Here is a 72,089-nt window from a genome sequence, read left to right on the forward strand (position 1 = left end):
TGCTATGCTACGGACCTCCGATTAACATGAAACTTGGCCAACATGCTCATATATGATTATATAACTTAGAAAAATTGTCGGATATCCAACCCGACCCCGTTGACTTTTCTGTTGACTTTGACCCGACCAAGATGACTTTTAATCAAACTTAACCAAATAATTGTGCAATCGTTCTAACATGTTTTTATACTTGTACCTTGCATGAAACATGACAATTTGATTCACATGCTAATAGGATCGAGTCTTAACGAGCCATAGGACTAATTGAACATCTTTGACCGTTTTGTGTTTACCGTTATTGATATAACCTATATGTTTAGGTCAAGACTAGCTTTGTCTTTGCACGCGTTTACTTGTCGAAGTACTTTATTAACTCTTGCACTCAAGGTGAGATCATAGTCCCACTTTTTCAATCACTTTTATTCTTTACATCGTGGGCTGAGAAACACATACATTTCACACTTATTTACTTTTCATGCTTTTACATTGTGAACAAATACGAATACAAGGATGCATACGAGTTTGAACAAAAGTCCTCAATCCAATTATCATTAGTTCCACTTGCAGGGTGTAAGTGTAAGCGTGTAATTATGTTGTGTGGCCATACGGGTTTAACAAACCCTCATTCAGACGGTTCGCTACCGTTAGTGAATGAAATATAATTTCAACAACGTATAGTGTAAGTTCTAACACTAAATTCAAAATTCAGAGGGAAGATTCGGTTAAGCCTTGATAATTGGGTGCTCGTGATACAAATACTATTTTGGAATGTGAACGATTCTGGTTGAACAATTCTTAAAGAACCTTGTGGTTCAATACAATTTACTTGCTAAACCTATGATTTCACCAACGTTTTCGTTGACAGATTTCTATGTTTTTCTCAGGTCTTGCACGATATGTGATACATGCTTCCGCTCATTATTTGATACTTGCATTGGATGTCGAGTATACATGCTTTTCATGGAGCGTCTTTTGACTTTACTTTAAACCGTGTCGCCTAGATTTCATTCGTATTATAACGTTGTAACTTAACTATTGGTTGAACAATTCTTGTAAACTTTGGGAACAATCTTTATTTTGAAATGAAGGCGACATATTTTGGTCAAACTTTGTCTTAAAGACTTATGACCACGTAACGGGACCTAAGTAGACGGCGCCGTCAAACATGATTTGGTCGGGTCGCTACACATCAAACTACATACAACTCTTAAGTGAGTTGTGCTACATATCTTAGATACACACAAGTTTTATGATGGTCAAAACTTGGTAAAGATGATGTAAACCCATCAACGAGTTGTACACTTGAAGCTACAAGCATCAAGGATGAGAACCGTGATGAACATCAAGCACCAAGAACCCACCGGAGCACTTTATCTTCTATTTTCTGTAACTGATCAGACCTACTGGGCTTCTGTAAAGTTGATTTTCAGTTTTCTCAGTTTGTGTAGATGACTTTTCATTTAAGACTCGTCTTAATCCGAGTTACGGTTTAGGATTTATGGCCCTCCGAGTGTCACTATGTCCTTTTAACGTTGTGCTGAAAATTCTGACCTACTCGCACTTAGACCGTCGCCACGGTCAAACGAAGACTAGTTTGCTTCTGGAATTTTTACCACAACTAAAGGACTTATATACGGATCCATGGCCACTGGTCTCACCTTATTTCAGTAGGTATAGAGGCCGTGGTGACTGATCGAAGTCAGCCTTTGTTTTAAACTCTTTTCTAGAATGAAACTTACTTTATACTTTTTGTTTGATGATGAATGATGATGACCTTTAAGACCTAATTTACATACTTTTAAACCTATTGGGACGATTTACTGACTTAGTGACTTTTGACTTAGGTTGAGGACTTTCCGGACCTACATACTCGCTTACTTTCCCGTACCAACTTTACTACTACTTTACCACAGTGAATTATAGCATCCCTTTTTACTTTAACTATTTTGGGAACTGAGAATACATGCGCATTTTACATTTTACATACTAGGCACGAGTACTTAAACTTTATATATGTGTGGGTTATACAACGGCATAAACTTTTCCCTTAGCTCGGTAACGTTTAGTCATCGGTCTTTGGAACCGGTGAACGCGAATCTTAGATATGGATCCATAGAGTTTGACATCCCCACTCGGGCTAGTAGCGCTAGCATTTAACGGGTGTTTAATACTTCGTAAACATACGCACTCGCCAAGTGTACTTTCAGGGGGTTATAAACGTTAAGTTAGTTACCAAGTGCCCACGGTTAAACATATACTTTATCATACTATTTTGAAACACTCTTTGTAGCACTGAAATCTCGTGGCCTACCTTACATTACTGTTATACTTAAACTATAGCTCACCAACCTTTGTGTTGACGTTTTAAGCATGTTTTTCTCAGGTGCTTAAGGTTGCTTGCTTCCGCTGTTGTAGTCTTGCTGTAGACACCCGCTGCTTTAGAGATGTCACCGCATGAACGTTTATCTTGCATTCATAAACTTTAATACTTTTGAAACAGTGATTTGTAATGACCTAAGGGTCACGCACTATTATCTTTGCTTCTATTCATAGAAGCATACTTTTGATGTAAAACATTCGACGTTAGTTATGACGTCACCTTTTATCATGAATGCAAACTTGTTTTGGAAACGCATATAGTGTTTGACCTTGTAATGATCCTGTTGTTGATGGTCCGTACATGTTGATTTAGTACGGGGCGTCACATTGTTAGTGACTATATTTTTCATCCATGGTCCTATATGCTTAAGGTTCGATAAGATAGCATGAAACTTAGGAAGTTCAAGTTTAAAGCTTCCGGATTTGATTTAGCGACTCGATTAACCCATGTGTTTATGAGTTTGTCAACCAACAAAGTCAATTATACCGATTGATGTGTGTTTGAGACGCGATTGAGATGTGATTGAGATGATTGAGATGTTATTGTGGGGTAGTCGGGAGCATACGACTATTATGGGCCAACAACGTTATATTTTATCTTCCGCATTGTGTTGATTCCGCTTGGTAGAGGGAATTTGATCGAGTTCAGTCTTAGGGGGAATCTGATTGCTTTAGTACTATAGGTTACACATACGAGTGAAGTTTGAAGAAACTACGAGATGACTATTAGCATTTCGACTTCAATGAGCGGAAACATTGATGTTCGAAGTTTGGGTTTTCAAGTATTCTGGAAGACTTTTGATGGAGCTTGTGATTCATAAGATTATGGTACTACTGTAGAGATTGACTGAAGATTACAAGAGGTGTTTACAATAATTCGCCATCAACGTCCAAGGGGGAATTTGTTGATGCATATTTGTATGGCCGTCGCTGAGCGAATAACGTTTATTATTCCATTGTACACCTAGGATTGTATTAAACAAGTAACTCTAGTCACATGGGCATATGTGACAAAACGTCCTATATAAAGAGTTACTTGGTTCATTTGTCATTTGAGCATCTCCAAAGTTTGTGTGAGCACTTGATGTGAGAGTGAGGTGAGCTCCACCTCTTCACCTTCATGGTGGAGAGGATCCATGGTGGATTGATGCTCCAACCACCATGGAAATGACAAAGTGTGATAGCTTAGATTCTTGTAATTGTTTTAGATTGTTTATCTTGATTCATGAATGTAATCTTGGCACTAGTTTTAGCTCATTATCTTTGAGTTTGTTCTTTGTTAATCTCATATTCATCATGTTCATCTTATTCATCACATGTTTATGTTCAAATTGTTAATCGGTTCTTGTTCTTTGATCAAAATATGATGTGCAAATTTTTAAAGCATGAGTTGGGTTACTATTCATCAATAGTAACCCAAATGTAGGATTTAGTATGTATAGAGAATTATGACATACAATACTAATATAATAATAAGTGAAGTAGTCATCATTAGAGAATTATGACATACAATACTAATATAATAATAAGTGAAGTAGTCATCATTCGTGTCATTAATTTATAAGTCAATGTTAAGCTTTCATAAACTTTAAATGTTTCACTACATACAAAAAAAAAAAAAAAAAAAAAAAAAATACTATTAAAAAATTATCATTATAAATAGCAAAAAAAATTATCTTTGTATTCGATATATCTCAATCAAATGACTTTTGACTCGGGTTAACTTGTGTCGAAAGAAGAAAAAAAGACTTTCTTTTCGAATGTAATTTCTTTTTGTTTTACTAGGAACGATACAAGTATATATAAAGTGTTTTTAAAAGCATTTCCAAAAATTTGAGTCTTATTCAATGACCTATCTTGCACATGTCCATTTGTTTAACAAAACTACTTATACTTATTTGTAATTACATGGTAGTTATGAATCCGTTAGTTTATAGTTAGCACAAAATTTCAACCGCAATCCAATATTCCATTACACCCTTTATTTCTCCTACAAAATTTTAATGACCCAGAAACCCTTTTCTCTTTCTGATTCTCCATAGCCGTTAAATTCTCAATCCCTAGTGTATACATTTGTATTACCTGCATTATATGTTGATGATAAATCCAAGAGCTGACACCACAAACTCACCTCCTTTTCCTGGTAAGAATTCCATTTTTCCAAAAAATTTCTGTTAATTTCTCGATGTATAAAAAACTTGAATTTTATGGTGGGTTTTGGTTATTTGATCGTAATCTGTAATGGGTTTTGTTTTATATATGATAATTATAATTATAATTATAATTATAATTATAATTATAATTATAATTATAATTATGTAATTTCTGTTAGATTGTTGATGTATAATTATAATCATGTAATGTGGGCTTGTTGATGATCAAATACTAGCAGGACAATTGATTTAAATTTTTTAAATAGAATTTACTTAATCTTGCTAAACAGTGTGAAGATTTAAATGTTAACTTTGAGATATCCCTGATTAATAATGCCTGAGATTATGCTTGCAAGTAGCATTATAAACCCTTGATTTCGGGAGGTTGATTTTAGGGATCTTTAGGTTTTGGGTTTTTGTATACAGAGGATAATTTAATGTTAAATAAATATTTAGTCAATGATGCAACCTAATGAATTTAGTTAGGTTTTGTTCAATTCAAATAGTTACCTTCATCCTGTATTATGCCAGAACCCTTTATTGTCAAGCTCTTCATACCACAATTATAATGTTAAATTTTCAGTTTGAGTAGTGCACAAATTTCCCAATTTTAAGATTAACGGACCATTATATGTTCATTTCGAATATTGCAGCCTTCAAGTTCCATGACTCTCAAATGGAATCATCATCAAAAGAGGTCGGTTTTTTCTAACGTCTTTTTTCCCCTTTATTCCTGCCTAAATTGAATATATATTTGTTTTTCTTGACAAATATGTAAAATGCATAAAACATGAATGGTTTAAGGCAATATAAGATAAATGTTGCTGCAAACTTCTAACATCTACATTTTACCAGAAAAATGCTCCATCATCATCTCACACGAATATCAAAGAAGGTTCACCAAATGCCCACCACCATTCATCAAACCGTCACCGCCGCCACAACCACCAGAACCACCACTACCACAATCTTAACCGTGCGTTACTATTTAAGGTTCCACGTCATAACTATAACGTCCAACATTCACAAAAAAATCTTGGTCCAGCCACATCAATCTCTCATGGGAAGACTATTCCTCCTTCAAAATTTGCTCATAAATCTGAGTCACGTTCAGGTAAAGCAGGTTTTCCTTTTATTTGAGTCTCCCTATTTCAAAGATGTTGGTCTATAATTGATCCTTTGTTTTTGGTGGTTACATTTATTGCAGAGAGGAAGGAAAAGGCTTCAGGGAAACCAGATAGAATTAGATCAAATACATCAGTGGTAATCGATGTAATAACTTGTGATGCAAGGAAGATGCTATGTGGATTATGTTCAGGTTCTACTAGTGAAACCTCTGTTGTTGCAGTTCTTGTTTGTGGTCATGTTTATCATGCTGATTGTTTGGAAACAAGAACTCCTAATGAAGATAGAAGGGATCCTCCATGCCCACTGTGTATGAGCTCACTATATCCAGTTGATCTCTCTTAGATGCACATAACTGATTGTACATAATGCTGACTTTGTTTGTACCTCTAAGATTGTATATAGTTAGTTTAAGGGGATTTTTATTCTTTCATCTAGTTAACTACCAGTATGCTACTTTGTGTAACAAAGCGATAGTTGTATTGCAACCAGTATTCGATCTCTTAGTTGTCGGACAGCTGAATTACTTTGAAATCCTTCCACAGTTCTTGCAAAACAATGATTCAAGGGAACCGCAATCGTCTGGGTAAGGAGTCAATTAGTTAACAGGGCCTTTGTTCAGCATACAAAATTTAGGGATTGATTAAATTGTACAGTAATAATACTTACATTTACAAATAACAAAAAAGAAATAGATGAAATATTTTGCAAGAATCGTTATATCATTCCTGTGTGCTAAAACAACTGATTTGGTGAATCAAATTTCTAATTCATTTTACATAATTGACTTTTTACTGACTTAAAGAAATCTCAAAAAGCAGACTTGGTATCATTTTTCATTTCTACTCGAAATATGTTTGCAAACCCACGACATTTCCATAACCAGGTTCTAGATTCATGCGTGTCGTATTACTCTGCTCGTGCTTCGAACATATATATGGAGGATTGTCGAACTTACACTTCGGTAAGACAGCGCAGATTAAGAATCCAGAAAAGTCATGGTACCAATTCTGGGGAAGTTGCAATCTACATCTATTTCCTCTAAACAGAGGAGGTATAAACTTATTCGGAATCATGGTGATTTATAGCTTTCCCCTAATAAAAACAACACAATCGTTATTTTTGTTGATCGATGTACATATAAATAAACCCTGTAATTGTAACAGCATGTGCATACACACAACCCAAAGCCACCAAAAATGGGCTGCTTTGCTTAGGGTTGGGTCTAGATTCATACGGGTCAAGTTTTTAAACTGGTTAAACAGGCCCACTTATTTTCCCTTAATTTTTCTGACTCTTCTCATTTCTCTTCAAACATACAGTTCCCATCAGCAGGAAAAGCAAATATATAAAGTTTTACACTTTCAAAGAAAAGCAAGATGCTAAAACAGATAACATTTGCAAAATTAAAATTGAGGAACAAAATCTATAAAACCCCTCTTACAAATTAGACAGACATGACAATAATTTTGATAAACACAACCCAATCCACCCATTATCCATAACCTGTTGCATCCATGTTTTTCCAATAGGGTGACTTCATTAATGGGCCAAGTGGGGCGCAACACTCTATATAACAATCCATATGGACCAAACATATATGTAGGCAAGAAGAGTATTTTGTAGTAATCCTTCAGCAGCACCAGTCACATTATTCGATTTAAAAAGAAAGACGCTAATTTACAGTTTATGTATGAAAGTATCCCTTGGATTCAAGAGATTTTCACTCACTCCCTACAAATGTAGTTACACTTGATGGAATTTCTGGCAATTCAAAAAGCTTTGCACAACAGCTGATGTTGAGTAGTTTGAGCTGAGTAAGTTGCAAGAAGCTGAATGGTAATCGTAAAAAATTATTCCCACTTAGATTCAACTCTGTTAAGTTTAATAACTCACCAACTTCACCAGGAATCTTTCCATCTTCCAATTGACAATTACTGAGATCCAACCTTGTTAGGCTGTTACAATTTCCAAGTGATGGATGAATCTCTTCCAAATTGCAACAACCAATAAGTGATAGCTTTTCAAGACATGGAAGTCCACCAAAATCTGGCGTTCTGACTAAGTTCTCAGCATGTTCAACGTGAAGCACTTTCAATGTTGGTAGAAGCTGCGAGTCAAAATTGCCAACACACTAGTTAGTACATCATTTATTAAAAATTAGTGTGAATAGTTTGATGTATTGCCCATGCCCTCGGATTGGGGCGGGTTTCCTTCTAGGCAGCAGTTGGGGGCGGGTTCCCCTCGGTGATCCCGTACTGCTGTTCAAAAAAACAAAGCGGGACGCTTGAGATTACCTTGTAGCCTTTCCAAAGTTCTTTTTGCAAGGTATGTTGTAACTTTAAAACAACAAGCTTCGTTGGATGAAAATCTGCTGGAAACGGACTTCCAGGATAATGAGCATATGATACATACTGCAGCTCATTTGAAAGAAAACTAGGGCCTTCAACATCTTGATTAGAATAATTATGTGCACCTTCTATTGCATGCACCAATAACAACCTTAGGTTCTTCATGTTTGAAACAAGTTTGGAAAAACCTGATGAGCAGCCATTAAACCTTATTGCTTCAATCTCGTTATTTTCCTGCAATAATAGAACAGAACCTTGTTATACTTCAGATAAAATACAGGTTTCAGGATCCACTGGTATCGATGTATATGTATGTATGTATGTCTATATTGAAAAGCTAGCTAAACCATTACCCTTGCAGAATCCGTGAAGAAACACATTTCTACAATCTCTTCATCCTTCCAAACCCTGCTATGTTTCTCGGGATTTTTAGGATGTTGGCCTCGAACGATGTAGTGGCCCATTTCTTGAACTAGCTTATGCATCTTAAACCTACCATCCGAAATAGTTATGAGAGCCTTTTCCTTAAGCACTTTGATCCCAATATGAGGGTAAAACTCACAAGCATCAAGTATCTCCATTGCATGATCTACAGGATAGCCCCTATAGAAACAAGCAATATCCAAGAATATCTCTCTTTCGTTAGGTTTGAGTCCATAATAACTTATTTTTAGTGTCTCCGTAATAGTAGGATTTGGGATCTTCTTCATCTTTTCCAAGGCACTCATCCACTCCTTCTCGTCTTTGTCACGTAGTAAGGATCCTAAAACTTTAAGAGCTAATGGAAGCCCATCTGCATAAGAAACGACACGTTGTGAAAGCGTATCATAGTCTTTTATAGGAGCTTTATCCTTCTGCACTGCATGTCTATTAAAGAGTAATGTCGCCTCATCATGTGATAATAAACTGGCATGAGATATCTTTCTTATCATATGACGGTGTAGCAAACGTTTATCTCTAGTTGTGATTACAATTCGGCTCCCATCGCCAAACCATTCATGGGATCCAGCTAAAGCATCTATCTGGGTATCGTCATCAACATCATCAAGAACAATTAAAACTTGACTAAGACTTAAGCTGCTTCTTATCTTATGCTGTCCTTCCAAAGTTTGTACATTCACATCTTTTTTCAAAAGAGTTGATAAAACTCTCTCTTGAAGTTTTATCAAATTATGTCTTTCTGATTCCTCCCGAATATGGCCAATAAAGCAATGAACTTGAAACTGATGAGAGAATTTTTGATAAGCAGAATAAGCAAGAGTAGTCTTGCCACTACCCCCAACACCCCATATCCCAACCATGTGCACACCGCCTGACCCTATATCTAGCAGTGATTTTAAAGACTGCAAGCGAGTCCCCATGCCAACATGGTCTTCATCAACATCTGAGTTTGAACGACACAATTTTTCGAAGATTATATCAACAATTGATTTGATGCCAGCTGCTTCATCCCTGCACATTCGAGATACAGGATGATTAGTGTATGTTGACATTCACAAATAATCATTTTACCACAAGACAAGAGCAATGAGTCTTTATTGAATTAAAATTAGATATCCAGTTATGTTAGAAGCACAACACTATTGATCAATATCACAAAAATTGTTTTGAATTCCAAGAACTAGGAAGTCCTGTGAATACAAACTGTAACGAATTTGAAGTTTTGAGTAAATGAATGAATTTATAAAAACTTGAAAAGAAACAAAAAAAATTGATGTTTTGACTATCAAATGATCAATTTTAAGGAGTTAAAACAAGTGATTATTTCATAATTGTAATTTGATTATTAAAACAATAAATGATTAAAAAACAAGGGCAACCTTCTAAAAGAAAGGAAATAAATATAACGAAATAAAAAAAGAAAAAAAAAAAGAATAACCCGTTGGCAATGTGACTGGGTTCCCATCCCTGAATATTACATGCTTCAACAATTGCAGTTTTCCATAATTCCTCTTTGGTGCTGTTATCGCCCTTTCGTTTCGCAAATGCTCTTCCGAAATTCCCTTTCAGTTTCCTAACATCTGAAGGACTCACCTTATAGAATATGGGTATAACCATCAGTCCTCTCTCATCCCTGCATTTCATGATATGCACAAGTTCATCTAAACGCCAAAATGAATCAGCGTAGTCTTCCGAGAATACGACGACTGCAATTTGTGATTCCTCGATGGCATTCAACAGGGATGGAACGATGGAATTACCCAGAGGAAGTGTTTGGTCGTCTTTATAAGTGCTAATTAGTTTATCTGAAAGAGCTTTGTAGAGATGATCAACATAGTTCTTGCAAGTATCTTCCCATCTGAAACTACCAAGAAACACGTCATACTTCCGTGATCCTGGAGAAGCCATTGATGTGTTTGAGATCTGCATAATAAGTTTGTTTTAATGCAAATGGTAAACAGATAGTGAAGGTAACAAAATTAGAAAGAAAAAAAAATTGTAGAAGCTATCAGTCGATTATAACAAGTTAAAAGGCTAGTCAATGCCTACAGTTTAAACTTAACTAGGCCAGAGAAAGTAAAAAATCACTGATAACCTTCCTAGATCGGGTATATATGAGTAAATATATATATTCTCTAGCTTCTTTAGTTAGCATAAAACTTTATCCATTTATATATATTACAGTTCAGATGAACAATGTAAATTTAGAAGTTTTTATAATTATTTTTAAGATAGGATAAGATGTATAAGTAAAGGAGGTATAAACTAATTAACGTATTCGGAATCTCAAGGCCATCAACTTCGAGAATCATATAGGAATTTTCAATAGCTTCCCCTAAATTTAAACATCATTGTTATTTCTGGTGACTAGGTGTACATACATAAAACTTGAAACTTTAACAACCCAAAGGCTAGAAATGTGGCTTTTACCTTAAATAAAACTTTTAAATACTTATAAAACTCAAATACGAATTCAACGCCTCATCTATATACATAGTGTTGAGTGCAAAGAAGACTTAAACAAGGAAAGTATTTAGCTTGAAGGAAAAGTCATTCTTGAGCAACAAGGTCAAGACGCGAAAAAGGAAAGTTCTAGAATGTTCTTGCTTGTTTCTTAAGTTGTTTCCTTATTTTGTTTTTGCCTATAAATATGATCATATGTAACCCATAATAATGTGCACAAAAATATAGTGAAGAATCTCTGGTCTGCGCCCGTGGAGTAAACCCTTCTACGTATTTTGGAGTTGAGATATAACCACGTTAAATCTCGTGTCGTTTATTTATCGTTTCATGCTTTATTTTATCGTTTGTCGTTGTGGGTTTGGTGATTGGTTTAAATCACCTGTCTTGTTGGGTCCATAATTCCTAACAAGTGGTATCAAGAGCTCAAGGTTTCGAGTGAGAGCGATGGCGATTTGAAAGCATGGTGAACGAACGACGGGTTTTGTACAACATGTATCGAGATCAAAGGGCTTAGTTGAAGAGCTCGCGAAGAACTCATGAGTATGTCTATGTACTCATGAGATAATCTATTAAAATTGGTCTATGATTATAATAGATTATCGTGGTGGTTCGCGGTGGTAACGGAGTCGGTGGTCGGATCGATAGGTTTTGTTGTAGAAGAGAGATTTTTTCAGCATTCGGAAATCTGGCGCAGCTGTGGTAGAAAATCCGTACCGGTTTCGTTAACGGTTGGATCTCCGTGATATTTTAACCGTAGGTTGTCGACTCATTGATCTAGTCGTATACCAAATTTGAAAGTGATCAGACGGTTGGATTGGGAGATAAAAATTTTCGAAATTGCAGTAACTCGGTTTGGGGTTTAATTGCAGAGCTGTGGTCGAAAATTCATAGAGGGTTCGTAAACCGTCGGATCGTCGTGAAACTTTTTTTGTAGATGTTAGACATGTAGGTCTAAAACATATCCAAAATTCGTAGCGATCGAACCGTTCAATTTGGAGATATATTTTTTCGAAAATTGCAGCCGCCAGGAAAAACTCTTTTGGGGTTTGTTTGCGCAGCTGTGCGAGAAAATTAATTGTGGGTTCGTCTACCGTTGGATTGAGTTGATTTTAGACTGGTGATGCTACACATATAGATCTAGTGGTGGTAAAAATTCGAGGTTGATCGGACCGTTGGATTTTCAGTTATGATTTTTCGAATTTGGGCAGTTTCAGGGATGAACTTTTTCGGGTTTGATGACGCGAGTGCGAGACGGTTTTTTTTTGTCTCGTGAAACTTCGAGCGATAAGACCTGTGTTTTTCGGGGATGTGGGTTTGTTATGGGAGCTCGGGAGGTTGTTTTTATCTCGGGTTAGAGCAGTTGGATAGCGAACAAGATGCATCGAGTCGAAGTTGACAGTGGGAGTTATCGGAGGAAGTTGTTGCTTGCGTGTTATGAAACTGTGTGACCAAGTGTATGGTCAGATATTCCAAGATGATTGGGGTATTATGGAACTTGAGCTTTCTAGGATCGTTGAGGGTGTCGGGAACTCGGTTGAGTTTAGTAATCGACGGAAGTTATCGAGCTAGTGGGAGTTAGTCAACTAGTAGAGTAGTGAAGATAATTATGCGACGTTCTCCAAAGTTATCAAGATTAGTGTGATGATTCCGGGTAACACTAGAGCTTCGAGTACTTGTTTTACTCTCCGATGGCAAAGAAATTTGCGACTGACTGGTGGTACGAACCAAGTTTCTTCTCGAGTAGCCGCGGTTTTATTTCTTACTCGTACAGTGGGAGCGTGCTTGGGATGAGAAGATGGGTTTGTGAAATTCATAGCTATGAGGAAGTCAGTGTACCAACGAGGAAGCGGAAAGTTGAAAAGTTAGTAGACTTCAAGGTGGTGGTGACGTTCTCACTAGGGTATCTTGAAGAAGAGTCTACAAAGATGTCTGTTGGAGTTCCTTTTTTGTTGGTGAAGGAAATCATTGATGGACGGGAAATCCTGTACGAGGGTGGTCGTTGACATGTGTGTTCGGGATTGGACGTGTCTAGATCGACGTGTGAGCCATGGTTGTCTCATGAAGAATCCTATATTTGAAGTGTCGCATACTTCGATTGGTCTTCTAGTGTAAGAAGATGATATTCGTGTTAGAAGATGGTGGCAATAGAAACCGAGATGACCCAAGCTAGTAACTAAGAGATTGGATTATCGCTCAGCGGTGTTTTTTGGTGTCGAAAGACTTCACTTGCTCGTAGGATAACGAGTGAAGTGCGGCGTGATTCGGGTGTCTCATCCGGCGGTATCAAAAGGAGTTGGTAATCGGCTAGTCTGGAGTTATTGTGGGTTTTGGAATAAACATTGTTGAAGGGTTGGCTAAGGTTGTTTAATGTCTCCTTCGAGTGGGAGATTGTTGAGTGCAAAGAAGACTTAAACAAGGAAAGTATTTAGCTTGAAGGAAAAGTCATTCTTGAGCAACAAGGTCAAGACGCGAAAAAGGAAAGTTCCAGAATGTTCTTGCTTGTTCCTTAAGTTGTTTCCTTATTTTGTTTTTGCCTATAAATATGATCATATGTAACCCATAACAATGTGCACAAAAATATAATGAAGAATCTCTGGTTTGCGCCCGTGGAGTAAACCCTTCTCCGCGTTTTGGAGTTGGGATATAACCACGTTAAATCTCGTGTCGCTTATTTATCGTTTCATGCTTTATTTTATCGTTTGTCGTTGTGAGTTTGGTGATTGGTTTAAATCACCTGTTTTGTTGGGTCCATAATTCCTAACACATAGTTTTGAAATCAATAATATACGAGTAAATATAAACATCATTAAAACCCAACGTTCACTTTTAAACTGTCAACAAAATCAGAAGGCAAACCAAATAAAGTTTTAATCAGTCAAAGAAAGTACGATGCTAAAACCAATATCATTTTATCATTTTACAAAACTAAAATGAGGAACAAAACCTATAAAACCCCTCATAGAAATTAGACATATAAGACAATAAATTTGATAGAGACAACCAGATCCACCGATTATTCATAACCTGTTGCATCCATGTTTTCCAAACAGGATGACTTCATTAATGGGCTAACTGGGCCGCTCATTTTATTCTTATATAGCAATCTTAATGGACCAAACAAGTAAAGCGTAGAGAGAGAGACCAACGAACGTTTGCTTCAACGGTATCAAGCCTCAGTGTGGAAGGGCCCGCGATTAGTTGCCAAGCAACCCGGGTTCAATTCCTGGGGGCGAAAGGTTTTCTCTCCAATTTCCTGCGATTAGTTGCCAAGCAACCCAGGTCCCGCGATTAGTTGCCAAGCAACCCGGGTAGGAGTTTCCTTCTAGCGTGTGCGGGTGAAAATGATGAGGGTCGTTGAAATAAATGATCGGCTGATGCAAATTCGCCGTTAAAAAAAAAAAAAACAAAAAAAGTGTAGAGAGAGAGATGTTCGGTTAATCAGTTTTACTTAAAGATATAATTTGATGTATATTAACTATCGTAAGTTTTAGTTAATTAATTGTTAGAATGAAATTAGTTGTCTGATGACCGAATCATGAGTGATAGTAGTGGGTCATAGTGGACTAGTTAGTTGCAATTTGTAGCACACGTTTTGTGCACATGTTTTTGCATTCAAGGCTATATATTAGTCTTGTATTCACATGAAAGTGTATCAGTAGCAAAAATGTAGTTATATGGTGTTCTTTGCAATTTTTTTATTTTGTTCTCTTCCGCAACTTTTATTCAATTTATATTTGTGAGTGAGTGTGAGTTTTATAAGGGACCTGTGTCCCAACAAGAGAGAGAGAGAGAGAGAAACATACATGGAGCATACTTTGTAGTAATCCTTCAGCACCAGTCACATTATTCGAATTGATAATGGAAACTTCAGATGATCTCTTACAACTTTGGTAAAAGTCTCCCACGTGTTTAAGTGAGTGGCACCCATTCAATATAACTGTAGTTACATTTGCTAGAAGTTCGGGCAATTCAAGAAGCTTTGCACAACGACTAAGGTTGAGTAGATTGAGCCGAGTAAGTTGCAAGAGGTTGAATGGTAAGCGTGAAAAGTTATTCCCACTTAGATCCAACTCTGTTAAGTTTAACAACTCACCCACATCACCAGGGATCTTTACATCTTCCAATTGACATTCACTGAGGTCCAACCTATTCAGGCTGTTACAATATCTAATTGATGGATCAATCTCTTCCAAATTGCAACAACCAATGAGTGATAGCTTTTCAAGACAAGGAAATCCACCAAAATCTGGTGTTCTGACTAGCTTCTCAGCATGTTCGACGTGAAGCACTTTCAACATTGGTAAAAGCTGCAAGTCAAATTTGCCAACACACTAGTTAATACATCATTTTTTATAATATAGTGTGAATAATTTGATGTATTATTTAGATAATGGTAAGATAAAATTTAGAGGAATAAACATATAGTTGTCATAGAAATTAGACAGCTAGTAATGAAGGAATAGACTAAGCAATAGACAAATAGTTTGATTTTTGGAAGTTGAGAGAAGCATGAGGCCTAATATATTTTCTATAGCTGCATCAATATATATATATATATCCTAAAGTTATGGCATGATACTTTTGCAAGGTGTAACCTAACTCTACTATACATGTATATATATGTTAAATCAGAAGGGCGTTTAAGTTTACCTTGTAGCCTTTCCAAAGTTCTTTTTGCAAGGTATAATGCAACTTTAAAACAACAAGCTTCATTGGCTGAAAATCTGTTGGAAACGAACTTCCAGGATAATGATCCCATGAAATATACTGCAACTCATTTGAAAGAAAACTAGGCCCTTCAATATCTTGATCAGAATAATCATGTGCACCTTCTGTGGCATGCACCAATAACAACCTTAGCTTCTTCACGTTTGAAACAAGTTTGGAAAAATCTGATGAGCAGCCATTAAACCTTATTGCTTCAATCTCGTTATTTTCCTGCAATAATAGAACAAAACCTTGTTATACTTCAGTTAAAATACAGGTTTCAGGATCCAGTGGTATCGATGTATATGTATGTACGTCTATATTGAAAAGCTAGCTAAACCATTACCCTTGCAGAATCCGTGGAGTACATTTCTACAATCTCTTCATCCTTCCAAACCCTGCTATGTTTCTCGGGATTTTTAGGATGTTGGCCTCGAACGATGTAGTGGCCCATTTCTTGAACTAGCTTATGCATCTTAAACCTACCATCTGAAATAGTTATGAGAGCCTTTTCCTTAAGCACTTTGATCCCATAATCAGGGTAAAACCCACAAGCTTCAAATATATCCATTGCCAGATCTACACGATAACCCCTATGGAAACAAGCAATATCCAAGAATAACTCTCTTTCGTAAAGTTCCAGTCCATCATAACTTATTTTGAGTACGTCCATTATTATAGGATTTGGGATATTCTTCATCTTTTCTAAGGCACTCATCCACTCCTTCTTGTCTTTGCCACGTAGCAAAGAACCTAAAACTTTAAGTGCTAATGGGAGCCCATCTGCATAAGAAACCAGGCGACGGGAAAGCGCATTATAGTCTTCTATAAGAGGTTTATCCTCCTGCACTACATATCTAGAAAATAGCTGACTCGCCTCAACAGGTAATAATAAACTGGCATGAGATATCGTCACCTTGTCTCTGTGTAGCAAATGCTTATCTCTAGTTGTGATTATTATTCGGCTCCCATCCCCAAACCATTCATGGGGTCCAGCTAACGCCTCTATTTGATCATCTTGATCAACATCATCAAGAACAATTAAAACTTTACTACGACTTAACCTGCTTCTTATCACATCTTTTCCTTCTTCGACACTCTGTACATTCACATCCTTTTTCAAAAGAGTTGATAAAACTTTCTCTTGAAGTTTTATCAAACCATGTCTTTCTGATCCCTCCCGAATATGGCCAATAAAGCAATGAGCTTGAAACTGATGTGAGAATTTTTGATAAGCAGAATAAGCAAGAGTTGTCTTGCCACTACCCCCAACACCCCATATCCCAACCATGTGCACACCGCCTGACTCAATATCTAGCAATGATTTCAATGATTGCAAGCGAGTCCCCATTCCAACAAGGTCTTCATCGAAGGATAACAATTTTGTTGAGATCGTATCAACAACTAATTTGATGCCCTCTGCTTCATGCCTGCACATTTAAAATTAAGGATGATTAGTGTATGATTAATAACCTTCTATCTAAAAGAAAGGAAATATAATGCAAGAAAAAAGAATTAGAGAAAAACCCATTTGCAATCTGATTGGATTCCCATCCAGCAATATTACTTGCATCAATGATTGCTTTTTTCCATAATTCCCCTTTGGTGATGTTATCTCGCTTTTGGTTCGCAAATGCTCTTCCGAAATTCCCTGTCAGTTCCCTCGCATCTGAAGGATCCACATTATAGAATATGGGAATAACCATCTTTCCTCTCTCATCCCTGCATTTCATAATGTATTCAAGTTCATCCAAACACCAAGAAGAATTAGCATAGTTTTCTGAGAATACGATGACTGCAATTTGCGATTCCACAATAGCATTCAACAGGGATGGACGGATGGAATCACCCCGAGGAAGTGTTTGGTCGTCTTTGTAAGTGTGAATTAGTTGATCTGAAAGAGCTGTGTAGAGATGATCTACATAGTTCTTGCTAGTATCTTCCCCTCTGAAACTAAGAAACACATCATACTTCCTTGATTTAAGTGACTGGAGACCATATGTAAGTATATCTATACTTGATGCGCATTCAGGCAACTCAAGAAGATTGTAGCAATGCCGCAGGCTGAGTAGTTTGAGTTGAGTAAGTCGCAAGAGACTGAAAGGTAATCGTGAAAAGTTATTCCCACTTAGATCCAACTCTGTTAAGTTTAATAATTCACCAACATCACCAGGGATCTCTCCATCTTCCATCTGACAGTCACTGAGATCCAATCTTTTTAAAGAACATTCTGAATTAAAAAGTTTGCTTGGAAGCTTCTCAAGATTAAACAAACCATTCAACTCAAAGTTCTCCAACTGTTTCAAGTCTTGAAAGTTGCCTTCTATTCTCTTTAAATGTATACAATGTTCCAATTTTAGCAAAATAAGGTTGGTACAGTATTTACCGATTGATGAGGCTGGCAGAACATGTATCCCAACACACCTTAAATATAACTTTATCAAGCTATCCATGCTTGCTTGGATCTCTGGAAACTCAACAAGCTCTTTACAATTCTCGATTTCAAGAGTCTTTAGTTTTTTTAAAGAGAAAATGGTTGGAAAAGATCTAAGGTTTTCACAATCAGATACAAATACGTGAACTAGGCTGTTACGATATCCAAGTGATGGATCAATCTCTTCCAAACTGCTACAACGATTGAGTCTTAGATTTTCAAGACATGGAAGTCCATCAAAATCTGGTGTGCTGACTAACTTCTCCGCGTCTTCGAGGTATAGCTCTTTCAATTGTGGTAGAACCTGATGTTTGCCAACACATAGTTAATACATTATTTATCAGAATATCATTACGATTGTTACAACAACAACGATACCCAATCTTAAAACTGTGAGGTATATGGGAGGTGAGATGTAAAAGTAAGTCATTTCTACACTAAGGGTAAAGAAAGTCTTCCCTCCTTCTAACCGAGGGAAAGCTCTTCCCGAAGGACCTCCAAACTATCTTTATAATTACTGTATAATAGTAACTTAATATATTATATATTGTATATAATTGTCATAACTTTATGATAAAACTAAAAGGAGTGATTAAAACATTAATGTCTTACATAAAGTTTTTCGTAGGAATTTGACAACTATACGAAGGACAAAATTATCAATAGAAAAATAGTTGAGAAAGAAGCATTCCATGCACGACTCTGTCGCCTCGAGATTACTCGGTTTGCAAAGCGATTCGAAAACTCGGGCCCGAAAAGGAATACCAAAAAAATGTGATGCGCGTTACGGCGTTACCTAATATACGTAGTTTTTATAGTTACATCAATATTTAATGCAACGAGTAAGTAGCTGTGTTGATATAGTTATTCTAAATTTATGGCGTAAATTCCTTATTGCAAGGTGTAACCTCTGTTATACACTTATACTTGTAAATATATGTTAAATCAGAGGAACATTTGAGTTTACCTTGCAGCCTTGCCAAAGTTCTTTTTGCAAGGTATTAGGCAACATTAGAACAACAAGCTTCCTTGGTTGAAAGTCTGCTGGAAACGGACTTCCAGGATAATAAGCATAATCAATATACTTCAACTCATTTGAAAGAAAACTAGGCGCTTCAACACCTTGAACAGAATAATCATGTGCACCTTCTGTGGCATCCACCAATAACAACCTTAGCTTCTTCATGTTTGAAACAAGTTTGAAGAACACTGATGAGTTGCCACCAAACCTTATTGCTTCAATCTCGTTATTTTCCTGCAATAATTAAATAATACATTATTATAAAATATACTCGGGAGTAGGTTTTATGGGTATGGATGTATATGTATGTATCGTTATAATATAAACCTAATTTAACCTTTACCATTGCTGAATCATTGTAGCACATTTCTAAAATTTCGTTAGTCTTCCAAACCCTACTACGTTTCTCAGGTTCCTTAGGATGTTGGTTTCGAACGACGTAGTGGCCCATTTTTTGAACCAGGTCATGCATCTCAAGCATACCATCCGAAATAGTTATGAGAGCCTTATCCCTAAGCAATACAATCCCGTCATCTGGGTAAAAATCACAAGCATCAAGTATCTTCATTACATGATTTACATTATTGCCCCTATGGAAACAAGCTATATCCAAGAATAACTCTCTTTCGTTAGGTTCCAGTCCATCATAACTTATTTTGAGTGTGTGTATGATTTCAAGATTTGGGATATTCTTCATCTTGTCTAAGGCACTTTCCCACCCCTTCTTTTCTTTACCACGTAGTAAAGAACCTAAAACTTTAAGTGCTAATGGGAGGCCATCTGCGTAAGAAATCACACGCCGTGAAAGCGTATCATAGTCTTCTATAGGAGGTTTATCTTTCAGCAGTGCATGTTTCTCAAGGAGTTGAATTGCCTCATCGGGTGGCAATAAACCAACGTGATATATCTTTACATTGTCTCTGTGTAGCAAATGTTCGTCTCTAGTTGTAATTATTATTCGGCTCCCATCCCCAAACCATTCATGAGATCCAGCTAAAGCCTCTATTTGGCTATCGTCATCAACATCATCAAGAACAATTAAAATTGGACTAAGACTTAAAATACTTGCTATCTTATGTTGTCCTTCTTCAACAATTTGTACTTTCTCATCTGTTTTCAAAAGAGATGATAGAACTTCCTCTTGAAGTTTTTCCAAAGCACGTTTTGCTGATTTCTCCCGAATTTTCCCAATAAAGCAATGACGATCAAACTGGTGAGAGAAATGTCTATAAGCAAAATGAGCAAGAGTTGTCTTGCCACTACCCCCAACACCCCATATCCCAACCATGTGCACACCACCTGACTCAATATCTAGCAGTGAGTTTAATGATTTCAAACGAGACTCCATTCCAACAAGTTTTTCATTTATGTAAGGATATAAGGGAAACAATCTTTTGGAGATCGTATCAACAATTAATTTGATTCCCTCTGATTCATACCTGCACATTCGAGGTAAAGGATGATTAGTTTATGCTGGCATTCACAAGGAATCATTTCTCCCACAAACCAAGATTAATTTACTATAAGAATAAGATCACCAGGTATAATAAAAGTACTACACTTGGGGTGCGTTTGTTTACCTCTTAATGGAATAATTCAGCACTGAATGCTAACCATTCAGCATTCAATGCGTTTGTTTCTGACCTCTGAATGACATATGGTGCTGAACGGTTCAACATTCAGTGTTGAACCATTAAGAGTTGAAACACTCTCTTAACCATTACGAGCCTAAAGTTTATCTAATATTCTTCTTAAATTGTATCCAGAACACTTATCAAATAAGTATATAGAAATCTTTGTTAATGTAAACGATAATAAGTTGATTTAATCAATTCATATTGTTTATCCAAAATCATTATCAAACAGCTTATTGTCATTCAGAACTAAATTCATTCACAACCTTTAAATCATTGAATCATTCGGTGCTTAATCATTCAGATTTATCAAATGCACCCTTAATTCGATAAGCATCACATCTATTGTTATGGCCATTATTCGCTTATCATGGTGCAGTTAATCGGTTTGTTAGAGATTTGGTCTTTTATTGACTTGGTTGGAGAAGATGGGGTTGGCTACCAACAGATTAGGAAGAGAACGTGGGTTTAATGCACCTACATGCGTTATAGTTAGTTTTATACCATGTGTTGAGTGGTGGATAAGTAATGGATATAGAATAATAGCATGATAGATTAAGTAGATCAGGGGTATGAACAGTTGATATTCCATACAAATTCACATAGATTCAATTACAAGATGAGTGATTCGATTCTAGAGTTAGAAATTGAGGTGGTGAAGATGAACCTAGTGAGAGAAACTAAAACTGAAAGTGAACCTTCCACATGACTCTCTTGAACTTGACTAGGAGCATCTTCACCACCTCAATTTCTCACTCTAGAATCGCATCACTCATCTTGTAATTGAATCTATGTGAATTTGTATGGAATATCACGTGGTATCAGAGCAAAGTCATCAATCTAGCTTCTGTTTTTAATCATCATTTCACTCAGATTCATCATCATTTAGCATTCTAGGGTTTGGTCATTGTTCTTGTAAAAGTTCATCATGATCTGATATTGTTAGCTTGTTTATGTTAGAATTAAGCATCATAATTTGTTCTATAATTCTTACTTAACCTTCGTCAATCTTAAAATCATTAAATCAGTCATCAATTTTACAAAATCAAAGTTTTACATATTCTCTGTTTCAAAACTGATTTAGGCGCCAGATTGAAATCATGTTTCTCAATCAATTCTGTGCTTATAGATCGTTTTCTATCCATCACGTCTTTACACTTAAGTCCTAGCATACAAATCGATACATTTTACGACTTTATTATGAGTCCTAACAATAGTAGTTTATTATATGTTTTTCTAGTATTTAAGTAACTTGTAATCGCACCTTTTTAATTTGAAGCAAGAGTATAAAAAATGTAGTTTTTTGTGTTCTTTCCTTCTCTATAATTAACTTATACTCGTATTTGAGTATTGTTGTAACAGATTTTAAGTGAAATACCAAATAGCTAGCTAGCAAAATTTAAACATGGATATGCAATTAACTTGTTGACTTGGTGTGTGTGTGTGTGAATGTATTTAACATTAAATGTATCTCTATAGTATGTATGTAAACTTAAATAATTCGATGGTTCTGTAATTGATGTCTCAGGTATACATACATATTCGCAGAATATACCTAACTCTCCTAATTATATGACTTGATATACTTTCAAATATACACGCCTAATATTCAACTGATTTTATACAAAAACGGTATAGCACAAGACTTATAAACCGACTTCTAAGGTTCTACCTATTCTAAGGTTACAGCAGTTAGTGGTTCATCTGGAACTACTAAGTTGATGTTTGAAGGGATCCGTGATTTAATTCTCAGTGAGGGAATTACAAGAAAAGATTATGGAAATTCGGGTTCTCTTTTGAACGCATCTGGCTGATCTAGGGGTAGAAGTAAAAGCAAGACAAGATCTAAGAGAGATCCATCTCATGGAAGAAACGTTGTTTGTTGGAATTGTCAGCAAGTCGATCACTTTAGATCGCAGTGTCGGGTGTGAAGGCGGGTGAGAACACAACGGCGATGATTGAAGATGCTTTGATTTGTCATGAGGAGTTTCCTGACGAATCTTGGATTTTAGATTCGGGTGCCTCGTATCATGCCTCCCCCCTACATGAACGAGATGTTTAATTTCAGGCGGTATTCAGGTAAAGTTCGAGTTGCAGACCGGAATTTACTTGATATTGCAGGTATTGGTGATCTTGATATAAAACACTTGGATTATATTTAGATCTTGAGAAACGTGAGATTCGTACCCAAACTCGCGAAAAGGTTAATTTCAGTTGGGCAGTTGGATGATGAAAATTGTCATGTTTCGTTTGGAGATCAAAGGTGGAGAGTAGGGATGGCAATGGATCGGATATGGATCCGGTGATGCTGTATCCATATCCATATCCATTTAGTTTTGGTTCATCCATATCCATATCCATTTAGTTTCAGGTCATCCGTCCATATCCATATCCAGTGGATTAAGCGGGTTAATGGATATCCAATGGATATAAATAAATAAAAATGTTATAATATTTACTAATATGCGATTAAAACAAAAACGTAGTATATCAAAAATAATTATAACATGACATAATCAAATTCTATCCATAAAAATGTGTAATCTTTGTCGAAGATATAACAAAATTTTTAAAATTTACTATAAAACATATGTTGGTTGAATGTGGGTTAATACACTAAACGATAAACTTAAGTATGATTAACCAAAGAATATATTTTGATGATGACACATACATATGCATAAGGGATGACTGACATCTTAACTTAAAACACGCAAGGTCACTAATCCATACCTTATCTGGCAAACGATCAAGTCAAACATAGGATTAAAAATGAAATTAAAAGTTCAGGTAAACACACGGTCGAGGTACGGTCGACCGCATAGTCAACCGTGAAACCCCAAACTGAATTGCAACGCAGTTTTGTGAAAACAAGTTGCACGGTCGCCACCACGGTCAACCGCAGTGCGACCGCAGTTTCTTCTGTTACCATTTTTGACCAAATAAAGTTTGACTAGTTCCCGACATCTATAATTCATGAAACCTTTCTCAACATGCTTAGAATAGATGCATTCTCCATACTCAATTGAGTTTTGGTCATAAAAACACTAATTGTGATTAATTACGCCTAATGACATCTTAATGACAAATTAATCAAGATTAGGCATAACACATAAGTGTTAATCAACAACTTGTGATCTTCATTCTTATCTAGATATCCTTAGTATGGTCATCAAGTACCAACACACTTAACGCAATATCACTAGAACAATAATTGCTATTAGAAATGACTTAGTGATTAATTAAGGCTAAATGAAGAACAATGCTCTCAAGGTTAAACTAGAAATGACTTGTAATCCTAAAACACACTTAGATACATTTAGGATGGTCGCCAAGTCCCAACTAGAGATTGCTCTTCCCTTGTGCCTGTGTTGGACATTAATGTGTGCTTACACACTAATCATGTAATGTGTTATATTGCACATTAAACTTATTAAGTGCTTGAATTATAAGTTGTGCAAGTATCTATATGATTAATCCTAGAATAACTATCTCTTGCTATGTGAGTATTACTTGCTACTTGCTAATAATGCTTAATACTCATAAACTTGTCAACTTGATTAATATGTTTGCCATGTGCTCATTAGTTAGGATTCAAGTAACTAACCTACTCCAATAGATTAAGTGTAAAATGGTTCACAATGAAACTATAGTCAATTGTCTATTTGGTCTAGTCTAAGTAACTAAGTGTGATTGCTTGTTCAAAAATAACTTAACCTTAATGTCTCTACATACTTCATGATTATCTTATAGAGACATTATTCAATTAATCCCTAACTAAACTCAAATGAAACATGACTTGTGATTAATTGGAACTAGGAAGTTAATGATATAGTGACTAGCCTTTAGAATTGAACCAAGAGCATTAATGTGACTAACTAAGTCTTGACCAAACTGAAATTTCCCTAAATATCAATCAAGACACTTCTCCAAGAATGTTGGGTTTGCCACTTTTGGAATGATTAGTCACTTTCATGCAATAAGACCAAATCTCACACACTTAATGCATATAATACTTGTATAGGATGTTTGGTTTCTTTTGCAGGTGCTAGAAGGAGTAAAGGTGCCAAAATGTGGTGTTCAAATCTGAGTCAAACGGATACCAATTTTGGACTGGAGCACGCACGGTCGCACCACGGTCGACCGTGCAGGCAACCGTGTGTCAACGGCTATTTTTTGAATCCCATTATAAAAGGCAAACATTTAAGTGCATTTGAAGCTGACCCTCTTGCACATTTCAAAGGCTTATCTCCAGTGATCACAAGTGCATCAACTACTACTCAAATGTGATCAATCAAGAGAAGATTCTATGATCTTATAGATATAGAATTGGGTTGTTGTAAACTTACTAATCAAAATCATTTATCTTGTGAGTTTACTTAATGTAATGTGTGTCCTAGTATTGTGTTAGGATCATCATTACAGAGTGTATAAGTCTTGTAACTTCAATTAGTGGAAGCATAGGCTAGCTTAGTGATCTACTTCCTTAAAGGGACTTAGGAAGTTAATTAATCTTATTTGGAGATTAATACTTGTCCAAGGTGAAGACAAGTTGATCTAGGTTGGAGTTGATCTTTCAAAGGGATAGAAAGATTAGGTTTGTTGTCTACTAAAGAAGATTGAAGACTTGTAAATCGGATCTCCACCGGGTTTGGAGAAAAGTGCTTAGTGAAGCAACAAATCCCGATTAGTGTAATCGGGGAGTGGATTAAGGTGGATTAGTTAACATCCACCCGAACCACTTTAAATCCTTGTGTCTATGTTCTTTACATTACTTCATTTATCATTTGAACATATACACTACACACATCAAGTTTGAGTTGAGTTGGTTGATCAAAGTAAAATCGAATTTGTGATCAATCGAAAAATTAGTAAAAACGTATTAAGTAACTATTAACCCCCCCCCCCCTAGTTACTTACAATTGGTATCAGAGCGGTTGCTCAAATCATTGCACTACAAACGATCGCGAAAGCGTCAAAAGTCGTTTTGTGCAAAAACTTGAGTCAACGATTCTCAGATCAACTCAAACTATGGGATATTTGGAAGAATTGGTGAAAGAAGCACCAATCTTTGATAAGATGAATATTGATGTGTGGAAATCAAGATTTGAGTCTTATCTCAAATCCAAGGATTACTACTTGTGGAGAATAATCAAAGTAGGAGACTTTGTGCCACAAGCTAGTTCAAGACTAGTGAAGTCAACTTTTCAAAACAATGATGTTTTGAAACAATTTGATGCAATTTCACTACTTCATGGAATTCTTCCTAGTGAAGAAAGATTAAAGATAATTTCATGTGAAAGTGCAAAAGAATGTTGGGACTCACTATGTTCTCAAGAAGATTTAAACTCTAGGAGTTTAAAGAGTAGAGGAATAGAGAAGGGTTTGAAAAAGGTTGGTGATTTTCAAGCAAAAGGGTTGAAAGAAGATGAAGACTTTTGCCTCATGAGTTCTTGAAATGATGTGGATCAAGATGGTCAAAGTGAAGAAGAGGTTGAATCTCCATTCAAAGAAGATGATGTCTCAAGCATGGATTGCAATGAGGTACATGTACTCTATCCTTCTAATTATGAAGAATTGTTAGATGATTACAAGACTATTAAATTTGTGTATGATAGTAGTCGTGACAAAGTAAAACTTTTGGAGAAAGAATTACACAAAGTTAGACAACTTAACAAAGTTTTAATTGATGAAAATAACTCTTTGAAAAGAACACTTGAAAGGATAACTATTTGTGATTCATCAAGAGGTAAACATGAAATGAATGTATGTCACGACTCTAGCAAACACAAATCTTGTAGCCAAAGTCCATTGTCTATTATTAGGAAAATTGAAAACATGGGAAAAATGGACCAAGCTAGCAATTCCATGGTAGGGATAAGTCAAGGATTGGGTAATCTTAAAGTCAATCAAAATCAATGATTAAAATGCTAATGAGAATAACCTTCTCACAAGACTTTGTATAAACGAAAGGTTTTTCTTACAAATGCAAATTGTTTTTGAAGAATGATTTTAAAAGATCAAGTGTAGGAAGCTTACTTGCCTTAGGATTGTGTGTTTATGTGAAAACATGTATTGCATGCTTAATACTAGATTGAAGCGTTTTGTGTATACTATGTGTGATTGAATATAAATATATATACATATAGATATAGTATATTACGTATCATTGATGATTAAACATCGGGAGGATGTAATCATTCAATGTTAGGAAAAGAAAACTTGTCCTCAAGTATTCTATAGAACCTAAGAATCGTCAAAACGCGTTCGAAGAAAGAAGAAGTGAAGAAACGAGTGATCAGAAGGATCCACGGCAGCACCTCGGCTGACCGTATACTCGACCACAGACTCCTGTCCTGTGCGTGAAAAATATCTACACGGCTAACACCACGGGTCGACTGTGCTTCGACCGTGCGTGGTCTGATTCTGTTTTAAATTAAATTAAACCCTCACTTTTATTTCCTTTCAACCCACTTCAAAACACACACACCTACACACGGCTGAGAAGATCGACCGCACGGAGAAGAACGCTCATTCCCTCAATTTCAATTCCTACTTTCGGTATGATTAATCCTTGTTTTCCTAACATTCAATTGTGTTTGTATGATGAATTAGGGCTATGAAGAAACCCTGACTAGAATGAATCAAAACCAAAATTGATGCAAACAATTGAAATTGTTCTTGAAGAACAATTTAGAAACGATTGTAGTAATGATTATTGTATGCATTGATTTAACTTTGGATAATTCTAGGGTTCATTATACATCTAGGTTAGATTTTCATAGAAGCATTGTTCATATGATATGAATGACATTGTTGCTAATTGAGTGTAATAATGTTGAATGTCAAAACATGTGTTGATGATGATTTCAAAAGTCTAGAACACATATGAACTTTGTGAAAATCTTAATCTAGTTGCAAACTCATTGACACTAATGAAGAGTGAAAATGTGAAGAACATTAACATCAAAACGTCTAATTATTGATGATAATTAAAGTTTGCAAAACTTGTTGCCTACAATTGAAATTATAAACTTTGAACTAATCTGAAGTATCATTGTGTAGAAAATGGCAAGAGGAGACGAACCAAAAAGAAAGGACTCATACAACCCACCTTCGGATCCTACAGAGAGAATTAGGTACAATGCTTGGTTTCTCTCTAGACGTCCTATCACTGAAGGAAGAAAAGTTGCCCACGATCAAATGCCAGAACTTGTGAGACAATTCAAAACTCTTAAATGGGAAGTGTTTCTCACTCTTAATGGTCCCATTTATCCATCTCTCATTCGCGAATTTTATGCAAATTTCAATTTCGTGAACAATGAAGTCTCCTTCAGTCTTCAAGGCACCAATTACCACTACTCACTCGAGGATTTCGGACGCATTCTCCAAGTTCCAACAGATGGTGAAGAATTCTTCAGTTCACATCATGGAGTGGCATATCTTCCAAGTTTTATCTCCAACAAAATGGCAGTAATAGATGCACTGTGCAAAGACAGTGTTCCTCGCTCTGAAATTGAGAGATCTGGAGTACTGAGTAGACATCTCTCTTCTGAGTATGAAGTTTGGAACAAAGTCATTGACTACAACATCTACTGCAGATCAGGAAATCACTCAAACATTCATGTTACTCAAGTGGCTCTCTTGTGGTGTTTGGAAAGTGGAATCAAAGTAAATATTGCCTATCTGATGGCAACCAGGATGAGTGGACTCATCACCGAAACAACTCGAGGATTGCCTTATGGAATGCATCTAAACAAACTGTTTAGACACCTCAAAATCGCAAGTGATGACTCTCTTCCACTCACTCATAAACCAATCCTACCACCAAAAACAACAGGAGGATCAACCTCCAAACGAAGAAGAACTACCAATGAGTCAGGAACGAGCAGAGGAGCTATTGAGATATCAGACAGTGAAAACGAAGAAGAAAGTGAACCGGTGAGGGATCTTGGGGTCAATGCCAAGATGGATAAGATCTATCAGACTCAAATCAAAAGTCTGAAAAAGGAATCAAAAATGAATAAGTTACTTAAAGGAGTGATCAGAAGTTTGACCTGTAGGCCAGGAAATGAGGAGGATGATGATTCAAGTGAAGAATTCTAACTAACTCTCGTGAAAACTTTCTATGGTTGAATGGTTGAATGTTTAAAACTAAATGTTTGGAGAACTTTAATATGTGTGTTTAATGAAGTATTTGTGTGTGCTTATTACATGCCTTTAATCAAAAATACCAAGCATGTCAGATTTATATACGGCTGAACTCGACCGTGAATCCAACCGTGTGTGTTCTGTACCAACAGCAAGTTTAAATTTTTCCAAAACAATTAATCCACGGCTTACATCACGGACGTCCGAAGCTCAACTGCAAAATAAACCTTGCATAAACTAAAAATCATTTTGTCCCATTAGGCTCAATAACTTCTCTCAAGTGAAAATTGACTTGTCAACCAAAAGACTTTACTCATTTGACCTACCTCTCTTGTGAAAAAGTAAAAGTAGTTCCTAGTAGGTCTCTATAAATACTAGCACACTCAACTAAAACTCATACCCACCTTCACAATCCCTATAAACCCACAACCAAATCATGAGACAAATTGCCGAAGGAAGAGAAGTGTCAACCCATCAACTCTCAACCTATTCGCTGGCCAACTTCTCTAGTGTGAATTGGAATGTCTTTCTCAATCTTCGAGGACCTCTATATCCTCTTCATGTGAACGAGTTCTATGCAAACTTCCAATTCCATGATGATATGAAGATATCATTCACTCTCTATGGCAAAAGCTATTCCTTGACACTTGAAGAATTTGAAAACATCATGGATGTTCCAAGTAACGGGATCAAATTTTTCCTTAACCCAAACTCATTTGATGAGTTTTCAGAATGGTTGGAAAAAGAATGTGTTCTTGAAACACTGAGTGAAGGACCACTCAAATTTGAATCCGTCAATAAAGAGGGTTTCTTAGTGCATCACCTTGCTTCAACATATGATCTATGGCAACAGATCATCTCCATAAACGTATATGAAAAGGGTGAATTACTTTGGAGAATGAATGCAAATGAGGTTACTCTTTTGTGGTGTCTCATACACTCACTTAAGGTAAACATTGCATTTCTGATGGCATCTAGAATGCAACAGGCAGCTCAAGAACCCTTCTTGAAACTACCTTATAGCCTTCACTTAACTCTTTGCTCATCTCAAATTGACGACTTCATATCACTACGCTGCTCAAGTCTCGTCATACCCGATTTGCAGAGCTTCAACCAGACCATTTGTTGAACCTTCTCTTGATAACCCTCCAAACTTTAACCTCCTTGCGACCAAAGGACAAATCAGTGTCATTCACGAAAATGTTCTAAAGATCAGACGACATCTAAACAAGCTAGAAGGAATTATAAGAGACACTAATCACTACATTCACCTCAAGAAATAGGTCAAGGCAATTTGAAGAATGCCTATCTATACATCCAATTTATGTGTCTTCCATGCATATTTTCATATATGCATCGCTATGTTTCGTGCTCACTTTGAATAAAATGTGTGCTTGTTGTGTTTTAATATATATGTTTTTCCAACGTGCACAATTTAAGGGGGAGTTTTGTTCTAAGGGCGAGCTTAGTTCTAGGGGGAGCTAACCTTTTTGCTTCGACAAAAGGGGGAGAAAGATGGATACAAGTGATTGTTAACACTTGCGTATTTATAGCAAAATGTCCCTCATCACTTGTATGTTTGTCATCATCAAAAAGGGGGAGAATGTTGGTTGAATGTGGGTTAATACACTAAATGATAAACTTAAGTATGATTAACCAAAGAATATATTTTGATGATGACACATACATATGCATAAGTGATGACTGACATCTTAACATAAAACATGCAAGGTCACTAATCCATACCTTATCTTGCAAACGACCAAGTCAAACATAGGATTAAAAATGAAATTAAAAGTTCAGGTAAACACACGGTCGAGGTACGGTCGACCGCATAGTCAACCGTGAAACCCCAAACTGAATTGCAAAGTAGTTTTGTGAAAACAAGTTGCACGGTCGCCACCACGGTCAACCGCAGTGCGACCGCAGTTTCTTCTGTTACCATTTTTGACCAAATAAAGTTTGACTAGTTCCCGACATCTATAATTCATGAAACCTTTCTCAACATGCTTAGAATAGATGCATTCTCCATACTCAATTGAGTTTTGGTCATAAAAACACTAATTGTGATTAATTACGCCTAATGACATCTTAATGACAAATTAACCAAGATTAGGCATAACACATAAGTGTTAATCAACAACTTGTGATCTTCATTCTTATCTAGATATCCTTAGTATGGTCATCAAGTACCAACACACTTAACGCAATATCACTAGAACAATAATTGCTATTAGAAATGACTTAGTGATTAATTAAGGCTAAATGAAGAACAATGCTCTCAAGGTTAAACTAGAAATGACTTGTAATCCTAAAACACACTTAGATACATTTAGGATGGTCTCCAAGTCCCAACTAGAGATTGCTCTTCCCTTGTGCCTGTGTTGGACATTAATGTGTGCTTACACATTAATCATGTAATGTGTTATATTGCACATTAAACTTATTAAGTGCTTGAATTATAAGTTGTGCAAGTATCTATATGATTAATTCTAGAATAACTATCTCTTGCTATGTGAGTATTACTTGCTACTTGCTAATAATGCTTAATACTCATAAACTTGTCAACTTGATTAATATGTTTGCCATGTACTCATTAGTTAGGATTCAAGTAACTAACCTACTCCAATAGATTAAGTGTAAAATGGTTCACAATGAAACTATAGTCAATTGTCTATTTGGTCTAGTCTAAGTAACTAAGTGTGATTGCTTGTTCAAAAATAACTTAACCTTAATGTCTCTACATACTTCATGATTATCTTATAGAGACATTATTCAATTAATCCCTAACTAAACTCAAATGAAACATGACTTGTGATTAATTGGAACTAGGAAGTTAATGATATAGTGACTAGCCTTTAGAATTGAACCAAGAGCATTAATGTGACTAACTAAGTCTTGACCAAACTGAAATTTCCCTAAATATCAATCAAGACACTTCTCCAAGAATGTTGGGTTTGCCACTTTTGGAATGATTAGTCACTTTCATGCAATAAGACCAAATCTCACACACTTAATGCATATAATACTTGTATAGGATGTTTGGTTTCTTTTGCAGGTGCTAGAAGGAGTAAAGGTGCCAAAATGTGGTGTTCAAATCTGAGTCAAACGGATACCAATTTTGGACTGGAGCACGCACGGTCGCACCACGGTCGACCGTGCAGGCAACCGTGTGTCAACGGCTATTTTTTGAATCCCACTATAAAAGGCAAACATTTAAGTGCATTTGAAGCTGACCCTCTTGCACATTTCAAAGGCTTATCTCCAGTGATCACAAGTGCATCAACTACTACTCAAATGTGATCAAGCAAGAGAAGATTCTATGATCTTATAGATATAGAATTGGGTTGTTGTAAACTTACTTATCAAAATCATTTATCTTGTGAGTTTACTTAATGTAATGTGTGTCCTAGTATTGTGTTAGGATCATAACTGCAGAGTGTATAAGTCTTGTAACTTCAATTAGTGGAAGCATAGGCTAGCTTAGTGATCTACTTCCTTAAAGGGACTTAGAAAGTTGATTAATCTTATTTGGAGATTAATACTTGTCCAAGGTGAAGACAAGTTGATCTAGGTTGGAGTTGATCTTTCAAAGGGATAGAAAGATTAGGTTTGTTGTCTACTAAAGAAGATTGAAGACTTGTAAATCGGATCTCCACCGGGTTTGGAGAAAAGTGCTTAGTGAAGCAACAAATCCCGATTAGTGTAATCGGGGAGTGGATTAAGGTGGATTAGTTAACATCCACCCGAACCACTATAAATTCTTGTGTCTATGTTCTTTACATTACTTCATTTATCATTTGAACATATACACTACACACATCAAGTTTGAGTTGAGTTGGTTGATCAAAGTAAAATCGAATTTGTGATCAATCGAAAAATTGGTAAAAACATATTAAGTAACTATTCAACCCCCCCCCCCCTTCTAGTTACTTACAACATAGATTATGAAAAATTAAATATGAAATTTGTAAGTTTATATTGTTAGATATACATGTTTTGTTGTTATATATTATAGTTATTTTTTTATAGGGTTGAAAGCAAAATGTAAATCTAACGGTAAATGAGCTTGTAATAGTAAATATGTAAGTATATATCTATATTTATGTATTTTTATTTGTATTTCGGGTGGTAATGGATATATCCATGGATGAAACTTTTCATCCATATCCATATCCATATCCATATCCATATCCATTTAGGTTCATCCATATCCGTATCCATATCCATTTAGGTTCTTCCATATCCATCATGAAGCGGGTGGATCGGGTGGATATCCACTGGATCGGGTGGTCATTGCCATCCCTAGTGGAGAGTGTCTAAAGGCGGTCGGACCATTGATTGTGGGGTGAAAAGGGGAACCATGTATATAGTTGAGATTCCTATTGAGGAATGGCTAGGTGAGCGAGTAGGTGCTAAAAATCCTAGCATGCTTGAACTTTCTGATTTTTTTGAAGGATCTTGTTTGAGTGGAAGCTCGGGAAGACTTGGAACTAGTGGGGAATCGAGTTTGAGTGGGAGTGTTGAAGCCACTAAACAGTTTGGTCGATTAAGAAGCACTAGAGATTTCGAGACTTCAGTTAGATCACCTCCAATGGCAACTATGTTGCAATTGACCGAAGAAGATGAACGAGATATTCTTATGGGAGTCGTTGGTATTACAACAACCGTACATTGGGAGTTGACTCGGGTTAAAGAATTAGGTTCGTCTGAATTTGTTCGCCCGTATGTGGTCAGTGTTCCAACGGTGAAAGGGAAAGCGGTAAGGTGGAGAATCAAGGATGTGGTGGTGTTCTCTCATGAGTATCTTGATGGTTGTGTCCACGTGTTTGTTCTACCAGGTAGTCTATTCTTTGTTGGAAAGATAGATCGAGTCGATGGTTTTGTGTACGGATGGATCACTTGGGTGATGGGGTTGATAGAGTCGGGTCGGTGGTATCTCACAGTCTAGTGAGATGATTCCCAAAAACAGGGAGGGTTTGGTTTGTATTGATCCCAAGCGAGTAACAGTGATTCAATTGTAGCTCAGTTTAAAGGTGTCGAAACCCTTCCTTCCCATGGCGTGGAAGTACGGCGTGTCCCGGGTTTCTTTATCCGGCGTTATTGTTTAAAATGGGTTATGGTCAGGAAATCAAATTGTTGTTGTGGGATGATATTTGAAGTTTAGGTTGTTTGTTGATTACATTTCTTGACAAGTTGAGGTGCTCTTTATCGAAAGCTCCTAGCTTGATGGTTAGAGTGTGCGTGTCTCAAAAAGGTTTCTTGGCGGTATAGACGGGTACGTTCAAGAGTCGAAGTGTTGATCGAGTATGGGTTGATAAAATAGGTTGTGTTTAGATCATCCTTCAAGTGGGAGATTGTTGGATGTGTGAAGGATATCAAAACAAGAAAAAGTGCGTTTTAGTGTTAAGGCGCGTCGTGGCTCAACACATGGATAAGGTTCGACCGTTGTAAAAAAGGTTGTTCTGAAATCATGCCTCAAGCCATGGCGCGGCTCCTCCAGCCACGACGCGGCTAAAGCCTATCCGGGAGCCTGACGAGGAAAAGCGTGTTTTCTTGCTCTTTAAGTCGTTTCCTTGTTATTTTATGCCTATTTAAGGACCTTTATGTAACCCTAAACTACAGCTACGAAAATTATAATAATCCTGTCTGTCTGGCTGTGGAGTAAAGCAATTCGTTTGAATTAAACGATTAAACACAACCACATTAATTCCTTGTTCTATCTTGTTCTTATCTTTATTTGTGTTGGTGATTATTTGTTTGTTGCACGGTTGGTTGATAACTAGGGTTATCAAGTTCTTGTTAGGGCTCACCTAGAATTCCTAACAGAACGAACGCAAAGACTGTCTCGGTTGACAATGAAGCTTGAGAAGAAAGTTTCGGAGCCAACAGATTCCGGAGACAACATTAGCAACACAGTTGTATGCTTCACCGCTTCAGCAGGACATAGTGGTCTGGACACCCACTCAACCCCACCTCCCCCAACACCCCCAACACACCCAACACACACACCATCTACATCTCTATAGGAGACAAGGCGTGTGAGAGAAGATTTGTTGAGTTGAAGTATGTGAGAAGAAGTACCCTTGATATAGCGAAGGACGCGTTTATAAGCCTCCATATAAGTGTCCTTTGAGGCATGCATATGAAGACATTCATGTTGCACGACATAAAATTTTTCCGGACACGTAAAAGTAACAAAAGAATTTATAAAAACTTGAAAAGTAACAAAATATCTAATGCATAGATTAATGAAAGATCAATTATAAGACGACTCCCATCATCTCGTGATATGAGCTCGTGGTAGCCATGTCTTTCATGACATGGATGGCAATGGTGTGTTGTTGTGCGTTGTAACTGATTATTTTGGTGATAAAATTATTAGGTAGATAGGCTCAAATTAGGTTACATCATGATTTTAGAAAGTTTCTTGTGTTTTTTAATTAATTATTATTTATATTTTAAATATCAATCGTGTGATGTGTTCACTTGTTTTAACCACTTACCACTTCTTTCTTGGGTTTCAACGCACTTCTTATCACGAGCTTAATGTTTTATTTGTACATTTTGCATCACCAATTATACATTGTGTTATTTAATTAATATAGTGGATTCAATTTGTTTGTTGGGAATGAATTTGTTGTTCATTTGTGATGCGTGGAAATCCTGATGTGGTCTATAATAGAAAAATATTGTGTGATAGTTGAGAGTGGTAAGTGGTTAAAACAAGTGAACATATCACACGATTGATATTTAAAATATAAATAATAATTAATTAAAAAACACAAGAAACTTTCTAAAATCATGATGTAACCTAATTTGAGCCTATCTACCTAATAATTTTATCACCAAAATAATCAGTTACAACGCACAACAACAATACTCAATTTCACAAATTTTAGGTATGAAAAGCTGAAATGTATCATCTACCTTAAGGTAAAATGGGAAGTTGTTAACATTAAAACACAACGCAACAATAACAAACTCAATCTCATAAAAGTGGGGTATGGGGAGGTAAGATGTAGACAATTCTTCCTTTATCCTAGAATAAAGAGAAGTCATTTCTCCATCCGGAGTAAAACATTTCCAAGAATAGAGAAATTCCTCTCTCTCTATCAATGTTTTGTGGATAGAGAGATTGCTTCCGAATTTACCTCTGGCCAATAAGTAAGTTAAAAAAGAGTGGGACGCTGGTAGACACAAATTTCCATGAGTTTTAAACCGGCCTGAATTTCAATTTAAGCGACAGTTAAGTCGCCACTAAATCGATAGTTGCCGTTAGACTCGATTAACATTAAAACACAAAAAGCATTAAAAAGGAAATATAATGCAAGCAAAAAAGAGGAAAGAGAATAACCCGTGGGCAAGGTCATCGGTTACCCATCCAGCAATATTACTTGCATCAACAATTGTACTTGCATCAACAATTGCTTGTCTCCATGAATCCTTTTTGGTGTCGTCACCACGCTTTTTTTCAGCAAATGCTCGTCCGAAATTCCCTTCCTGCTTCCTCACATGTGAAGGATCCACCTTATAGAATATGGGTATCACAATTAGTCCTCTCTCTTTCCTGCATTTCATAATATGTGCAAGTTCATCCAAACACCATGAAGAATTAGCATAGTTTTCCGAGAATACGACGATCGCAATTAGCGATCCTTTGATAGCATTCAACAGGGATGGACCGATGGAATCACCCCGAGGAAGTGCTTGGTCGTCTTTGTAAGTGTAAATTGATTTATTCGAAAGAGCCGTGTAGAGATGATCTACATAGGTTTTACGAGTATCTTCTCCTCTAAAACTCAGAAAAACATGATACTTCAGAGATCGATGAGAAGAAGAAGCCATTGATGCGTTTGAGATCTGTATAACAATTTGACTGAATGAAATGGTGGTAGGTGTCAAAAGATGTGGAGACTAATAATTGATCCGTATAGTATCAAGTCAACTTACAGAGTTACAGTTGAAAGTACCATATTTACAAGTTATCGATACTACCCGGCAAAGGCCCAAGCCCAAAACCAAGCCCGTTAAGGGATATTCGTACAAGTATTAATTAACAGTTTTAGATCTTCAATACAAAAAAATTGGGGATCTGAAGAAAATGATGCTCGGAAACACAAACAGATGAGGCTCCGGTGATAGCGACGGGTGTTTTTAAAGGGTTGTTGCCTCTCTTTTGCCACTACATGATCTGATTTTGATCTGATCATGTTGATCCCATGAGTTTGTCCCCAATTTTTCGCCGAATTCAAACAAAACAACCCTTGAATTGCAAAACAATAACATAAATAAATAAATAAATAAATAAATAAATATGCATAAATACGGAGTACTTGTTTCCAGCATCTCAATGTCACTCTTTCTCTACTCAAACATTACTCTATAGAGATGTGTTTGTGTATGTGTGTGTGTGATTATCATTTAACATACGATAGTCTTTGATGAAATGAAATATGAAATTTGGAGATGGCAATGATGATAGTATTAGTTTCTGTATGGATTGTTTGTAATCCGAGCATCATAATCGGACTTTGGGTTGAATTCGGTCTGTATCTTGGCGGGGCAACCCGGATGGTAATTTGATAAAATGCAACTGGTGTTGTAGCCATGGCGGTGTCTGACTCCCTTTGTTTGACTTCACACTCACAGAATCTGAGCCAAATTCTCTTCATTTGAGTCATCAAATTATTTTATAACAAAAATCAGCTTTTTGTCAATATTTGTAAGCTAAACTGGTACATTTTCTCGATTGTATTTCTGTATTATCACACCTCTTTTTGAGATTTATACATAATATAGGTTTTCCAATTTTCATAATATTACACACAATTAAAGAACGTTTTAAAAATGTTTATTATGGTTAACGTTTTAGGTTTATTCCACCTGATTTCAACATTGCTTTACTTACCGTTGAGCTGGAATTTGTAAACGAAGGAATTAAAGAAATTCAGGTATATCTCATGCTTTCTTATTGATAGTTAAACAGGTAAATGTAATTGTGTTTTGTATTGTGTTCATTGTTTATTGTTTATATTACAATTACAATGTTAGATTACATGTATATTTATATATGTTTATAGATTTGTATACTACTGTGTACACTATCACCAATCACAATATACGCTGATCATATGTGTGGTCAAGCATATGGATTGCGCTAAGTTGAACGAACAGCGCGTAATATTTACAAGATTGCGCATCTTAACGCAATATTTACAAGATTGTGTATGTACCGCAATGTTAAATGATTTCACGTGCAGTCCGCTATAGTTTAGAAACCTATAAATAGGTGAGCCGAGCTCTCATTTGTAGGTGGTTGAATCCAGAAAGCTTGAAAAGAAAATAATTGTTCTTTAGAATTCTTCAATCCTTTTCAAGGTATTATTCATGATTCAAGCCCGGGACATGGTCATGGTGATTAATGATTTTACACTAAATTTTTAAAGTCAAAGACGGTCATAAGGTCCCTTAAACATCGAAACAACATCAACCTCACATCATTGCAATGTTCGAATTGTATCGTTTGAATTTAGAATTGATCAATTGGTGCCATCCGTGGGATCAATATGAATGGAATTTCAAAAATTGACAGCTCAATTCATGTTGTCGATAATTGAAATGAAAGTTCTAATTGTGTTCTTCTTTTTGTATGCAGATTCTAATTGTCGATAATTGACAAACGTTGTAGAACAGCAAAATCGCAATAAAAGTGTGGCTGTTTCTGAAGAATACAAAGAATGTCCTAAGAGCTGCAAATGTTTGGGACTTGAAATGGAATGGTGTATCTTTTGTAACACCCGCGTTTTGGGCCTAGTTGAAATGGCCATGGTACCCTTGGGTATGACGTAATTAGTGATTTTAATAATTGTATGTTTATAATTATTTGGTTGTTTTGTTCAGACCAGTTTGTGACAATGGTCACAGAACAGGTTCGTTTATTTAATTTGGACTCTGTTAGGGCAGTCAAATTAAGTACGAAAGATATCAGATAACTGGTAAATACCCGTGTGTTATGGGGTATGGTTTTATAACCCTATATAAATAGCTTGAATCTGGATTATTCCATCATTTTCTCCAAATTAGAAATATTACTCCCGTACCTAACTTCTTCACTCTTCAAACCTTAATTGATTTAAACTTGGAATTGAATCAATAAACTTAAGAGACTGATTTCTTGCACCATTGTAAGCATCATCTCAGGTTTGTTTACTTGAATCCTAAGCATCATCTCAGGTTTGTTTACTTGAATCCTTGTTTTGATTCTTGATTAAATGGGTTTTGTGTTCTTGAATAAAAAGTGTGATTTTTAGCTTGAATCTTCATGAATTGTGTTAGTTATGCTTAATTGATGTTAGAAATAGGTTGTATATATGTTTAGTAGCTTCCATGTGCTTAAAATTTGGTCAAAAACACTTAGAAATCGAGTTTTTGGGAAAAAAAATTACAAAATCAGCGAAGTGTTCGAAATACAGTATTTTGCTACAGTATTTTGCTACAGTACCGAATTGCTACAGTGTTCGGATTGCTACAGTGTCACTATTTGCTACAGTACCCGAATTGCTACAGTGTCACTATTTGCTACAGTGTTCGAAAACACTATTTGCTACAGTACTTTTATGAAATTGAAACGGGCGTAACTTTCAAAACGTAACTCCGTTTTTGACGAATCAAATATCGTTGGAATCGTATTGAAGAGTACTTTTCAATGGTAAACTTTTAATAAACTAGATCAAACTTTATTTTGGTCAGAAAAATGGGTTTTAGCGTTTATGTCTTGTTTTGCACGCATTTGAGTGACGTTATTGATTGAAATTATAATGTAGACTTATCATATAGTGAATACATGATTGTATGTGTTGATTTAGAGTATGTATTAATGTTTGGTGTTGTGCATATTGGGTTGAAACCCATCTAAATAGTTGTTGCTACTGTTCTTCATCACTCGAACGAGTGAGCATTCACTCGTACGGTTGAGGTAGTCAACCGTGTGGTGAACCGTGCGAGTGAGTGGTGATGGAGAACTTATATTTTGATTGTAATGATACGTACGGTTGAGACGTGACTCGTACGAGTCACTGGGCACTCGTGTGGTGAACCATACGGATCAGGTGAGTTACTGTAGGATGTTTGGTCCTAGACCAAACGTACGAGTGAGTTGTCAACCGCACGGTTGAGTGTTATCAAACATGCGTGTGATGGTGTTACTCGTACGGTTGGCAGACCAGTTGTAAAGTGATTAAGTGTTGGTATTGGTGCTTTTGTCTTGTTGTCAGGTTGTTACCAAGACATGATTATTAACTACGTTATGTCTATTCTCAGGTGATAAGGACGAAGAGAAGGCTCAGTAAGATTAGAATTCTGAGTGCCTTCTGTTGCTGGTAATCGATGAGTGGGATTATCACTTGGTGTAGTATAGAGTAGCAAGTTGCGCTACTATATTTATATTGTTGTTAGTTGCCATGCTTTTAGTAGTATTAGTTGCCTGTTGTAGTAATAGTAGTTGACTGATTGTATGTGCACAAGTTGTTGTTGTTGTAGTTGGAACCTTGATCTGTTAGGTTCAGCTCAGAGAGGTCAACCTAGTTGTGGTTGGGTCCAGTTGGCTACTGTTTGTTGAGTATAGTGCTGAACGACGCATCACCTGCGTGTGGATGACTATACTGGGGATTCAGTAGTAAGGACTATCGGTAGACTCTAGACTGATCAGCTAGTGGTCGTGTGCCCGTACAAGCCGTCGGTCCTCTAGTTGGAGCATAGTTGCCAGTTGTTGTATGCTGTATGTGGCTGTATATAGTTGTTGATGTAGGAGTACAAGTTGATACTGTATGCTAGACCCTGTGATAGTTCCATTCACTTAGCCTCGTGCTAACCCCTCACCTCCTCCCTTGCAGGTTTTGGATTTTAGTGCTAGTAGGGACGGGAGTCGGGCTGAAGATATGTTTGACAAGACGAACTCTGAGGTCTTAACTTTTGTAATAAAGTAACTAGTCGTTTAACGTAACGGTTGTGGTTCGTAATGAAGTAATTAACTAATGATTTGTGGTAATCATGTTTGTAACTAACTAAGGGTGTTTATGTAAACTAAGTCTTCCGCTATGATTAAAAAAAATAAAAAATCAGGGTGTTACATCTTTGACAGTGCAGTGAATTGTTGATGGTTTAAGATCCCAATGTTAGCGCATCGTGAAAGATGAGACGGCTTGATTTGGGTAGGTTTTGTCACCTTGATGTATTGGTTTTAGAGTTGTTGTTTGCTGTATTTCATTTCTAGGCTTGGGTATGTCCAGACTCGTATTGTAATTTGGTTCTTAATATATCTTCTTTTTTTCTCAAAAAAAAAAGAAACATCTCAATCTCACTCTATCTCTACTTAAACATTACTCTATAGAGGGGTGTGTGTGTGTGTATGTGTGTGTGTGTGTGTGTGTGATTATCATTTAACATACGAAAGTGTTTGATGAGATGAAATCCGAAGTTTGGAGATGGCAATGATGATATTAGTTCCTGTATGGATTGTTTGTAATCCGAGCATCATAACCGAACTTTGCGTTGAATTCGGCCCGTATCTTGGCGGGGCAACCCAGATGGTGATTTGATAAATTGCAATCGGTGTTGTAGTCGTGGCGGTGTCTGACCCCTTTGTCTGACTTCACATTTAAAGAATCTGAGCCAAATTCTCTCCATTTACGTCATTATATTATCATCTAACGAAACAAAGCATTTAATTACACTTTTCAGCTGAACCAGTCCAGTCCATTTTAGGGTTACGTTTACAAAACAACTTGGATCAAAAAATGAGGCTAGCGAAAAGAAAATTGAGGTTTCTGAGGGTAGTTGCCCTTCTAACAACCCTCATTCATTCATAGCTTCATTCTATATGTGTGTGTGTATATAGAGATCGAGAGAGAAAGTTGAGATGTTGTTAAGCCATATCTGATTCTGAGCATTCAATTCAAAGATTATTAAAACAGGTTGTTGCCATATCTGATTCTGAGCATTCAATTCAAAGATTATTAAAACAGGTTGTTTGGATTGCCTTTTTTCATAGCTTATAGCATGTGAGGGTATATTTGTCCTATGATGCAACAACAATAATAGGATGGTGAATGGTGATATTAATTTTCACATTTTGCAACCTTTGTTATTGCAGCCATGGCGGATTAATCCTCTTGCCACATTTGTAAACAGATCTGAGCCTCAAATTTTTAGAAAGTTTTCATCTTTTTAATGAATTGACTTTTCCAAAAACATAATATGTTTAAATTGTTTTAGTGTATTTATTTATATATTACTGATTACCTGAAGGTATTTTAAAGTTTTTCGTATTAATCATAGTGATTGATGATTGATTATGATTATCTAGCATATCTATGTTGTAAGAATATCTGCTTTGTTAAAGGTACAACTACTCCATAGTAGACATATACTGTATTTCCTTTGTCAAGAAATTTGTAAGTTCCACTTGTAAGTTCCTTTAGTGTAATTATTGATTACTGATTACTTGGAGGTATTTTGCAGTTTTTCATATTGATCATATTGATTGATTGATTGATTGATTGATTATCTAACTTGACTATGTTCTAAGAATATCTGCTTTGTTAAAGGTACGACTACTCTAGAGTTTGTTTTTCGACGTTTATTTTTCGACTTCTTGTTTTTCGACGCGCTTTTTCTTTTTCATTTCTACGCTCTAGTTTTTAGGACATAGATTTTTATTTCAAAATTTCGAAGAAAAATTATTGTAAGCAATTAAATTAATTGACGCAAATTTTATGGTTCGTAGTAATAGTTGGATTTGTTAGTGGCGAGTTGTGGATTTCTGATTTAAAGGGTCCTGGCTACCTGCTGCATCTTTTGGCTATTCAAAACGTGGGCAAAATCAGAAAAGTCTATTAATTTGATAGCTTATATAATTTTTATTTTTATAACTAATAGGATATTCTGTGAATGCACCGAGCGAAACGTTCACCACCTTTCATACGTTCACCACCTGTAACTCGATCAAGACATCTAGCCAATATTATCGCCGTGGATTTTTCTTTAGAATCATCCTCTAGTCGAACAAGTACTCCAATTCAAATTTCCGATAATCCATTTTTTGAACCCGACTTCACAATTGAGGATCCGGAGGATATTCAAGGACAATTCAGAGATCCTGAACCATTAATTATTCCTCCAGAGCCACAAATTATTCAAACGGAGGTTATCGAGGAAGAAACCGTTAAATCAGAATCTTCTAGTGATTCAGATTCAACTATTCAAGATATGGCAGATCCAGAACCTCAAAGTATGGAAGACCGAATGAGAGCCACACGTACTGGCCAAGGTCATGCCATTAATCAACCAGAAATTAGACCGCCAGATTTGAAATCAAAGGACAAATCCTGCACATGGTCACTAATCAGTGCCAATTTAGTGGTACAGCAAAAGAAGATCCAAACGAACATCTTCGAACCTTTAATAGAATTTGTACTCTATTTAAAATCCGAGAAATTGAGGATGAAATAATCTATCTTATGTTTTTCCCCTGGACTTTAAAAGGGGAAGCCAAAGATTGGTTAGAATCATTACCCGAAGGAGCGATTGATACATGGGATGTTTTAGTTGAGAAATTTCTTCAAAGATTCTTTCCGGCATCTAAAGCCGTGAGACTTCAAGGAGAAATTGCCACATTCACACAAAATCTAAATGAAACGTTATTTGAGGCGTGGACAAGATTCGGAAAAATGTTGAGAGGATGTCCTCAACACGGTTTAGACACTTTTCAAATAGTTCAAATATTTTATAAAGGCATCGGCGTCGCTACACGAAAAGACATCGACATAGCCGCTGGTGGTTCCATTAGGAAGAAAACCACTACCGAAGCTCACAAGATTATTGATAATACAGCCTCCCACTCGCATGAGTGGCACCAGGAAAAAGATATTCTTCATTCATCTAAAGCGGCTAGAGCCGATTCTAGCCATGACTTTGATTCCATTTTCGCAAAGCTAGATTCTTTCGAGAGACAAATGGAAAAGATGACTAAAGATATTCACGCAATACGAATCAGTTGTGAGCAGTGTGGAGGACCACATTTGACAAAAGATTGTCTCAGTGTTGAACAAACAATGGAATAAAGAGAGAATGTTTCATACATAAACCAAAGGCCGGGAAATAATTATCAACCGCCAAGGCCAAACTACAATCGAAACGTTCCTTACAATCAAAAATGCCCAACACAACAACCAACAAGGTCCTAGCAATCAACAAGTATCTAACAATACTTACAATCAGCAAAGACCTGGTTACATTAATAAATCACCACAAACCGATGAGAAAAAGACAAATTTAGAAGACATGGTTTTAAAGCTAGTTGAATCTCAAACGCAGTTTGTTACATCTCAGAAACAAACTAATGAACAAAATGCTCAAGCATTTAGAAATCAACAAGCTTCAATCCAAAATCTGGAACAAGAAGTAAGTAACCTATCAAGGTTAATTGGTGAAAGAAAACCGGGGAGTCTACCTAGTGATACAAATGCTAACCCCCGAAATGAAACAGCTAAAGTCATTACCACAAGAAGTGGTATAACACTTAAACCACCTGAAATACCTGTAATTTCCGATTACTCTATTCCTACTTCACAGGCACCATAGCCTGAGCAAGAAAAGGAAACTGAACCGGTAGTTGAATAGGTTAATGAAGATAACACAGTTAAGGCAAAGCCTTATGTTAAACCATACCAACCACCACTTCCATACCCAAGTAAAATGAGAAAAGAAAGACTTGAAGCCGAGCAATCCAAATTCTTGGATATGTTTAAACAAATAAATGTCAATCTTCCTTTCATTGATGTAATTTCAGGAATGCCAAGATATGCTAAATTTCTGAAAGATCTAATCACAAATAGAAGAAAAATGGAAGAACTCTCGGCTGTCACAATGAATGCTAATTGTTCTGCAGTGTTGTTGAATAAGATACCAGAAAAATTATCAGATCCAGGACGTTTCACAATTTCATGTTTTCTGGGTAGTCTTAGTTCAATAGAAGCATTGACAGATTTAGGTGTTAGTATAAATTTAATGTCGTATTCATTATACGCTAAACTAGACCTTGGAGATTTAAAACCAACACGAATAAGTATACAACTAGCCGATCGATCAATAAAATATCCTAGAGGGATAACGGAGAACATGATAGTTAAAGTTGGTACTTTAGTATTCCCAGTAGATTTTGTTATTCTGGACATGGAAGAAGATTCTCGAGTTCCTCTTATATTAGGAAGACCATTCTTAAACACGGCTAAAGCAATAATAGACGTGTTTGGTAAGAAACTGACCCTAAGTATAGAGGAAGAGAGTGTTACCTTTTCTGTTGATAAAGTAATGCAACAACCGCAATCTGCAGATGATACATGTTATTATGTTCAAACTATAGATTCACATGCAGAATTGTTACAAGAATTTCCTGAATTACAAGGAACAGGAGAATGTTCTTTAGGAGAAGGAGATGAACCAATTGATGAAGCTGAAATGTTAGCTACACTTATAGCTAATGAATACGAACCAATAATAGAAGAACTTCAAGTACTGAAAGAGGAAGACAAATATCGATACAAATCATCGATAGAAGAACCACCGATATTAGAGTTAAAGCCACTTCCAACCCATTTGAAATACGCTTATTTACATGGTAAATCTAAATTACCTGTAATAATCTCGTCTTCTCTTACTAAAAATGAAAAATCTCAACTCATTTCTGTGCTAAAAGCTCATAAACAAGCTATTGCATGGAAGATTCATGACATTAAAGGTATAAGTCCTTCGTATTGCACACATAAAATCCTTATGGAAGAAAATCATAAAACATATGTGCAACGCCAACGAAGATTAAATCCAAATATGCAAGATGTTGTTAAGAAAGAAATTATTAAACTGCTCGATGCAGATTTAATTTATCCAATCTCTGATAGTCCATGGGTAAGCCCAGTTCGATGCGTACCTAAGAAGGGTGGCATCACTGTCATCACAAATTATGATGTTGAGCTTATTCCTATTAGGACTGTAATAGGATGGCGTGTTTGTATTAATTATAGAAAATTAAATGACGCCACACGATAAGATCACTTTCCATTACCTTTCATTGATCAAATGTTGGAAAGGTTAGCCGGAAATAGTTACTATTGTCTTCTTGACGGTTTCTCCGGATATTTTCAAATTCCAATTGCACCCGAGGACCAAGAGAAAACCACTTTCACGTGCCCTTATGGTACTTTTTCTTATAAACGCATGCCATTTGGACTTTGCAACGCCCCTGCAACCTTTCAAAGGTGTACGATGGCAATTTTTCACGACATGATAGAAGAATGCATGGAAGTTTTCATGGATGACTTTTTAGTCTTCGGTGATACTTTTGAAACATGTCTAGTTAATCTTGAACGAATGCTTATTAGATGCAAGAAATCAAATCTAGTACATAATTGGGAGAAATGCCATTTCATGGTTACAGAAGGCATCGTTCTTGGTCATAAAATTTCAAGTGAAGGAATTGAAGTGGATAAAGCTAAAGTAGATGTAACTGCTAAACTTCCACATCCCACCAATGTTAGAGGAGTTAGGAGTTTTCTAGGACATGCCAATTTTTACCGACGTTTCATAAAAGATTTTTCTAAAATTGCCACTCCAATGAATAAACTTCTTGAAAAAGATGCTCCATTCATCTTTTCGGATGAATGCATCAAATCTTTTAATATTCTTAAATAAAAACTCACTAATACGGCTATTATGATAACTCCAAACTGGAAGCTACCATTTGAACTTATGTGCGATGCAAGTGATTTTGCAATGGGAGCCGTTTTAGGTCAAAGAATTGATAAATGATTCAAACCTATATACTATGCTAGTAAGACGTTACAAGGAGCACAGACGAATTATACAACTACTGAAAAAGAACTCCTTGCTATTGTCTTTGCTTTTGACAAATTTCGTTCATATCTCGTTCTAGCTAAAACGGTGGTCTATACTGATCATTCTGCCCTTAAATATTTGTTTTCAAAATAAGATGTCAAACCATGATTAATCCGTTGGATTTTACTTTTACAAGAATTCGATATTAAAATCCGAGATAAAAAGGGAGCAGAAAATCTCGCCGCTGATCATCTTTCTCGTCTTGAAAATCCTGAATTAGAAGTTCTAAATGAATCGACCATACAAGATAACTTTCCTGATGAATACCTTTTGAAAATTGATAAAAGTAAAATTCCATGGTTTGCAGACTTTGCAAACTACTTAGCATTTGGATTCCTTGAAAAAGGGTTGTCGTACCAAAAACGAAAGAAATTCTTTAGTGATATAAAACACTATTTCTGGGAAGATCCACATTTGTTTAAAAGTTGTCCCGACGGAATAATACGCCGATGTGTATTCGGAAATGAAGCTATACAAATCTTAAACCATTGTCACACAGGACCAACGGGAGGGCATTATGGGCCTCAACTCACAGCAAGAAAGGTTTACGAAGCTGGATTCTATTGGCCTTCAATTTTCAAAGATGCACACCTTCTTTGTAAATCCTGTGATGCATGTCAAAGGGCCGGAAAAATAAGTCAACGTGATGAAATGCCACAAAATGTCATTCAAGTATGTGAAGTTTTCGACATTTGGGGTATTGACTTTATGGGTCCGATTTTAAAATCTCATAATAATCTCTACATTCTCATTGCCATTGATTATGTATCTAAATGGGCGGAAGCGCAAGCTCTCCCAACAAACGATGCACGAGTTGTAGTCAACTTCTTAAAACGTCTTTTTGCAAGGTTCGGAACACCGAAAGCTTTAATAAGTGATCGGGGTACTCAATTTTGTAATAATCAACTTGAGAAAGTTCTCAAAAGATATGGAGTAACTCATAAACTCTCAACCGCTTATCATCTACAAACAAGTAGACAAGTTGAAAATACCAACCGAGCATTAAAACGTATTCTAGAGAAAACTGTAGGAGCAAATCCGAAGGAATGGTCCATGAAATTGGAGGATGCACTTTGGGCTTTTAGAACAGCCTACAAAACTCCAATTGGCACCACACCTTTTAAACTCGTTTACAGAAAAGCATGTCACCTTCCAGTAGAAATTGAGCACAAAGCATTTTAAGCTTTGAAGACATGTAATCTTGATTTGCATGAAGCTGGATGCCTACGGTTAAGTCAACTAAATGAATTAGAAGAATTAAGACATGATGCATATGCAAATTCGTTAATCTATGAGGAAAGAACGAAGAAATGGCATGATAAAAGAATTAGAAGTTCAAAAGAATTTAAGGAAGGAGACAGAGTTCTTCTTTTCAATTCAAGATTCAGGCTATTTCCTGGAAAGTTGAAATCTAGATGGTCTAGACCATTTATAGTCAAAAGAGTTTTCCCGTATGGAACAATAGAATTGATAAATTCAAACGGAATTGAATTTAAAGTTTATGGTCACAGAGTTAAACACTATATTGATGGTCCGATGGAAGTTGACGATGAAGTTAATCACAATTTCAACACCACCGCTAACTAAGTGTGGGGAGATTCAAAAGTTGTAAGTATAATTCTTATGTTGTCTAAAGTTAGATTTTCTGTTTTCGTGTAGTTTTCGAGAATGGAATCCGATTGGTATTTTCTACTAGCACACCCTAAAGAACTAGTCTTCTCCCCCCATTCTGAATTTTTTTTTTTTTAGGTTTTACAAGATGAAGAATTCCTTTGATTTGAACCATGGTCTATTGCTACATGCTATGATTACTAAACGCAATAATAACAACCTCCCTGTGATGACCCGGAAATTTCCAACCAAATTTAAACTTAATCTTTATACGATTTCGATACGATAAGCAAAGTCTGTAATGTTGAGTCTCAAAAATTTTGAACTGTTTACATAGATTCAATTAACTTTTGACTACTCCCGACGATTCACGAACCATTATTGTAAATGTTATATGTATATTGAAATATATAAAAATATATAGATATTAAAAATTCAATTATGATATAAGTATCACATAGTTGATAATATAAAAGGGTAATATATAAAATGAAATTACAAGTTGAAAATATATTTGTATAATAATATTATTATTAATATTAATATCAATATCAGTATTATTAATATCATTATTCTAATATGAAAATAGAAAACATGTAATTTGTTGATCACATGTATTATTAGATATTATTATCATTATTATTAAGAATTATTAGTATTATTATAAATTAATATTATTATTAGGAACTAATACCTTTTATTATTATTAACATTTTTTTCATTATCATTAATTATCATTATTGTTATTATTAATATCATCATTATAATTCATGGTAAATTCTAATTAAGTATTATAACTATTATCTTTGTAATTATTATTATAAGTAATACAAATAAATATTGTTATCATGAATAATATTAGTTATTATCATTATTAAAACTTTCATTATCATCACTTTTATTAACTCTATCATTTTTCATATTATTATTAGTATTACTTTGATTAATATTGTTAATTGTTAATATTTTGTTATTACTAATAAATATTATTAATATTATTATTGTTAATATAAATATTGGTTATTAATATTAATTGCAAATAAAATAAAAAGCTAAAATATTTGAGTCTGTTACGTATCACCATCAACCTTTTTATTTTGTTCACTGAATCTCTAATTGATTGTATACTGTGAAGAATAATTTAAACTTCAAGAAAAATACCAAATCTGTTGAATGTCAATATCAACTTTATATTTTCTTTGTTCTCTTCTCCCTGGTACGAATATCTCTGTCGACGCCATACATCACTTAATTGTGATTCTTCTTCTCTTTCTATCTATCTATATAATTAGAGATACATGACTACAAATTTATAGGTACACCAAAACATTGCAGAGATTTATAGAGTTGCATTCACCATCACCTTTGATCATCACGTCAATCGGGAACCACCTTTCACCCTAACAAAACCTCATGGAATTTTTCAAATACCACTTTGTTTTCGGTTGAAGCCAAATCCATGAACCATCACAAAACAACCATCGATCATCACCAAATCATCTCTTTGGCTACTATTTTACACCATCATTCATCACCTTTTACTGCTGCACTTTATTCCGTTTCCGTTTCAAAAACTTACGATCACTTGCACCATTTTTTTTTCCCTTTATAGTCGAAACCCATTCGAATATTTTTCTCTATCTTTTCCTTCTCTTTTCCCTTCTTCCTTCGCTACTGCTACTGCAGTTTCTTCCTGTTCTTGTTTCACTCTTTTCTTTTATTCTAATATGTACCGCATATTTAATAATGATATTTATCTAAGGCCTTCGATGAAGAGATATAAAGAACATATAATAAGGAATTTTGAGGCTCTAGTGGACAAGTTGTGCTCTCCTTTTTCTTGCCTTTAAAAAAAATAATAAATAAAAAAAAAAGTAATACACTTTATGAGAATCCAAGATAATGCATATATGCAGTGCATCGCCTGTTTTGTTTATCCACCGTTTCATTAAAGTAAACAAGAACCGAAACATTTAATATTTCTTTTGGGTTTCAATCGATTAAAGTTGACGAGGGCCACAATTATTTTTTTTATGAATGGCCATAGTAATGATATCAAAGATTAGCTGTGATTGATGAAAAAAAAAAGAAAAAAGAAAAGACTACACTATCTCTTCCTTCTATTTCCTTTATTGATCGAGCCCCACCCATTTCTGTCAACTCACTGGAACTCACAAGTGGGATAAGATAACCAATATGCTGTGTGAGGTAATCGGGCTGTACATGGGCCATCGTTACACATTGGGCCGAATTCTTTTAGCCTGTTGGGCCGAATAAGGTATGGGCCGTATTAAATTGGTGAAGTCCAGAGAATAAGGAAATACGGGTTATATTGGGTTGGTTACGAAAATACAACAGAAAGACACATCAGCTCGATTGGTTGGTGTGTTTGTATGTGAGCGAGAGGTCTCAGGTTCGAGCCCGGTCCAGGGCATTTCTTTTTAGGAAAAGCTTCTTAGAGGGTATACACTCTTATTTTACTTATTAGTATTATTATTATTATTATTATTATTATTATTATTATTATTATTATTATTATTATTATTATTATTATTATTATTATTATTATTGTTGCTATTAATATTGTTGTTAATATTATTATAAATCGTAACCCTAATAATAATATAATGATATTTGTGTAAAAATGAAATTTACTATGTTATGATTATGATCATAAATAAACTAAGATGACCATATGGATATAAAAGGTTATAAAAATGTTAACACGATGCATAGAAGTATATGTATATAAAAGATTAGGAATACCGATATTATTATGAAAACAATTAATATTATCATTTTTATTATTTTATTATTATTATTACTAGAATTATAAATATAAAGATTATAGATACAAATTTTATTTCGAAAATGATTAAATAATAATTTAAATAAATTATTAAGTTTATTACTAATATCACTGTCGTTATTATTAATATTATTATATTTATCACTAATAGAATTATTAACGTTAATATTTTATTAGTAATATTAAGAGATATCAATATTATCATTTTACCATTACAAATATTATTTTAGTATTATTACAAATACTAGTTTCAACAAATAAATGATATATATATATATATATATATATATATATATATATATATATATATATATATATATATATATATATATATATATTTACATAACTTAACCATACTAATACTTTTATTTATTTATTTTCAATATATAAAATGATTACATTTAATTAAATAATGAAATATATATAAATTATTAATATAAAAATTATATCACTAATAATAATATATATATATATATTTATTCGAGTACAAGAATATGTTTTAATACATATATGAATAATATAGGTTCATGAATCCGAGGCCAACCTTGCATCGTTCAATGTCGTCATATGTATTTTTACTACAAAATACAGTATGGTGCGTTTCATTACTCCCTTTTTACATATATTTTTGGGCTGATAATACATGCGCTGTTTTTATAACTGTTTTACGAAATGGACACAAGTACTAAACTATATTCTATGGTTTGATTACGAATACTGAATATCTCCCCTTGTTAGCTTGGTAGCCTAAGAATTAGGGAAATGGCCCCAAATTGACGCGAATCCTAAAGATAGATCTATGGACCTTGACAAGTCCCATTCGGGGTACGAATGCTTTAGTACTTCGATTGATATATACTGATTGCGACGGCCGGTATATAGCATGCAGATTGCGAAATGTCTGTATGCGGGGGATATTCTATATGCATTCTATTAGTTCGGTTACCAAGTGTTCACCATATGAATGATTTTATCTTTATGCAGATTGCGAAATGCCTGTATAATGATTATGGAAATGATATTGAAAAATGAAATCTTGTGGTCTATTAAAACTTATGGAAATGATTGTTTATGATAAACTAATGAACTCACCAACCTTTTGGTTGACACTTTTAAGCATGTTTATTCTCAGGTATGAAAGAAATCTTCCGCAGTGCATTTGCTCAATTTAAAGATATTACTTGGAGTCATTCATGACATATTTCAAAAGACGTTGCATTCGAGTCGTTGAGTTCAACAATATTATATTAAAGTAAATGACAGATTAAGTCATTTATAGTCTGATTATATTGTGAAATGGTATGCATATTTGTCAACTATCGTTGTAATGAAAGTTGTCTTTTAAAAATGAATGCAATGTTTGTAAAACGTATCATATAGAGGTCTGTACCTCGCAATGGAACCAGTTGTTGAAGTGTTCGTCCAGATGGTTTAGGACGGGCTTTTACAGTTGGTATCAGAGCAGGTCGTCTTAGTGAACCAGGTCTTGCATTAGTGTGTCTAACTGATAGTTGTTATAATGCATTAGTAAGTCTGGACTCCGACCGTGTCTGCATGTCAAAAGTTTTACTTATCATTTCGTGTCGAAAATTACCTGTTTATCATTCTTAAGTCTAGACACATCTTACTGCATTTATTGCATAGATAGTGTTTAGATAAATTCATATCTTAACGTATTTGTTACTGTAAACTCTGCCTAACATCTTTCGTAATTTCCTCCGTAATTTAAGAAATCCTGGTATTATATATATCTATGTATATCATGCATTGAGAACACCATCCAAATATTATTGCTGTCACCAATATTTTCATACCAACAATCTTTTCTGTGATCGCGTAAGATGGCCTCTAGGAATCGACCAAGTTCCTCTGACTCTGAAGACAGCGTAACGAGAGCACATCAACCAATCAACTACCGTGATTACAGGAGAAAATGGGGGTGGGTTCGCGACATACTCACCCTATGGAGAAGAGAAGAATGTACTCCATATCATGAGCCGAATCTACCACCTAACATCGGAGTACTCGACCCGCTCACCGGCGAACCTGTTCGCAACACCGTTTATACCCTTTTTGCGAGAATTTTTCGTCTGGAGGCTACCGTTAATGGAACTAGAGAAGATATCCAACCTACACCTCACACTGATAACCAGCCAGGGTTAGTGGAAGAAGTTAGAGAACTCTGAGCTCGAGTGTTAGCTTTAGAGAGCACGGTACACAACTTACAAGCACCAGCAACATCACTAGCATCAACAGTGCCACCAACATCAACACTGAAAGCTGTACCACCAACAACACAAGTCTCGACTCCACACGCCTCAACATCACAAACTATACCTCAAGTATAATCTTTTTTCTACCTATCGTTCTACCTATCGTTCTATATCATTTATCTTCATTCTACGTATCTTTCTATATCGATTATCTTCGTGCTACATATTATTCTACATCGTTTATCTTAGTTCTAAATGACGATTATGTAATCTTTAATGTTTTAGAGATTATGTATTCTAGTTCTAATCGTAAATCAGATGAGTTAGTATTATATTGACTCATTAAATCCATGGATTACATCTGAAGAAAATATATATGTAAGTATATATTTTCATAAAGTTTGTAATTAAAAATTCATTCGTACAAACTAATTAATTGTGGAAATATTTTAACGGGTAGGTAATACCCGAGAAATATTTAGATTTCACATTAATAAGTTACACTGTACATTCTTCAATTCAGATTCAACAGCCTTTTACTATCATACCGATATCCACAGATATACGTATCCGTTCACCGAAGCATAACCACTTTCATTCCAATTCAAATACAATTTCATATTCAGATTTTGACCAATCAAAATCCAACAAGTGGCATAAAGAAGAAATAATTGACACAATAAAAAGTGATTAGAAACAAACTAATACTATGTGAAATGTTGTTAAGAATCCACGCTAACAATATCCTAGCTAACTATTCCTATATCCTTTATGACTATTCCTTATAATTTACTAGTCTTGGTTAATCCCGGGACAATATAATATAATCTTCGAATTAAATAAGTTGAATAAATCTTAAGACACATGTACACAATACGTCGAGATTACTTCAAAGACAACAGTTGTACAATGGGTCAAGATTGAGCCTTAGATAATACAATACGTCTTAATTAATACGAAAATTATATATTAAACTATATATATGGACTATTGGACTATATTTGGACTACTAACTGTGGACTACTAACATTGGACAATTAAAAGGTATTAAAATATTGATTATAACATATGAAACTAAACATTTCTTCGAGTTTTCCACTTGACTTCATCGTAAACATCATATGAATCTTGACAATTACAATCAGCATTCAATCATCTAAAAACAAAATCTTCTCGAAACACCTCAAATTGATAACCATTGATTCAGATGTGGTAACATTAAATGCAGAGGAAACAGCAAGATTATGGATGGTCTTAATGGCCAAAAGTTTGACGATAAAGAATGGAATGTTAGGAACGCTCGATAGAAAATATGGTACTGAAAAACGGATTGAGCAAACCATGAAAGAGACCAAGGACAAATACAAGGACCAAACCCTATATTCAAAGAATCCAGATACTTCTGTATCCGATGAAATCTATAGAGAATATCTTGCTCCATACTCATGTTAAATCTTGCGAAAAATCTTTCTTCATCAACCTTCGATCTTAGAAATTCTGAAAATATCATCATAAATATCTTTGATATTTCTGAGGATATTTTCATAAATATTCTTGTCCGAAATTATCTATCTCTTCGTGCTATCCGTGTTACATCATAAAGGAAACTGTTTTAGTTTCTGAATTTCTATAAAATTCGAATTTGAATTATGAATGAATTCTGAAGTAGTGTTGGGAACTGAAGCATGAGTTAGTATAATATAATGACACTTGATCAACGTGATTATATTACAGTAAGTCATGCTGAGTTTCTAATGGAACGTGATGATTCACAGATCATAACGTCATCATGTGCCATGTTACACGACTCTTGTATTCTATTTAACCTCAAAAATCTCAAGAAAATATCTTCTTGATGATTCGGTCTTTTTCAGATATTCTGGTAATTTGACAAATCAAATCGTGCTACTACCTTTCCTTTCTACCTTGTATATTATGATAATTCGAAACTCCATACCTACGAATTCTGGACCATTACTTGCGAAAAGAAAACAAAAGCATGAAGCTTCGAAATTGAAAGGGGGTATAAATCGCAGCAAATAAGAGAGAGCATTAACTGTGAATGACAATGATTATAGAAGACGGAAACAGGGACTCCAAAATATAAGAGAAAATATAAATCTCAACAACCACAATTAGATCACAAACGGTGGATATTAAAACGAATAGCAATATAAAGACATGGGAGTATGATGAACACTATAACCCCAAGGGCGAAGTAAAAGAAAACAGATTCCTCCGGTGAAAGTTGGAAAAGGAGAATGCTTGTTGCGATAGTAAGGATAAGGACAAGAATCAGAACTGGATTAAGCATTTTCACAATCTTTGGTATGTATGAACTAAGAAAGAAAGTATAGGAATGGTGAAAACTAATGGAACGGAAAAGGTAAATTTATAATGGAAATATCAGACGTAGTGATCGGGACAGATCATCGCATTTAATTATAGAGATCCTAATTTCCTTAAATTCTGAAGAATCAAATCTTATATAGACAACGAAGATTTTCTTTGAAATCCCTTAAATTCCGGAAATCAACTGTGACTACGTCACCGGTTAAGTTGAACCTGCATTTACTCATTCCATGCTTTTGTGATAGCTTCACTCGTACTCTTCAGATAAACGAATTGTTTATTCCATATTACTCAATGATGATAAAAACTCTATTTATCAACTTATATTTGTCATGAAAACATTTTTATGACCTCCTCACTCAAATTTCGGGACGAAATTTCTTTAACGGGTAGGTACTGTGACGACCCGGAAATTTCTGACCAAATTTAAACTTAATCTTTATACGATTTCGATATGATAAGCAAAGTCTGTAATGTTGAGTCTCAAAAATTTTGAACTGTTTACATAGATTCAATTAACTTTTGACTACTCCCGACGATTCACGAACCATTATTGTAAATGTTATATGTATATTGAAATATATAAAAATATATAGATATTAAAAATTCAATTATGATATAAGTATCACATAGTTGATAATATAAAAGGGTAATATATAAAATGAAATTACAAGTTGAAAATATATTTGTATAATATTATTATTATTAATATTAATATCAATATCAGTATTATTAATATCATTATTCTAATATGAAAATAGAAAACATGTAATTTGTTGATCACCTGTATTATTAGATATTATTATCATTATTATTAAGAATTATTAGTATTATTATAAATTAATATTATTATTAGGAACTAATACCTTTTATTATTATTAACATTTTTTCATTATCATTAATTATTATTTTTGTTATTATTAATATCATTATTATAATTCATGGTAAATTCTAATTAAGTATTATAACTATTATCTTTGTAATTATTATTATAAGTAATACAAATAAATATTGTTATCATGAATAATATTAGTTATTATCATTATTAAAACTTTCATTATCATCACTTTTATTAACTCTATCATTTTTCATATTATTATTAGTATTACTTTGATTAATATTGTTAATTGTTAATATTTTGTTATTACTAATAAATATTATTAATATTATTATTGTTAATATAAATATTGGTTATTAATATTAATTGCAAATAAAATAAAAAGCTAAAATATTTGAGTCTGTTACGTATCACCATCAACCTTTTTATTTTTTTCACTGAATCTCTAATTGATTGTATACTGTGAAGAATAATTTAAACTTCAAGAAAAATACAAAATCTGTTGAATGTCGATATCAACTTTATATTGTCTTTGTTCTCTTCTCCCTGGTACGAATATCTCTGTCGACGCCATACATCACTTAATTGTGATTCTTCTTCTCTTTCTATCTATCTATATAATTAGAGATACATGACTACAAATTTATAGGTACACCAAAACATTGCAGAGATTTATAGAGTTGCATTCACCATCACCTTTGATCATCACGTCAATCGGGAACCACCTTTCACCCTAACAAAACCTCATGGAAATTTTCAAATACCACTTTGTTTTCGGTTGAAGCCAAATCCATGAACCATCACAAAACAACCATCGATCATCACCAAATCATCACTTTGGCTACTATTTTACACCATCATTCATCACCTTTTACTGCTGCACTTTATTCCGTTTCCGTTTCAAAAACTCACGATCACTTGCACCTTTTTTTCCCTTTATAGTCGAAACCCATTCGAATATTTTTCTCTATCTTTTCCTTCTCTTTTCCCTTCTTCCTTCGCTACTGCTACTGTAGTTTCTTCTTGTTCTTGTTTCACTCTTTTCTTTTATTCTAATATGTACCGCATATTTAATAATGATATTTATCTAAGGCCTTCGATGAAGAGATATAAAGAACATATAATAAGAAATTTTGAGGCTCTAGTGGACAAGTTGTGCTCTCCTTTTTCTTGCCTTTAAAAAAAACAAAAGTAATACACTTTATGAGAATCCAAGATAATGCATGTATGCAGTGCATCGCCGGTTTTGTTTATCCACCGTTTCATTAAAGTAAACAAGAACCGAAACATTTAATATTTCTTTTGGGTTTCAATCGATTAAAGTTGACGAGGGCCACAATTATTTTTTTTTATGAATGGCCATAGTAATGATATCAAAGATTAGCTGTGATTGATGAAAAAAAAAGAAAAAAGAAAAGACTACACTATCTCTTCCTTCTATTTCCTTTATTGATCGAGCCCCACCCATTTCTGTCAACTCACTGGAACTCACAAGTGGGATAAGATAACCAATATGCTTTGTGAGGTAATCGGGCTGTACATGGGCCATCGTTACACATTGTGCCGAATTCTTTTAGCCTGTTGGGCCGAATAAGGTATGGGCCGAATTAAATTGGTGAAGTCCAGAGAATAAGGAAATACGGGTTATATTGGGTTGGTTACGGAAATACAACAGAAAGACACATCAGCTCGATTGGTTGGTGTGTTTGTATGTGAGCGAGAGGTCTCAGGTTCGAGCCCAGTCCAGGGCATTTCTTTTTAGGAAAAGCTTCTTAGAGGGTATACACTCTTATTTTACTTATTAGTATTATTATTATTATTAGTATTATTATTATTATTATTATTATTATTATTATTATTATTATTATTATTATTATTATTATTATTATTATTATTATTATTATTGCTATTAATATTGTTGTTAATATTATTATAAATCGTAACCCTAATAATAATATAATGATATTTGTGTAAAAATTAAATTTACTATGTTATGATTATGATCATAAATAAACTAAGATGACCATATGGATATAAAAGGTTATAAAAATGTTAACACGATGCATAGAAGTATATGTATATAAAAGATTAGGAATACCGATATTATTATGAAAACAATTAATATTATCATTTTTATTATTTTATTATTATTATTACTAGAATTATAAATATAAAGATTATAGATACAAATTTTATTTCGAAAATGATTAAATAGTAATTTAAATAAAATATTAAGTTTATTACTAATATCACTGTCGTTATTATTAATATTATTATATTTATCACTAATAGAATTATTAACGTTAATATTTTATTAGTAATATTAAGAGATATCAATATTATCATTTTACCATTACAAATATTATTTTAGTATTATTACAAATACTAGTTTCAACAAACAAATGATATATATATATATATATATATATATATATATATATATATATATATATATATAAATATAAATATATTTACATAACTTAACCATACTAATACTTTTATTTATTTATTTTTAATATATAAAATGATTACATTTAATTAAATAATGAAATATATATAAATTATTAATATAAAAATTATATCACTAATAATAATATATATATATATATTTATTCGAGTACAAGAATATGTTTTAATACATATATGAATAATATAGGTTCGTGAATCCGAGGCCAACCTTGCATCATTCAATGTCGTCATATGTATTTTTATTACAAAATACAGTATGGTGAGTTTCATTACTCCCTTTTTACATATATTTTTGGGCTGATAATACATGCGCTGTTTTTATAACTGTTTAACGAAATGGACACAAGTACTAAACTATATTCTATGGTTAGATTACGAATACTGAATATCGCCCCTTGTTAGCTTGGTAGCCTAAGAATTAGGGAAATGACCCCTAATTGATGCGAATCCTAAAGATAGATCTATGGACCTTGACAAGTCCCATTCGGGGTACGAATGCTTTAGTACTTCGATTGATATATACTGATTGCGATGGCCGGTATATAGCATGCAAATTGCGAAATGTCTGTATGCGGGAGATATTCTATATGCATTCTGTTAGTTCGGTTACCAAGTGTTCACCATATGAATGATTTTATCTTTATGCAGATTGCGAAATGCCTGTATAATGATTATGGAAATGATATTGAAAAATGAAATCTTGTGGTCTATTAAAACTTATGGAAATGATTGTTTATGATAAACTAATGAATTCACCAACCTTTTGGTTGACACTTTTAAGCATGTTTATTCTCAGGTATGAAAGAAATCTTCCGCTTTGTATTTGCTCAATTTAAAGATATTACTTGGAGTCATTCATGACATATTTCAAAAGACGTTGCATTCGAGTCGTTGAGTTCAACAAGATTATATTAAAGTAAATGACAGATTAAGTCATTTATAGTCTGATTATATTGTGAAATGGTATGCATATTTGTCAACTATCGTTGTAATGAAAGTTGTCTTTTAAAAACGAATGCAATGTTTGTAAAACGTATCATATAGAGGTCTGTACCTCGCAATGGAACCAGTTGTTGAAGTGTTCGTCCAGATGGTTTAGGACGGGCTTTTACACTCTCGAGTGAACTGGAGTCAGTGATAAGAAGCAAATGTGACGAAGTGAGAAAAGAACTCAGGAACAATCATAATAAGATACATTTCAGTAAAGGAAAATCAGTATCTGCAGTAAAAGAAGAGCACGACACCTTAAAAGATGTCATAAATGCAGAAAATGGTCACACGAAGGAAAATGTTCAAACAATCAGACATACTCCAATAATGAGTTCGTTACTTTATGCAGAGAATGACCGTTCACGTGCTTAGATGAAAAGTTATTGAATACTCGAGGTTACGCTTATGTAGCAATGGAAAACCAAATCGAACGACTCTCCTATAAGTCAACCAGAGCGGGTCACTGAGAATTCCATCTAGCAGGTAAGTCTGTACAGTTTTTATTTTTATTTTTTATTGCTTTTAACCTTTTGTTTTTAAATGCTGAACTTTCGCTATAAAGCATTAAATTGATATTCGGTAAAAATAGGTATAATAAACCGAAATTATTGATATTAGGCAAAAATTTAATCCCTCAATGCGAAATTTACCGTTTATTCATAAGGTATAAATATCTTTAATCAATCAACTTAAAATATTTCAAAAATTCATCAGAAGTAAAACTAGGTAATATAGCCGAAATTACTTTACCCAAAAGAGGGACGTATATTTTTGTTAATATTTGATTGATTAAAGTGGGATAAAAGACCAAAAACATTTTTATTTTCTTTTATTTTTACCTTGTTTTTAAAATTAATATATTACTATTTTATTTTAATATATTATTATTTCATTTTAAATATAAATTTATAAAATTAATGTATTTAAATATTAATAATATTTATATTAAATTAATATGCATTTTAAATTTAAGTTTTGTGTGATTTTAAAAAACAAAATTTACTTTATTTCATTAAGTTAAAAAAATGATTTCTAAAATTCGTCGTGAGTTAAACACTAGGTCGTTGAACCGAAATTGCTTTACCCGAGGGCGGGGCGAAAAATTTTGTTATCATTATTTTTAATTTTATTGATAAAAAGTATGCCAAAAAAATTAAAAAACCAAAAATCTTTGCTTTTAAAACAATCGCTTTAAAATGACAATTTTTAAAATTTTGTCGAGGGACGAACTAAGTGAACGTACCGAAACGACCTCATTCTAAAATATCAAGGAAAACAAAATTTTAAATTATTCATTTATTTGTTTTAATTAAGTTAAAGGTTTTATAAAAAAAAAAATAAAAAAAAAAAGCCTGAACCCCATGCGATCGCATGGGGACCAAAAACTGGACAGATACAAAATTCCAGTCGACCTGCTTCTGTCTTCACAATACACACACACACATTCACGAACACCAAACACAAAAACATTCTAAAATCTTCATTTTTCAACTAAATTACTCCTAATTTGTTGCTACAAATCGCTACAAACATGCCTTTTCTCGGATTTGGGAAGAAAAAGGTAAAGATTTCACTCCTAAACTCTTTAATTTCTCAATTTTAGTGATTATGACAACTAATTGCACTAATTTAAGTTTGATGATTTCTAGCTTATTTATAGTTAAATTGTTCATATATTATGCTTGTATAATCTAGATTGATGCTATTTGTCATGATTAGAAGCTTTAAACTTCAAAAATTTTAGAAATCTAGGGTTAGTGTTCTTGAGCAAATTTTGGGCTTTTTGATATAAAGGGGTTATGGACGATTTTTGTTGTAAATTCATGCTAAATTAAGTAATGTAAAATGTTTAGGTTGCTAAATGATCCAAACTTTGATCCTAAACATGATTTTTGAGCAAGATTGTTGACTTTTTAAGTCAAAAATGCATGAACTTGATTATTTTGATATGAATGCCATTTGGAACTCGTTTAATTGCTATAATGATTATTTTGACATATTTTAGAAGATGAATGCTTATGAACATTGTATACATTTTCATATATGCTTATTTGAAAAAGTGTAGAATTGTTAAATTTATAAAAATGTGTATAGGTTTAATATTGATTAAACATGTCTTTATAATTGTTTTGGTTGTTTATTTTGCTAACACTAATGCATTATTTGAATGCACAAAAATTTGTGTCTAATGTATTTTGCAGAGAAATATAAATACTGACGGTGGATCATCTTCTAGACAAGCTGCTCAAGAACCAGAGCCAGAGCCACAACCTGAGCCACAACAAGAGCAGAAATATTATGAACAACACCTGCCATACTATGAACCCAACCCAGAATTCGCTAATGATTACAGACAATTCCAGCCTCACTAGTTAATGTTACACCCATTTGTTAATGAACAGGAATTACATCCCAATCTCAGATTTGATCGATACTTGATAGATTTTCCGAAGTACCAACGCAACAAGCATAAGCTTTACACTAAAAATGTGGAAGTACTAAGGGTTATAGAATGGAGACCTTTAGAAGCGGTTAACCTAGCTGACCCGGTTAGGAATTTGCTGATTCAAAGGTATGTCAATTATGTGTTTCATGATTGGGAACGTTTGTTTACCACCCATAGGCCTGTATATAAGGAGTGGTGTGTTGAATTGATGAGTACTATAGTAATAAATACTGATGTATCTATGTTAGAAGATAGAAGTTTTTTTAGGTTTCTTATAGATAGAAGGATGTACAGAATGTCCATGATGGACATGGCTAGGGCCTTGCTTATTTACACCCCCGCTGATTTATTATCACCTGATTGTACAGCTTTGATTTGGGAAAGTGATAGGGTAGATAGAAATTTTGACGCTAATGTCATTTGGAGGCGAATGTCAAAATTTGAGGTGTTTAGGCGGGGTAGAAAACACTCCTATTTAGATATTGACAGGGCAGAGCTTCGCGTGATTCATAGATTTTTAGCGAACTCGATTACACAGAGGGGTAAAAATAAGGAAAAGATTACTTTACATGATCTATTTTACCTTAAGTGCATTTGAGACCAAAGAAGTTTTGTTAACATCCCCTACTGCGTTGGTTATTATTTGTCTAAAGTTGTAGAAGGTATACAGGAAGGTGGTATAATAGGGGGTGGTATTTTTGTTACTCTAATAGGAGAATATTTGGGTGTAGATAGGGATCAAGGGGGTCCAATGGTTGAGGTTCCTGAACAAACCGAACCTATAGATCTTTCGATTTATCATGGGGCACATGTACTGTCAAGGAGACAGAATAGGGCAGTACCAAATCAGGGTAGCCGGCCATAAGTGGAAAGTGGCTCAGATAAGGAAATGGAGGAAGCAGCTGATATTAGGAATGTTGTAAGAGATAGTTATATTGATGTATATCAGCGTTTGGAGGAGTTGGATATGAATACCGAGAATCGGCATAATGAGTATACGCAATGGAGAGCTGCAGATGAATATGAGGCATTCAGGCAGCGACAACATGATAGATGGAACGTTCATCAGCACCAAATCATGAGCCATCTATCATATCAGATACCACAGAACTACATTCCGACTCAACCTGCATATTATCCACTATTTCAGCCCGTATGAGACCACCCTATGCACAGTATGACCCGAACCAAGCCTACCAGGACACGTATCACCAACAATGGAACCCGAACGACAACATGAACTGGAACCCGTATCCAGATTGATTATTTGTTCCGTTGGTTATTATTTATATTTCTAACATTTTTTTTTCCTGTTATGTTTAAACAATTAATATTTTTTATTTTGTAGTTTTTAAAACTTTTATTATTATTATGTTCATATATTGTATTTTTAATTTGAAAGTGGGATATTAAGTCCCATTTCAAATTACCTTGCATGTTTATATCTGTATTGTATGTATATTGTCAATTGTACACAACAGGGTAAAACAGCGAACTTTCAAAGACTGACATTAAGTTCAGCAAAAGCTGCTAATTTTGACGACAAGACGAAAAATAAATGTGATGTAACAAATGACGGAATGAATAAATGATGTGCACCATTTATCATTCAAACAAACAACAATATGTTTGGAAACTTTGGTAAAATTTTAATCATTTTTCTACGCTAATCACCCTCATGAATTTAAATTTTTACTGATTTCTTACAAATGAGGGCATTGCAAGATCTTAAGTGTGGTGTGATAACCCGAATTTTTCCCGACTACTTGATTATACAATTTACATGATTTAATAATTTCGACTTGATAAGCAATGAATTTTAATAAGTCTTGAACCTCCGGAAAGAGTTTTACATAAACTTTTGGTCACCCTTTTATTCCGACGATTCACGAACGCCATAACTTGTAATAATTATATATTGGTGTATATATATCTAACTTGATAATATGGTAATTAAGTATCTCATTAAGTATATTAACAATGAAGTATATACATAAAAATGAGACAACTAACTTAAGGGTTTCGAAACGATATATATATGTAACATTTAACGACGTAATAACTCTTAAGTTAAAATGAATATATATGTATTGTATTAAGAAGTATTAATACATACTTAAAAGACTTAAATACTTAAGTTAACATACTTATACTTATTAAAGATAGCAACATTCGTATTCCGATTCATTTTTATCAAATATTCTACTTGTATTTGCACAGTATTTATACGTATATTATACGCAGCTTCTAGAAGTATTTACTATTTGTATATACCAATAGAAATATGCATTAATGGAATAATATGTCATGCATGACTTAATACATTTTAACTTATCTTAGATATTTTTTACTAAAAACCAAATTTAGATATTTTTTACTAAGCCTATAAATAAGCACCATTTCTAACTCATTTTTACACATTCATTTTCCAAATTTTACTTTCAATTTTCACACAAACTTGCAAGAACTCTCTCAAGTTTTATTCTACTATTTCTTTCCAGCAACTTTACATTCTAAACTTGAGGTAAAAACTCTACTTCAACTCTTGTTCAATTTATATATTTATAGCTATCAATATAAGAGTTTATAAACTAGAACATAGTTTAGTTGATTCTAAACTTGTTTGAAAATCTAATCTAATCTTTCTAGATTAACTCTAATAACACTTATTTATATGTATTATGATGTTATATTAAGTTAATATAAGAACTTATAACTTGTACATATGAAGAACACCTTGAAACTTAACATATATCGTTTAATCTACATTCGGTAAAAAGCGGGCTGTTTTGGGTTGGGAATTAAAAACCTATCTTACACTTTAAGTTCGAGGCTAAGACTTTGAAAATATGTTAATATATTTAATTAAGACTTCCAGTAATTTTTTCATGATTTTAGACAAAGTGGAAGTATTTTATCAAAAATCATATATCGGGTGGATGCCGGGATTCTTCCAAATCTGACCACAGGCACAAAAAGAGGGTAAAACTCTAAAAATTACTACTTGGGCTGAACTTTTCGAATTGGTTTTTAAAAATTAACTTCTTAAGGAATCCATAGCAACTTAATTCACTTTAAACGGAGTTGTAATGAATATTTGGCGAGCAAAACAAAATCTGCTAAAATTAACTTTATATGGACGAAATTTATCTTATAAAAGCTATATTAACCATATCCTTGCTAACTTTTCCTATATCCTATATATATTTGGACATGTTATCATTAGTATAACAAAATATTATAATCTTGGTTGATTCCGAGATTGTATATATATAATAATCTTGGTACGCTCCATGACAATACGTAAACAATACGTTTTGATAAATCCTAAGTCAACAAGTCTCTGGATTGATGCAAGACAATATGTACACAATACGCTGTGGGGTAATTCTAAGTTTATATATATATATATATACTGATTATTGGACTGTTGGACTTTTCGGACTATTATGGACTACTAACAAAGGACTACTAACAATGGACTACTAACAAAGGACTACTAACAATGGACTACTAACATAAAAATGTTAAAAATTATTATATAAGTATTCTATGAACTTGTTATATTAATTTTATTCACATGTATTATTATCTGAATCGTTATTATTGTTATAGGTTCGCGAATCCAATGACGACAGCCATATTTTTAATAAGTTGAAAACTTGTTATTAATATACTTTTACTACCGTGAGTTATAGTCCCATTTTTACTATCTAATATTTTTGGGCTGAGAATACATGCACTTTATTTGTACGCAATGGACACAAGTATTTACTCATTTAATTCTACACTGAGTTTAAACCGAAAATCCCTTAACTTTGGTAACTAGTAGCTGCCAGTACATAGGATGTGGACTGGTGGGCGGGAATAATTGTATATGGAACCATAGGGCTTGACATCCCCGTCCGAGCTAGTAGCGCTAGCCTTTTAACGGATGTATGTTATTTGAGTTTATGACATGTTGGTTTGCGTGTATTAAAATGAATAGGGTAATTATTATTATAGCGTTAAGTTTAGTTACCAGGGTGCTCTGTTACATAGAATCTATTGATAAACTTTTGATAAAATCTTGTGGTCCATCTTTATATACTTATGACTCGAGCAATTAAACCTATAACTCACCAACATTCGTGTTGACCTTTTTAGCATGTTTTATTCTCAGGTCCTTAGACTGCTTCCACTGTGATGTGCTGGTTGCCTGCATGGAGTCTCTCATGCTTTGTTTAAAGTTTATTGCATTCGAAACAAAACTATATTGTGTAATAAATAATTTGGCTGTGATGTTAACCTGTATTATTAAAACTTATGTATTTTGGGGATTTGCTTATACTTAAGCACTCGCCCACATGTTTATAACTTTTTATGTTTAGAAAGTTATTTATCTAATGAATGCAATATTTTATCAAAACGTATCATAAATCAATGAATAACGTACCGCGTTAATAGCGATTTTGACGGATCGTTACAGTTGGTATCAGAGCTTGAGGCCATAGGGAACCAGAATTTTCATTAATGTGTCTAACTGGTAATTGTTAGAATGCATTAGTAAGTCTGGACTATGACCATATCTGTTTTTACCAATTTTTGCTGATCATTTTTGGTCGGAAATTGAATATGTTATCATGTAAATATTATGTGGTATATTACTAACGTACTAGTTATTATATAGATGTCTACATCTAGCTTGGAATTAGTATTCACTTTCAGCGACTCCAAAATCGAGTCCAAATCTCCAGCAAAGATACCAATCATCATTTTGTCTGATGATGATGAAGATCCGAAAGAGGACACATTTGTAATGGCCATTCCAAATCCATATGGACGAATACAATAACATTTGGTCCCATTGCGAGGTTTTGACCTCTATATGATATGTTTTACAAACATTGCATTCGTTTTTAAAAGACAACTTTCATTACAACGATAGTTGACAAGTATGCATACCATTTTACAATATAACCAAACTTTAAATGACTTAATCTTTCATTTACTTAATAATATAATCTTTTTGAACTCAACGACTCGAATGCAACGTCTTTAGAAATATGCCAAGAATGACTCCACGTAATATCTTTAATTTGAGCAAATGCACAGCGGAAGATTTCTTTCATACCTGAGAATAAACATGCTTAAAAGTGTCAACCAAAAGGTTGGTGAGTTCATTAGTTTATCATAAATATTCATTTCCAATAATTTAATAGACCACAAGATTTCCATTTTTCATTTTCATTTCCATAATCATTATACAGGCATTTCGCAATCTGCATAAAGATAAAATCATTCATATGGTGAACACTTGGTAACCGAACTAACAGGATGCATATAGAATATCCCCCGCATACAGGCATTTCGCAATCTGCATGCTATATACCGGCCGTCGCAATCAGTATATATCAATCGAAGTACTAAAGCATTCGTAACCCGAATGGGACGTGTCAAGGTCCATAGATCTATCTTTAGGATTCGCGTCAATTAGAGGCCATTTCCCTAATTCTTAGGCTACCAAGCTAACAAGGGGCGATATTCGGTATTCGTAATCCAACCATAGAATATAGTTTAAGTACTTGTATCCATTTCGTAAAACAGTTTATAAAACAGCGCATGTATTCTCAGCCCAAAAATATAATAAAAGGGAATAATGAAACTCACTTTAACAGATTTTCAATTCGTCAAAAATCAGACTTAGCCACAGATCGATTCACGAACCTATAACAAATATATACATATATATCAAAGTATGATAAATATATTCAAATCATATTTTTATTTACGTGTTGATGATTTAAGTTGTCAAGTTAGCAGTCCAACGTTAGTAGTCCAATGTTAGTAGTCCAATGTTAGCAGTCCAACGTTAGTAGTCCATATATATAGTTCAATACATCACCCTAGAATAATCAAGACGTATTGTAAATATAATGTCTAAGACTCAATCACAACCCATTGTACAACTATTGTCTTTGAAGTTATCTCGACGTGTTGTGTACATGTGTCTTACGATTTATCTGACGTATTGTAAATATATTGTCTAAGGTTTAATCACGACCCACTGTACAAACTGTTGTCTTTGAAGTTATCTCGACGTATTGTGTACATGTGTCTTACGATTAACCAAGACTAGTATATTATAAGGAAATATGTATAAATACATGTATAATACAAGAAAAGTTAGCTAAGACATGGTTAGTATAGATTTTTGCAAAATAATCCCGTAGCTATTTTGATGATTTCTAACCAATCTTGTTTTGCCCATATCTTCTTCGTTATAAATCGGTTTTGAGTGATTCAAATTGCTATGGTTTCATAACGAACTGTAGTATTTAGAACTAAACTGAAAAAGTAGTGGTTTATAGTCGGAGTTACAGGTTACAAGTCCATATTTGAAAGAGGTAGTCATTTCCGTCGAAAGAACGACATCTTGATGACCATTTTGAAAAAAAACATACTTCTACTTTGAGTTTAACCATAATTTTTGGATATGTTATCATGTTTATATGTTATTATTTTTGGATTCGAATTAAGATAGTTATAGTTATAGGAATTGAATCAAAGTTTGTATATGAGTATTACCTTGATTTAGAATGATATCTTACTGTAAATAACAAGGATTTCTTGAGGTTGGATGATCACTTTACAAGATTGGAAGTGAGCTAGTAAACTTGGAAGTATTCTTGATTTTATGAAACTAGAACTTGTAGAATTTATGAAGAACACTTAGAACTTGAAGATGGAACTTGAGAGAGATCAATGAGATGAAGAAAATTGAAGAATGAAAGTGTTTGTAGGTGTTTTTGGTCGTTGGTATATGGATTAGATATAAATGATGTGTAATTTTGTTTTCATGTAAATAATTCATGAATGATTTATAATATTTTTGTAATTTTGTGTAATCATTCATGCTAGTTGCCAAAAGATGGCTCCCACATGTTTAATGACTCACATGGGTTGCTAAGGAGCTGATGATTGAGTGTATATACCAATAGTATATACATCTAGAAGCTGTGTATTGTACGAGTACGAATACGGGTGCATACGAGTAAAATTGTTGATGAAAATGAACGAGAATGTAATTGTAAGCATTTTTGTTAAGTATAAGTATTTTGATATATGTTCTTAAGGCTTTCAAAAGTGTATTAATACATATTAATACAATACATATATATACATTTTAATTAAGTCGTTATTTCGTCGTTAATCGTTACATGTATATATTGTTTCGAAACCCTTAAGTTAGTAGTCTCGTTTTTATGTATATAGTTCATTGTTAATACACTTAATGATATACTTAATTATCATTATATCATGTTAAACATAATGTATTAATATATCTTAATACAATACATATGTATTTATTTTAATTAAGACGTTATTACGTAGATAACCGTTACATATATATCTTGTTTCAAATTCCTTAATTTAGTAGTCTCATTTTATGTATATAACCCATTGTTAATATACTTAATGAGATACTTACTTATCATAATACCATGTTAAATATATATATATATATATATATATATATATATATATATATATATATATATGTCCATATATATATCATCATGTCGTTTTTACAAGTTTTAACGTTCATGAATCGTCGGACAAACTGGGTGGTCAAACGTTTATGTAAAATCCGTTTCAATTAATCAAGTCTTAACAAGTTTGATTGCTTAACATGTTAGAAACATTTAATCATGTAAATATCAATCTCAAATATATACATATTTTTATATACATATCTTATTTACAAATAGTGGTTCGTGAATCGTCCGGAAAAGTCGAAGGTTACATGAACACAGTTCCAATTTTTTGAATTTCAACTTAACAGACTTTGCTTATCATGTCGGAAACATTAATTCATTTAAAGATTAAGTTTAAATTTGGTCGGAAATATCCGGGTCGTCACAGTACCTACCCGTTAAAGAAATTTTGTCCCGAAATTTGTTTAAGGAAAGTTTGATAATGGAAGTAAGATTATTCTTGTATCAAGAACTATAACTTGAATTCTTATCATGAATTCGATCGTTCATATAATCATTATCAAGGAAATAGATTAATGGAGTATTTTGAATACCTTGAATGAGTCGAGTTCCGTTTATAAATAGCACGAGTTCAATAAATATAGAGTTTTTTTTTCATCTTTGCGAAAATATGGATAGAACAATTCGATTACGCGAAGAGTATGAATGAAGCTATCGTAAAAGATGGAATTGAGGAAATAAAGTTTCGTCTTAATTTTTGACGTAGTCACAGTTGATTTTCGGATTTCAAGTAATGTAAAGAAAATCTTCAAAATCTATAAAAGATTTGATTTTTCGGAATTTAAGGAAATTAGGATCCTCTTTAATTAAATGCGGTAATCTGGCTCGATTGCTCTGTCTGTTATATCCACTATAAATTGACCTCTTCTGACTCATTATTATCACCATCCCTACTTTCTTCATCAATTCATACATCCAAAAGATTGTGAAAAATGCTCAATCCAGTTCTGGTTCTTGACCTAATATTGACGTTCGCCACCATTATCCTTCTTTTCCAGCTCCCTCTGGAGGAATCTATTTATTTCTATTATGCTCTAGGGATTATTGTATTTATCATTCTCCCGTGTCTTTATATTGCTATACGCATTGATATACACGGTTTGTAATTTCTGATTTGTTATCGGGCTTTATATTTTCCTTTATATTTCGGAGCTCCATGCTTTTGTTTTTTCTTCTCAACTTTAAGTAAAGCGATCAAGACGTCTCGATTTTGTAGGTACGAAATTTCAAATGAACATAACTAATGTTTTAAGCAGAAAGGAATTATAATAGCACGATTTAATTTGGTAAATTACCGGTATCACGGAAAAGATAGAACTATCAAGAAAATATGTTCTTGATATTTTTAGAGGTTAAATAGAATGAAAGAATCGTGTAACATGGCACATGATGATGATATAATCTGTGAATCATCATGTTCCATTAGAAACTCAGCATGACTTACTGTAATATAACCACGTTGATCAGGCGCTATTATATTATACTAACTCATGCTTCGATTCCCAACATGAAATGTCCCGTTCTTATTGATTAAAAACGTTCCATATTAATTGATTTCGTTGCGAGGTTTTGACCTCTATATGAGACGTTTTTCAAAGACTGTATTCATTTTTAAAACAAACCATAACCTTTATTTCATAAATAAAGGTTTAAAAGCTTTACGTAGATTATCAAATAATGATAATCTAAAATATCCTGTTTACACACGACCATTACATAATGGTTTACAATACAAATATGTTACATCGAAATTAGTTTCTTGAATGCAGTTTTTACACAATATCATACAAACATGGACTCCAAATCTTGTCCTTATTTTAGTATGCAACAGCGGAAGCTCTTAATATTCACCTGAGAATAAACATGCTTTAAACGTCAACAAAAATGTTGGTGAGTTATAGGTTTAACCTATATATATCAAATCGTAACAATAGACCACAAGATTTCATATTTCAATACACATCCCATACATAGAGATAAAAATCATTCATATGGTGAACACCTGGTAACCG

General features: G+C 34.1%; 3 protein-coding genes and 1 non-coding gene across 4 annotated transcripts; all 4 read right to left on the bottom strand.

Annotated features, from left to right (window-relative positions):
* Positions 1-7,380: 7,380 nt before the first annotated feature.
* On the bottom strand, positions 7,381-10,357 carry LOC139853711 (TMV resistance protein N-like). The gene is made up of 4 exons (XM_071843077.1): positions 9,888-10,357; positions 8,362-9,460; positions 7,955-8,242; positions 7,381-7,767 (listed from the first exon to the last, which is right to left on the bottom strand). Exons 1-4 carry the CDS (start codon positions 10,355-10,357, stop codon positions 7,381-7,383), a joined length of 2,244 nt encoding a protein of 747 aa, XP_071699178.1.
* Positions 10,358-13,354: 2,997 nt separating this feature from the next.
* On the bottom strand, positions 13,355-17,340 carry LOC139853712 (TMV resistance protein N-like). Its single transcript, XM_071843078.1, has 5 exons — positions 17,147-17,340; positions 15,966-17,049; positions 15,563-15,850; positions 14,727-15,219; positions 13,355-13,446 (listed from the first exon to the last, which is right to left on the bottom strand). The coding sequence occupies exons 1-5, from the start codon at positions 17,323-17,325 to the stop codon at positions 13,355-13,357; spliced, it is 2,136 nt and encodes a 711-aa protein (XP_071699179.1). The 5' UTR covers positions 17,326-17,340.
* An 8-nt stretch (positions 17,341-17,348) lies between these two features.
* On the bottom strand, positions 17,349-36,707 carry LOC139853713 (TMV resistance protein N-like). The gene is made up of 5 exons (XM_071843079.1): positions 36,217-36,707; positions 19,418-20,513; positions 19,021-19,308; positions 17,542-18,357; positions 17,349-17,414 (listed from the first exon to the last, which is right to left on the bottom strand). The coding sequence occupies exons 1-5, from the start codon at positions 36,705-36,707 to the stop codon at positions 17,349-17,351; spliced, it is 2,757 nt and encodes a 918-aa protein (XP_071699180.1).
* Positions 36,708-43,510: 6,803 nt separating this feature from the next.
* Positions 43,511-43,617, bottom strand: LOC139856252 (small nucleolar RNA R71). Its single transcript, XR_011761747.1, has one exon. It is a non-coding gene; the product is annotated as a small nucleolar RNA R71 (small nucleolar RNA).
* Positions 43,618-72,089: the final 28,472 nt, after the last annotated feature.

This window comes from Rutidosis leptorrhynchoides, chromosome 6 (genome assembly GCF_046630445.1).
Source record: "Rutidosis leptorrhynchoides isolate AG116_Rl617_1_P2 chromosome 6, CSIRO_AGI_Rlap_v1, whole genome shotgun sequence".
Classification (NCBI taxonomy): domain Eukaryota; kingdom Viridiplantae; phylum Streptophyta; class Magnoliopsida; order Asterales; family Asteraceae; genus Rutidosis; species Rutidosis leptorrhynchoides.

Bases quoted from the DNA above. Each gene is read 5' to 3' on its own strand.
- LOC139853711 (XM_071843077.1), bottom strand. From the start codon at position 10,357: ATGGCTTCTCCAGGATCACGGAAGTATGACGTGTTTCTTGGTAGTTTC. The intron at 9,461-9,887 runs GTTATTCTTTTT...TCGAATGTGCAG, and splicing joins CCCAGTCACATTGCCAACGG to GGATGAAGCAGCTGGCATCA. The intron at 7,768-7,954 runs GTAATCTCAAGC...TTTGACTCGCAG, and splicing joins AACTTTGGAAAGGCTACAAG to CTTCTACCAACATTGAAAGT.
- LOC139853712 (XM_071843078.1), bottom strand. From the start codon at position 17,325: ATGGTTATTCCCATATTCTATAATGTGGATCCTTCAGATGCGAGGGAA. The intron at 15,851-15,965 runs GTAATGGTTTAG...CTATTATTGCAG, and splicing joins ACTCCACGGATTCTGCAAGG to GAAAATAACGAGATTGAAGC. The intron at 15,220-15,562 runs GTAAACTTAAAC...TTTGACTTGCAG, and splicing joins AACTTTGGAAAGGCTACAAG to CTTTTACCAATGTTGAAAGT.
- LOC139853713 (XM_071843079.1), bottom strand. From the start codon at position 36,707: ATGGCTTCTTCTTCTCATCGATCTCTGAAGTATCATGTTTTTCTGAGT. The intron at 18,358-19,020 runs GTAAACTCAAAT...GGCAAACATCAG, and splicing joins AACTTTGGCAAGGCTGCAAG to GTTCTACCACAATTGAAAGA. The intron at 17,415-17,541 runs GTAGATCATCTC...CGCAAATTGCAG, and splicing joins AAGATACTAGCAAGAACTAT to TCATCGTATTCTCAGAAAAC.